This window comes from Mus musculus, chromosome 10 (genome assembly GCF_000001635.26).
Source record: "Mus musculus strain C57BL/6J chromosome 10, GRCm38.p6 C57BL/6J".
Taxonomy (NCBI): Eukaryota; Metazoa; Chordata; class Mammalia; order Rodentia; family Muridae; genus Mus; species Mus musculus.
Genome location: NC_000076.6, coordinates 29,595,040 through 29,667,128, shown reverse-complemented (window position 1 = coordinate 29,667,128; position 72,089 = coordinate 29,595,040). Strand labels below are relative to the sequence as shown.

Here is a 72,089-nt window from a genome sequence, read left to right as displayed (position 1 = left end):
TAATAATAATAAAAATAAAAACAGAGTGTGCTTAAGTAAAAGAATGGATTTGGATTTCTACCAAATATTATATATGAATATTAACTTAAAATTAATAAAATGTATGAACTGAGATGATAAAATAGAAAAAACTGTACATACAGGGATTTTCTTTTCGACTCAGAATTAAACAGTAATTGCCTAGATAAGATTAAAAAAATAATAACCGAAACAACCAAAGGAAAATGATTTAATTGATCTTGACACTAGTTAGGGTTCCCCAGAGGGAAATTATATATAAAACCAAACCAACCAAACCAACCCAACCAACCCAACCACACCAACCACACCAACCACACCAACCACACCAACCATACCAACCCAACCCAACCAACCAACCAAAACAAAACCAAACACTAGCAGAGCTACCAGGGCAGTTCAGTGGGTAACAATATTAACTGCCAATTCAGATGAGTTGACTTCAACCCCAGAGACTTACAGAGTAGAAGAAAAATGACTACCACAAACTGCCCTCTGACTTCTACACAAGTTCCATGGAGCACTGAGTGCCCTGTCCAGAAGAATAAATGTATTATAAAAAGAAAAACAGAAAAGGAAGAGCAACTGAGAAGCAAGTGTTCAGTCACATGAGCCTATGGGAGACATTTTACGTGCAAGCCCTAACAGGTGGGGGCTAATTAGCATGAATTTCAGAGTTCAATGCCAAAAAGCATGGAGTCAGAAAGTCTAATGGTACAAGAGTGCCCCAGCTCTAGGAGAGAGAAAGAACAAATATACTGAACTCTGCACTTTAGTTTTTTCCTGGCCGTTGGGTAATTGTGTGTGCCAATCCCCCTTAATAATAAATACTGCCTTGCCAACCAACTCTGTATCCTTTAATCTAATCAAATCCATGCCTAGTATTAACCATCCAAGACTGCATCAGCATTAATTTTTTTTTCATTTAAGGGCACTGTAAATAAAGTAAAAAGACAGACCACACAGTGGAAGGATATGGTTGCTGGTCATACATCTAAAATAGATCTCCTATACAGTATGTATAAATAACTAATAGAATTTAATGTCAAATAGACCAATTCAAAAATCGGCAAAGAATCACTATAGACATTTCTCTAAAGATGTATAGTTGCCAACAAGCATATGAGATGTTCAGCAGTGTTAGTCATCAGCCAAGTGTAACTCCAAACCACAAAAAGATTTTGTTTCAGCCAGAAGGATGAGAATAGAGGGCTACAAACAAAGTGAGTCTTGGTAACAATGTGGAGAAACTGGAAACTCATACATTGCTATCCCTAGCATAACATAAATGCTATAGTTGGAGAAACCAATTTGGCATTTCTCTACAGTGTTAAGGGTAAAATTACTAACACAATTTTTCTCTTGTGTATATACCATGAAAACTAAAAAATTACAGTCATACAAAAACTTGCATGTGAATATTCATGGCAACATTTTTCATGATAGACTCAAAACTGCCCAGATTCCATCATTTTTGAATGAATGAACAAATTGTAGCATATCCTGAAAATTAGATATACTACTAGAGGAGTGAAGTAGGAATGCATGCCACACATGACTACTTTGTGAAAATGTTGAGCAGACAGAGTCCAGAGAGAGGGGGAAACACAGTTCATATAATTGCATTGATTATTCCAGCTATGCCAATATCATAAACTACAGTAATAGTCACCAGCAAAGGGCACTGAGTAAGGACAAATGATGACTAGGAATGGGGTCAGGGCTACTTTCTATGTATGGAAATGTTCAGAACTCACAGTGATAGTTTTGAAAGTTTATAAATGTACCAAAGCACACTGAATTATACACCTTAATTTAGTATCTGAGTTGTATTTATTTTACTTGTACTTGAAAGATAAGAAAAAACTATGGTTAGTTATTTATAATAATACATAGTTAGTTATTATATATATATATATATATATATATATATATATATATATATATATTAGCCAGAAGCTGGAAAGAACCCAGATGCCCCTCAACAGAGGAATGGATACAGAAAATGTGGTACATTTACACAATGGAGTACGACTCAGCTATTAAAAAGAATGAATTTATGAAATTCCTAGGCAAATAGATTGACCTGGAGAGCATCATCCTGAGTGAGGTAACCCAATCAAAAAAGAACTCACATGATATGTACTCACTGATAAGTGGATATTAGCCAGAAACTTAGAATACCCCAGATACAAGATACAAAGCACATGAAACTCAAGAAGAACGAAGACCAAAGTATGGACACTTTGCCCCTTCTTAGAATTGGGAATAAAACACCCATGGAAGGAGTTACAGAAACAAAGTTTGGAGCTGAGACAAAAGCATGAACCATCTAGAGACTACCATATCCAGGGATCCATCCCATAATCAGCCGCCAAACACAGAAATCATTGCATACACTAGCAAGATTTTGCTGAAAGGGCCCTGATATAGCTGTCTCTTGTGAGCCTATGCTGGGGCCTAGCAAACACAGAAGTGGATGCTCACAGTCAGCTATTGGATGGATCACAGGGCCCCCAATGGAGGAGCTAGAGAAAGTATCGAAGGAGCTAAAGGGATCTGCAACCCTATAGGTGGAACAATAATATGAACTAACCAGTACCCCGTGGAGCTCGTGTCTCTAGCTGCATATGTATCAGAAAATGGCCTAGCCAGCCATCAGTGGAAAGAGAGGCCCATTGGTCATGCAAACTTTATATGCCTCAGTACAGGGGAACACCAGGGCCAAGAAGTAGGTGTGTGTGGGTAGGGGAGTGGGGGAGAAGGTATGGGGGACTTTTGAGATAGCATTGGAAATGTAAATGAGGAAAATACCCAATAAAAAAATTTAAAAAAATACAAAAAAAAAGAAATAAAACATAGAGAAAGGTCTAAAATATAAAATAATAGAAAGAAAATGCACAAGTGACATATTTGCTTGGAGAAGAATAACACAGATGGCAAGATGAAACAAGAACTATGAATGGTCATATAATTTCTACTCTATCTTTTAAGAATTCTGTCCACCTATGGGAAGCATCCTGGTGGGTATCCATTTGCATGTTTTGATGGTGCCAAAAGTAAAACATAGAATATATTTTTGAAATGCAGATAATTCTGGAAATACAATCTACAAAGTATAATTTTACCACATAATTGTGTTCAAATTTTTTGTATAAGAATAAGCAATTTGCACCTTGGGAATATTGAGGGACACTTCTTCACCAACAAATGAACTATTATTACAGGACATTGTCATATGCACAGAATTCTGAATAGTTTTAAATTGTCCTCTGTAACCTAGTCTGCCAAAATAGTTGATTCCTATCATAAAAAAACTAAAGTACAGAGAAAAAATTCAGTTCAGTTATAACTTTCTTTCTCTTACAAAAAGTAAATCATGGATAATGCAACTTATTTAAGCACATTTTGTCAGAAAATTATAACACAAAATCTTTCACATACTGTAGAAAGAAAGTCATTCTATCAAAGAAATAGCCTAATATATAATTGTTTAGAGGTGCCAGCAATCTGAGGTATAGAGCTCATGAGATACTGTTGCTATAGTGAACATAGTTGGAACTAGAAGAACTAAAAGGTTCAAAGGTCATTGTGTAGAGCAGTAAAAGCGAAATGCAGTATTAATGATACTGGCGACATTAGGATTAAAAGCAAGGGGAATATTAACAAGCCACATTTATTTATTTATAACAAGAGAAAGGAAAAAATATGAAATAAGAAAAAGCAAATTATGTCCTGTCAAAATGAAGAAAAAGAGTATTATATACCTTTGTTAACTTATTATCCTGTTTCTTTGTAAAATGTTCATTTGGTTTTCCTACTTGCTCGATTATTTAAACAATATGTTGTCACAAGGCATTTCAGCTTTTCATATGTGGGCAGAATATGAAAACCCTATTTCAAATACTCAATTGCATGCTGTTAGCATTTTTCTTTGTGTTTGTCATTTTCAAAACCCTTCATAATTGTGTGTATAAGTGTTATTAATGTTTGTCTGTATGTGTTATTATCACTGTGAGTAAAACTGAAGAAAAATGAGCAAAAACAGATAGGATATCTCATGTGTCCACTGTCTTTGGCCAAGGTAACATAACCCACAAAATGTGAATTATGTTTAAATTATTGTCATCCACTAACTCAGGGACCCTGACACACCAGCACCTCTCTTTACCCATGGACTTCCACAGTTAAAACTTTAACTCTTTGTAAAAGATGAAAGGTTTGGAAAATGTTTCATATGTGTTGAGCGTATATACACTACCTTTTATTGTCCATCCATTAAGTAACATACCATAATAATTACTTTTATAGAATTTAAAACATGCTAAGCATTGGAAGTAATCTGGAGGTGATTTAAAAGTATACAGATGGGAGTTGCTAAGCTGGAGAGATAATTGTCCAGAGGATCCAGATTCAATTCCCAGGAGCTTTGAATTCTAATTCCTGGGAATCTGATGGCCTCTCCTGGCCCCAACATGCACCAGGCATACATATGGTGCATAGACATTCATATAGGTAAAATATCCAAACACATGAAATAATAAAAACAAAAGCAACACAAATCTACTTGAAAGATATGTGTATAGTTATATGCAAACATTAGGCCTTTATATTCAAAAATCTCCAGTATCTGCGGGTTTGAATATCCATGATGAGAAGGCTCTAGAAGAAACAATCCCCTGTGGACAGTGGAATGAGTAAATATAAAATAATATTCAGCCCATTGTATCCATTCATTAAGTGAATGTATTAAGACTCATATATTTGAAAACCAGCATTTCCCCTTTGTCATTGCCCAATAGAATGGTCAAAAGCCAAGTGCAAAGTTAATACAATTCTTTACTGTGCGTGATTGCTGCACTCATTAGAAGACTTCAAGCATCTCTGTCTCTTGCCATAGAAATATAAATAGCAATAAATTTTAGCATTGTGGTTTGTGTGTGTTTGTTTCATGAGATCAGATCCATGAATTATGGCTCTGGCAGCAGTTTTCCGAATAAATTGGTTTGCAACATTTCAAGGTCTGTTAATAATGCCTTAGATTGAAATCTCATTAATTTAGGATAAAAGGCTTTAAATAGAGGGCTTTAAAATTAGTGGTGCTCTGTTATTAAGGAGTAGCTGAAGAGTCACAGTCTCTTACAGTATTAGTGTAATTACAGTTTCTAATCAGTTTTTCACTACCATCTATTAAATCCTCCTGATGACAGCTCCTTTCAAACAGAACAATGGCATTCCAAAGAGCTGCCTCTCTCAGTGAATCAAATTCTCCAAGGTACAATAGTGACCAAGATAAAACTCACATTAAACATGAATGCTTATTTCTTTCCACACTTTTGCTGATTTCTCAAATATTATTAGGAAAAAAAAAGTCTGGACCCCCCCCCCCCATCACAGTTCTCCATTTTACTTGAAAATATTGCCAAGAAAATGCTGACCTAAAGTAAATAGGAAGCAAAAATCATTCAGTCTTGAGAAATTTGAGGGACTTTCTGTAAGATTTAATATATAACATGTTTACAAGTGTCTCATTTCTTCTGGGTGGACCGAGGCAAAATAGACACGCCACTGGACATGTAATTGACATTCTCAACATCTCCTCAAAGGTTCCCAATAGCATAATTTTTATATGTAGGGAAGTCAATTTTCAATAGGATAAGTTTTTGTAATCACATCACAAGGGGGTGGAATAGAGAGGAACTAAAGCCAAGGGTCTCTTGCTTCTTCTTCTCTTCCTCCTCCCTCCCTCCTCCTCCTCCTCCTCCTCTTCCTCCTCCTTCTCCTCTTCCTCCTCTTCCTCTTTCTCCTCCTCCTTCCTGACCTAAGGTGGGATTTTCTTTAAGGATTTCCTGGAAATGAGTCACCACTTTATCCCAGATTTTACAACACTCCCAAGATGTCTCTTCTTCTTTGCTAACCTGAAAATATACCTTCTAGAACTATTCCTAAAGCTGGTGGGCTAGTATCAGGACAAGTTTCATGCATTTAGGGCCCTTCTAATCCCTTCCAACAAAGAAGCAAACCTGTGAACTCTTTTCATCAGTCACTGGCTTCCACTCTGAGAATATTCTCTGGTTCTACATTCATCCACAGAGGAGATTAATGCAAGTATTCAAGGTGAAATGTTTTCCCTGCCTAAGTTTTCCCATATTCTTAATCCATGTTTTCCTATTCACTTAAATGCAATACTATCACACCTTCTCAAGAGAGTGGTGTGAGAATTATTTAGGAGACTGGAATAAAAGCTTTAATATAAAAATTTAAAAGCAGATACAAATTTCTTGAAAAGGTGCCAGGATATTTTCCCAAGAAGATTTTATTGTGTATTAATTACCCCATTTATTCTTCTCAATAGTTGGGCTAATAGGACTGGCAACAGAAAAGATGTGTTTCTGCTTATCGAATATTTAAAATTGGAGAATCTCTGTGGATAATAATTTATTTGATTTTTTGGTTTCTCTGTAAAATATTATAGTCCGAAATGTTCCACAGTTGTCTATTTCAAAGCGGTAATAAAATCATGCCCTGGGCCAGTATTGTTTTATAAAACATCTATTGTTCATATGACACAAAAGAGCTTTTTAAGTCACCAACAGTTCATTATCTGTCGAAATTTGGGCAGAGTCTGAGAGTTGTTTAAAGCATCTTGACGTGGCTCATTCAACTTCTGCTTCCTTCTGTCTTCTCTCAGTCTCTGCAGAGACTGTCATCAAAGTGCTTACACTAAACCCCATATATAACTCTAAATCCTAGGTTTCTTTGGGCTACAGGTTCTAGCTCTTCTGTCTGCATTTCAGCAAGGTAGTCATCTGAGAAGTCTAACTTTCAGGGACTGAATAGGCAAGTAGAAATGGAAGAGAAGATGACTGGATGAGCAGATGAATGGAGAAAAAAATTAAAGTACCCAAAAAATCTGGGCTCATGGTTTTCTGTTAAATAAATATATATATATATATATATATATATATATATACACATATACATATACATATATATATATATATATATTACAGTAAAAAATGTATTAAAGTAAAAAATATTCTCTTTTGTGAATAAGCATGTATCACCGAAAATGAACTACCTTTTATCAGTACCAATGAACTAGATCTTAATTTGGTACAACTGTTAATCTCACAATTAAGGTAAATACAGCCCTAAAGTAAGTAAGTGGAAGCAAACAAAGAGACTGAACCATATTAATTCACCCTCCCACCAAAAGCAGACTCTGGGTTGAGAATAAAAACTCTTGGGTGGGGGAATCCATCGAAAACATCTGCCAATAGTCTTTCAAAGAGCAAAGAGGACACTTATTGTGAATGTTATTTCCAAAGCCCCCCAAAACACAACATCAATAGAGTCCTGTTTGTTTTTTCTATAGTCAGTGGATCAAAAGCCTGAGCAGCAGTGTGATCTGCTCTTTGTAAGGAGAAAAGGTCTGTCCAGAGGAATAGGGAACACATCTGGAAATATCTGTCTATGAAGCCGCTTGAAAAATCACCATGTAGAAACAATAGGAGAAACATCTGTGCTGTGTGAAGCAAAGCCATAGAGGAAGAAAACTACAGGGGAGACATCTGCATAATCCAGACAGCCTAGAGCAGAGACAGGCACCCTTTGAGTGACAAAGCTTCCCAAAGACTGTTTTGTAGTCACATGCAATCAATAAGAACAGTTTTGCCCCCAAAGTATTTAGATTAGCAGCACCTGTCCTAGACATAGCAGAGCAGAGACATAATACAATGTGGAAGCAACCACAAAAGAGACCTACAGATGCATGGATGCTCTGATTCTATATGGTACTCAGTCCCTGTGAAGTTGTAAATGCTAACTAGTTATATTAAAGTCACGCATTAGAACAGCTCATAAATATATTTCAACCCAAAATAGTCTATATATTTTTGTTCTTATACAACTAACATACATGAATTTTCAAATACAAAGTAACCCTTTTCATCAAAACTAACACAACTTTGTATTATCAATCATATTATTGATTTGAAGTATAACAAAGGATGCGAATGACTAGTCTTTAAAATATAAGTTCACTATAATATTTTCCTTTTCTTTAATATGCTCATTCTTCTATTTTATCAGTTAAAAGCATTTGCTACTAAATTATAAAGGAGATATTCGTCCATACATTTAAAAATACCTTGTCTGTATAAATATGAATTAAAGGTACACTGTTGCATCTGTTTCCATCAGCTGCTACATGAAGCCTCTCAAATGACAATTGCCAGAGCTCAGGGAATCTTGTGGAAGAGCCAGGGGAAGAACTGAGCAACCTGGAGGGGTCAAGGGCACCTCAAGAACATCTACAGAGCCAACTAACTTGGGTTCATGGGGGTTTACAGAGACTGAACCACCAACCAAAGACCATGCATGAACTGGACCTAGGCCCCCTACATATTTGTAGCAGATGTGTTTGGTCTTCATGTGGATCCCCCCAATGTTTGGAGCAGGGGCTGTCTCTGACTGGTTCTCTGTTGACTGTCATTTGATCCCTTCCCTTAGTTGGGTTGCCTTGTTGGCCACAGTGAAAGAGAACACATTTAGTTCTGATGAGACTTGATGGACCAGGGTGGGTTGGTACAAAGAGATGGTAGTGGTCATGGTAGCCTCTCCTCCTCAGAGAAGGGAACAGGAGGATGGAGGAATGGAATGGGAGAGTTCGACTGGCTGAGATGAGGGAAGAGGGCCATGATCAGAATGTAAATTGAATAAATAAATTAATTAATGAAAAAAATAAAAGTACACTTCTTGGGTTTTGTTATGCATATGATTGGGCCTACCAGCATGGTGTTTCCAATGACATTCATGGTCAGTAAGCTGTCACCTTATGTTAGACTCCAGTTGGCTAATGCTTTCATCAAATCTTGAGACTCTGTTTTTGCTATGAAGTGCAACATGCAGAAAGTTAAGTAGCGATTTCAAATCCCTCGCAAATGTGATGTTGAAGAAAACACAAGTTTTTCTTTTCAGAAATCGCCACATTGGCTTTTCCTCTCAGTTTTTTTTTTTATTAGAAAATTGCTTATTAAAGAACTCAAGAAGGTGGACCTCAGAAAATCAAATAACCCCCTTAAAAAATGGGGCTCAGAACTGAACAAAGAATTCTCACCTGAGGAATACCGAATGGCAGAGAAGCACCTGAAAAAATGTTCAACATCCTTAATCATCAGGGAAATGCAAATCAAAACAACCCTGAGATTCCACCTCACACCAGTGAGAATGGCTAAGATCAAAAATTCAGGTGACAGCAGATGCTGGCGAGGATGTGGAGAAAGAGGAACACTCCTCCATTGTTGGTGGGATTGCAGGCTTGTACAACCACTCTGGAAATCAGTCTGGCGGTTCCTCAGAAAATTGGACATAGTACTACCGGAGGATCCAGCAATACCTCTCCTGGGCATATATCCAGAAGAAGCCCCAACTGGTAAGAAGGACACATGCTCCACTATGTTCATAGCAGCCTTATTTATAATAGCCAGAAACTGGAAAGAACCCAGATGCCCCTCAACAGAGGAATGGATACAGAAAATGTGGTACATCTACACAATGGAGTACTACTCAGCTATTAAAAAGAATGAATTTATGAAATTCCTAGCCAAATGGATGGACCTGGAGAGCATCATCCTGAGTGAGGTAACACAATCACAAAGGAACTCACACAATATGTACTCACTGATAAGTGGATACTAGCCCAAAACCTAGGATACCCACGATATAAGATACAATTTCCTAAACACATGAAACTCAAGAAAAATGAAGACTGAAGTGTGGACACTATGCCCCTCCTTAGAAGTGGGAACAAAACACCCATGGAAGGAGTTACAGAAACAAAGTTTGGAGCTGAGATGAAAGGATGGACCATGTAGAGACTGCCATATCCAGGGATCCACCCCATAATCAGCATCCAAACGCTGACACCATTGCATATACTAGCAAGATTTTATCGAAAGGACCCAGATGTAGCTGTCTCTTGTGAGACTATGCCGGGGCCTAGCAAACACAGAAGTGGATGATCACAGTCAGCTATTGGATGGATCACAGGGCTCCCAATGGAGGAGCTAGAGAAAGTACCCAAGGAGCTAAAGGGATCTTCAACCCTATAGGTGGAACAACATTATGAACTAACCAGTACCCCTGAGCTCTTGACTCTAGCTGCATATGTATCAAAAGATGGCCTAGTCGGCCATCACTGGAAAGAGAGGCCCATTGGACACGCAGACTTTGTGTGCCCCGGTACAGGGGAACGCCAGGGCCAAAGGGGGGGAGTGGGTGGGTAGGGGAGTGGGGGTGGGTGGGTAAGGGGGACTTTTGGTATAGCATTGGAAATGTAAATGAGCTAAATACCTAATAAAAAATGGAAAAAAAAAAAAAAAAGAAAAAAAAAAAAAGAAAAAAAAAAAAAAAAGAAAATTGCTTATTTTCATTTTATTCAGCCTGTAGTGTTGTTATTTATTTTTAAATTACTTTTAACTATCAAGAGTCTTCAATTGAATTATCTTGCACATGTAATTTATGAATAATTTTATACTGCTCCATTAACTTTCTCCTACTTTATGTACTTAGGTTTTCTAAATTTGGGTGATAAAATTGAAGCTGTGGCAAGCAGTTTTGTCCACTGTCCATGGTTTGGGTAAATGTCCCCCAATGATACATGGGTTAAAGGTTTGGTGCCATGTCCTTGGTACTATTTGGAGATCGTAGAATTTTTATGAGATGTGCCCCCGTTTGAACTCTTCTTCTCAAACAGAAAGGTGTCCTTGAAGGGGATGTTCGAATCACACACCTTCTGTACCACAAGGTGAACAACTACCCATAATATGGTTCTCATCCAATGGCCCAAAGGGAGGGATCTCCCCACTATGGTCTGAAACCATGAGGCAGAATAAACTTTATTAATTAAGTTGATTATTTCAAATATTTTAGTGTTATAACAGAAAGTTCACAAATAGATTTGATTTAAATTATATAACTAATAAATCACAGACTAATTTTAGAAGATAAAACATCTGGTTCCAGACATAATCCCTTATTTTTTCTTTCTAAATGTTTTTCAAGAAGTTTATGGAGATATCAGTTACATATAATAAAGCAGTTCACAAGTCTCAATGTGTAAAGTCTACTGTAATAATTTGTATGTTACTGGAGTTAATATTGCTCATAATGCTATGAAATCCATATTTTTCTCATGAGTACCATAGTATATTTCATCATAAATGTGAGGGATTGCGCCATAGCAGTCGAAAAAGAATCCACAGGTCAGATAATATTTTATCTGTCTCCACTTAGTTAATAAACAAAATGGAGAGATTTAAAAAAAGGCATTGCAGGGAAAAAAAGATATAATAAGCAAATATAAGATCATGGTGAAGAACACAGTTCATGTAAATAGTTCTGCCTAGGTTAATTACTGATGGCAACTGATGAGGGGTTTTGCTGTTTCAATTAATACATATAAGCAGTGAAGACCATCCTCATAGTTGACATTTGCCCAGTTCCTGTGTTACTGTTTAAAACTTCCAGCCAGCCATTTCATTGATCTGTGGGTGCATATAATCGACATGCCAGTAGTCACATAACTTGTTTTAATTTTCCTTTATTGAAAATGTGACCTATGGCCCAATGAAGTATTGCATTACGAAACATGGAGAATAATTCAAAATAATTCAAAATCAAATGTGTAGTGAGTATAAAGTGTTTCGGGGAGCACTCCTCCATACTGTATTTTATGACTTCACTTCAGCCTGAGCTCAAAGCACATGATGTATTAACTACACTGAACAACACGTCATCACATCATGCAACACCAATGAACACTGTCTCAAACACCTTCACTAATATTCTAGACAACCATATATTAGGAACAGCAAATTTTTTCTATATGAACAAATGTTTCTGCTTTTATAAAATCATAATGGTTTGATTACAGAAAACAAAATCTTGCGATAGTTTCATATCATCAAATTTCAGCACATAAACACAAAATTAGTATATCTTTGAATCATACTTTGCTAAACTTTTTTTTAATTGCTTTTCAACTAACTTACGGACAAATTTTGTATGAGAAGATTGCTCAATGCATTTGCCATGGATTTAGGATGGAACTCCCAGCCACTTCTGAAAAGCATTCACGCATACTTCCATCATTTTGTACCGTATGCTTATGCAAAATGGCATTCTCGGCACTGACAATTATAAAACCAGAATATTGATCTACCCTGAAAAATATTGAAGATATTCTGTATATGATAGCAGCTAATATTCAATCAAAAGTTAATTATTTATCTAAAATAAAAAATTACATTCATTAATATGTATACTTGCCTTTTGTTTTTTAGAGTTGGTAAAACATTTTATCTACCAAAACTTTTCAAATATTATTTTATTATTTGTTATGAGTAAATATCTCCTCTTTGAATGTCTACATACCTGGATCAGGTAAAAAAATATACTTCAGCAAAAAGGGGTCAGAAGTGGGAAATGTTCCAAAAGCCCTACTTGAGATAACTTCATGATGAGGTTTTTCATATTTCGTATTTCTACGTCCATCATCTTGCTTCTGGCCTAACTCATTATTATATTGTGGATGAATAATTAAAGCTATCTTCTTAGACTCTTTCTGCATATGGTTACTCACTTTTGAAAACCACCTTATACCCTGTTAGTACAACAAAACCTTGCATACTCAAGGCTACCTTAGCTCTTCTCCTTAGAGATGCTGGGAGCTTGAGATCGAGGCTCCTCTGCAACCTGTTCAGAAGTTACATTTTACCACTTGGATTCTGACCAAAGAGAGAATATATACAGTGACCAGAATTCTAATACATTTCCGTGGGAGTTAAGAATGAGAGAGAAAGTCTCATAATTTATATCTATCATATGACTCAAAGACCCTATTATGCATTTTCTCCTTTCGGAAAAGAAAATATGACTGGAAATGGTGCTGCATGCCTGTAATCCTAGCACTCAGTCTGTAGTTGAAAATTACCTGCACATTGTTGCATGTAAGGCAGCAGTTAGAAGATCTGACAAGGGAACAAGGGATTCTGATAGCAGTTTGCTTTGAAAATGGGTAAGTAATGGTCAGATTTATCAAATATCACATTGAAGACTTGTTTAGTTATTATACATAACTTTCAGGTATTATACATAACTTGCTCCCAAAAAAAGTACGTAGTGGGCTTCCAGATAAATGTGTTGGCACGATTAGGGGCAAAGGACTTGGAAATGAATTTTAAAAATGGATTGGTATGTAGAAACAGGAAGACACATGGGTAGATGAGAGAGGAGGATAGTAAAAGAATGTTTTGATGTGTAATGCATGTGAGTTCCCATTATGCCCTCATATGTATCTGCTGTTCTATCCAGAATGGTCCACTTCTGTTTGGGTACACTGTTCTTTGTCAACTCTTGGCTTTTAACGTAGAAAATATTCTTCTCATTTTCTTTGGAAATCAAATCCAGCTTTATATAAGCTTCAGTTTTGATAACTAATTTTGTCTAAATAATATTCTCCCCCACCTCTCCTCAGGTTAATTGATATTATACTCTTCATTGTTACTTAATTATGCATTTTGACAAGAGGTATGCTTCTATATTGACACTGCAACTTCACAGATGGTTAGAGAGCCGTTGTTATGTGTTCTTACCTTAACCATGTAAGTCTGTTACATCCTTAGATGGTCATTGCAAAGTTATGCCAATTCATGTTAGTACTGTGCATGACAGAGCCCAGTAAATGATAATTACAGTCTTTGTGACATTTAACCAATATCTTATTCTTCATTATATTATTCAGTATGTGTTTGATAGAAGTTAACAGTGCCTCTGCATTCTTTTGTACAGTTTAGCGTAGACATTAAGAAACTATTTTTTAATGGGTAGATAAAAACACTAACATCTTAGTGTGTTTCACTGATGTAACTATTTATCTCTGTTTTGTTCTCTTTTCCTGAAATGTAGTTTTAATTAAATTACATCCTCTTATATGCAATGTCAAACAGAATTAATTTCAAATAGTCAACTATGCTTTTAAAAAATGCTCTTGTGCTGTTCAATTGGCCTTGGCCATCTCGGTGATATTTAATAGACATGTTGATGTGCACTGCATTTGTCAGTGTTTGTTTCTGTGGTTGGATCCAATTATTCATTCATTCATTCATTCATTCATATTCTAGCTTAAAGAGCTCTGGAGTTCTGAGGATGTACAAGTTTTAAGGCCTGACACAAACATAAATTTTATGTCTTTTCTTTTTCTCTAGAAAAACATTAAACATTACCAGAAGCTGTAATTTGGTGAACTTCAAAAACTAGACCCTATCTAATATTCTAGAGATCAGGATTAAGACTCATCCCCTTCATCAGCACCAGAGATGACAACACAATCATTTCTCTGGGATACAGACTACAAAAAGCACTGAGAGATAACATTAACAAGAGGTGCATCTTGTTGGAGAGTCCTCTCCTGTCACTACAGCAGAGGGACATCATAGACACTATAAGTGATTATAGATTTTTTTCAGCACATCCATCAGAATAGTAAGTTTTGGTTTCAACAACTTACACATATTGTTTAGAGTTCAAGAACTGTGTTCCATGACTGCTATTGTGTGAATAATCTCCATGTTCTCTGATATCGCAAGAACTTATGGTTCATGTACACACGCTTTTAAAACATCAGCATAGCTTTCTGCACTTTACAATAACTATAACTTTCAGAGGAACTGTGCCATCTCTAATAGATACAGAAAGCCCGGAAAGAACACAGCTATAAAGAAAGCATGATGATTTGTTTTTTAGCTTAGAGGCAACAAACCAACACTTAATGCCATCCTTATTTCTTAGAAAACATGTTTCATGTAAAGACTCATAAGGCTGTCAGAGGATGTCAGGAGACATGCAACGCAGGCCTGCTATTGCTTAAGATAAAGAGGCTCATTCAGTGAAGAGAGATTGTCTGATCCTGTGCACAAGAGCACAGGTGCAGAAACTGAAGTTCTCATGAGCATAGATGCCTGACTTGAGTCTCTTTAGGTTCTTTATAGGCTGATTATCAACCCAGTACATCCAGTATATTAGAACATTTCTAGTAACTCATAGGAGAAAAAAGGCAACAAAAAACCCCAAGAAACTAAAAGACATTTCTGCAAAAAATAAAATATGTAAGGTGCCCTTTGACTTAAGTTGGGGCTTGCCAAGGTACACCATCAAGAATACTATACAAAATATAACCTGAAGGAAGGCTTAAAGAATGCTAAGAAAAAGCAATTCAAGAGTCCACAGAAAACTATGGGCCCATTGTGCTCTACTGATTGGAATTGGGGATTGGGGGAGGCAGGCACTCATGCCTAGTGACAATCACTGATCTGAGCCCCGTGTACCTCATGGGCTTCTCACATTTCTTGAACTCACTGTCCTTTTGGACTTGTTTGTTCATTCATCATCATTTATTCAGTTTGTATACATTTACTGAGTATCCAAATCGTACCAGGCACAGACTTATACCCTAGGGATGTATCTTTGAGCAGAAAAAGTATAATCTCCTTACTCCAGCTTCTGATTTGGGGATAAGAGCTCTTGGATTTTAATTAAAGTAAATCACAACCTATCATCTCTCAAATAAAGAATCCTAGGCCAAATACTTCACCATAATAATCATAGAACATAGTCAAGTCTAAAGTGTATAAAGACCCAAACCGGATATGGAAGGAAGTAGAGGAAAAAGAGGCAGAGCCACCTTACTACTAGTACCTCTCCTTTTAGATTCTCCTTTCAGAACAAACCCAGGGTATTTCTAAACTGTGCTTGGATAAAAGAAGAAGAATTGCTATTCAGCTGAGGTCTTCAAAGTCCTCAGAGATTTGGAAAAGCAGGGCTCTGCGTCCCTTCATGTGCCTGTTTCCAACAGAGCAGCTGTTTTGAGTTGTTTTACATCTTGGGCTTTCAAATAAAATGTTCTGTAAAAAAAGAACAATGGAGGCTGAAAACTTGATTTACAAGAACAGACCCCACAGTGACCAAGAAGCCCTGCAATGGACCATGCATGGGAAACATCTCAAAACCCATGCAGAGAGCATAGTTGGGCAGCCACTATCCTGGAGGAACACAGGACATCTCAGCCAATACTTATCCGATGGTGGTGACTGGTGTAGATGATAATAACCTGACTTATTCTGGTGTTGCATTTCTTCCTTGTGTGCCAGAAACAATAACAATGAAGGGAATGAAGAAAGGCAAACACTGTTGTTTCTCACAAGTCATGTCACCTAACAAGTGACAATGTCCCTGCTTATGCCCTGAATATTCTTCTCTTTGAAGCAGCTTTATGGCTTTCTAAAGAGCTGTCCAAGGAGATTGAAAACATAGGATTATGAAAAATTGCATAAAGCAGAGCCAAAATAGCCGGAGTAGAGAGTGGAGTTGCGATCTGGGAGTTTGATGAAAACCTTCTTTAAACCATTATGTTTCTTTTTTATTATCTTACAGTGTTTTAGGCAGACATGTGCAGCATCTATTTTTCAAACTATTCTAGCCTCTACAGACTATTGATACACCCTGGCCCTATTGTTGACCAAACTAACCTTTAGAAAATTCATTCCTTTTTTACATTTCCTTCCTTCCTTCCTTCCTTCCTTCCTTCCTTCCTTCCTTCCTTCCTTCCTTCCTTCCTCCCTCCCTCCCTCCCTCTTCTCTCTCTCTCTCTCTCTCTCTCTCTCTCTCTCTCTCTCTCTCTCTCTCTCTCTCTCTCTCTCTCTCTCTCCCTGGGGCCTCCAATCTCTTGAGGGTTAGGCACATCTTCTCTGACTGAAGCCAGACCAGGCAGTCCTCTGCTCTCTGCTGTACTTGTGTTAGGGGCCTCGTTTCAGTTGGTATATACTGCCTGATTAGTGTTCCAGTATCTGAGAGATCTCAGGGGTCAAGGTTAATTGAGACTGCTGGTCCTCCTGCAGGATCACCCTTCTCCTCAGCTTCTTTCACCCTTCCCTAATTCAACAACAGGAGTCAGCTGCTTCTGTCCATTGGTTGGGTGCAAGTATCTGCATCTGACTCTTTCAGCTGCTTTTGGGGTCTTTCGGAGGACAGTCATGATAGGTCCCTTTTTGTGAGCACTCCATAGCCTCAGTAATAGTGTCAGGTCTTGGGGCCTCCCCTTGAGCTGGATCCCACTTTGGGCCTGTCTCTGGACCTTCTTTTCCTCAGGCTCCTCTCCATTTCCATCTCTGTAGTTCTTTCAGACAGGAACAATTATGGGTTCAGAGTTTTGACTGTGGGATTGCAACCTCACTTGATTCCCTGTCTTTCTGCTGAGAGTTCCATCTCCCCAATGTAGTGCATTACATCTAAGTTTCCTCTCTTTGAGTCCTGAGAGCCTTTCACCTCACAGGTCTCTAGTATATTCTGGAGGGTTCCCTCACTCTTCTACCTCTCAAGGTTGTGTGTTTCCATTCTTTCTGCTGTCCCTCAGGGATTTCAGGCCTTTTTTCCAATTGAATACAAGATCATGTTCCCCTCTCTGCCCTCCCACCATCCCCTTTTCCTGGTATGTTGTACTTTGATACCTAAAACTATGAAGCCATTTCATTCTTGTTAATACAATTTCTTTAGAAAGCTATATATCAAATGTCAGTGACTAGGTATGGAAACACATGCCTGTAATTCCAAAATCAACTCAAACAGAAAGATGGTCACGTTTGAGGCCAACCTGGAATCTTGTCTCTGAAAAACATAGATGAACAAAAAACAAAGAGCAGCATATATTCCACTGTTACATATAGTCTCTTGTAACAAATGACCTGTTTAAAGATTCTAGCATGTTCTTAGACTTTGTCAGATCTTAGTTGTACAGAGACTTTGTAGAAAAAATGAAAATGCACATATTTGTGAGATCCAAGTATCAAACGGGATAATGACTTTCATTCTTGATCAAAGGCCAGAGTGTGGGTTCATATCACCAGTACCTTGGCTCTACCTATCCAAGTATTTCAGAATGTAAAAATAATCTTAGGGATGGGAAGACAGAGATACTGACTTATAGTATGTTTTTCCTCTGGAAGAATAATGTTCACTTGATCCACAAATTGTTATATGGTAGCTACATGAACTAATTGGAAGAGTTTTCCATTCATAAAATATTTATGAAAATGAACATGTAGCTTTATATTCATTAAAATAAGATAGTATTATAATGTGATATTCATGAAATATTAACATTATACATACATTTTATAAAATACTAGTACTTTATATTAGAAACAATTACATTTGCATAATCTACACCATATTATTTGTATTATTTTGTCTTTTAATTTCATGTGATCAAATTAAATATTCTCTAAAGTCTATTCCTAAAAACTTCCATTTATGCAGCATTTCATTGCTTTATAAATATATGTTGAGGTCAACTGGATCACTGTAGCAAGCATTTTTTTATATTTTTTATTAAATATTTTCCTCATTTACATTTCCAATGCTATCCCAGAAGTCCCCCATACTCTCCCCACCACTCCCCTACCTACCCACTCCCACTTTTTGTCCTTGGCTTTCCCCTGTACGGGGGCATATAAAGTTTGCATGTCCAATGGGCCTCTCTTTCCAGTGATGGCCTACTAGGACATCTTTTGATACATATGTAGCAAGCATTTATGTAGAAAAAAGTACATATTATAGTTCCATGAATTAAGTACAAAAGATATAAAAGAGACCATAATGAAAGGGGTTAGGTTCTAAAGTTCAAGGCCCAGTGAGAATTGGTTCTTAGAGGTGTAAGGCTAAGTTCTCTTTCTTAATTACTATCTAAACATTTTATGTGCAACAGAAGGGTGGTTCTGTGTATAAATTCTTGTTATAGGGGGCTTAGCAGTTGAGTGTACTTGTAGATCTTACAAAAGTCCTGAGTTTGGTTCCTGGTACTCACATGGTATCTCACAGCCATGATAGCTCCAGTTCCAGGAGATCCAAGGCCTTTTTCTGACCTCCACAGGCACCAGGTACACATTTGGTACACACACATAATTGCTAGCAACCCCCCCCCCCACACACACACAAAATAATCTAAGTAAGTTTTAAATTCCCATTAAAGAATTCAAATGTCATTGCTGTTAAAGGAGGCTGTGGCAACTCCCTGCCAAGACTACAAGCTGCCACAAACACCAGTGCACCTGCAAATGCCAGCTGGGCAGGGGGAGATTGGGCAACAGAGTATTGTTTTAAGAGAACAATAGATCTTCTGGTAAAGTCACTAGAGACAAGAGCAATACAGCAACTACTGGGAACTCTGGTAAATCTGTATGTGCATCTGGAATTGATAGGAAGAAATGGCATGGGACCACTATTTGTCTTAGATGAATTCAAAAGTCGTCTCGTTGAGCACTTTATTTTTTTTTCCTAAGGATATTTGTACTTCAACATGGTATAGCTCTTTCTTGTACACAGATGTAAATGATGGATGAATAGACTACAGGCCTATGGTTTCAATGCTCTCACCCTCCAGACTGAATTATACCAAGATGCTGCTAATTACACAATAGTTCTTTTAAATGAAAACTCACAGTAAGAAAACTCACAGTAGGGGGTTCTAATGAATGGTGTCCTAATAATGAAGAGCTGTCTTTGCATTGGAAGAGATATTCTGCTATTAAAATGAGAGGTAAGCAAACCTGGAATAGGAAGCATCCATACTAATAATTAAGAGATGAAGTAGTGCCAGGAAGTTAAAAAAAAAAAACTTCCTCTTTATGGTGACTCCTTCTCCACTGAAATTTTAGACATCTTTTATCTAAGCAAGTTATCTTGTTTCACATCCTATCATGATTTAAATATAATATTTACTTATGAGAATATTTTATGCCACATTACAAAGGAATCCAACTCAAGCCAATAGACCTCTTCTTCTTCTCCTCCTCCTCCTCTCTCTCCCCCTCCTGCTCCCCTCTCCCTCCCCCTCCCTCTCCTTCTCCTCCTCTCTCCCCTGTCCCTCTCCTCCTTCATTCCCCCTTGCCTCCTCCTCCTCTTTGTCCTCTTTCTCATCCCCCTCATCTTCCCTCTTCTTCTTTTCCTTCTCCTCCATGCTACATAAACTCTACTGATGTGGAGATGTGCATGGTTCCATAGCTAAATGCTGGGGGAAGTAGTCAATGGTAGGACTTTCTGACTCTGCTGTAAGAGATGTTTTTACCAAGGAGTACTGGGATTTTGCTGAAATCTGGTTTTTAGACAGTCATCAATGGCTGTTGCTGCCTAAATACACTTTTGATCTTTTGTCTACTTAAATGAAATGGTATGATAACTCAGAAGATAAACAGATTAGCTCTAGGGCTCATCTTAGAACCCCCAGGTGGAATAAATAATTATCTTTCCAAGAAAATGGTATAAAAGTTGCTCTTCTTCCATGTGAAATCTTAGCAAAATATCAAAGTGACCTTGGGTTACTTGATGGCTGTTCATACTAACACCAGGACAAATCCCAACCTTAACCTATTTGCCATCATAAGTACTTTTAGCTAATATAAAGCAAATCATTATAGTCCTGGACTGTCCCAGGCATTGCAAGATATTTGCATTCCTGATTTCCACCCATTCCATAGCAATAATATCCAAAGACTCCCACACAAATACAAACTCCCAAGCAGAGGTAGTATTGCCACCGATTAAGAACCAGAGAGCTGGGGCTTACAATGTTGTCATCAAGCAGTTACTCTGAGCTGCAAAAAGCACCCCTGCTCTTACATCATTTTGGTCCTAAATCAAGAATGTTGGGAGCAGATAGCATGAGGCTGCAGAACAGAGTCACATTACGCCTCTGCTGTGGGACAAAGCTCTGTTAGATCAAGGGAAGAGGATTAGAGAGTCAGATAAGAATGTGTGGATTTAAAAAAAAAAAAGTCAGTCTCTACATGGAGAGTCATAGATGCAAAAGGAAGGAAAGAGCAATCCCAGTAGGAGACAGGTCTCCAGTGACTGGAAGGACTGAGTAGAAGGAATGCAACATATAGCTGGCTGCCAGCATCCCACATGCTATTGGTTCATGATATGGTGAGTATGTCTGAAACCCCACAATCCCTTCAGCTTTTTAATCACTCTTTAATAACATAGTAACTACCCATTGGTCCCATAGAAGACAAGCCAAATATCTACTTTCATGTCTGTTATAACTTATTCTTGAAACATGTCACTATGAAGACTGCAACGCTTGATGCCCCATTCAACACATTTTGAATTATATTTTTGAAAAAGGATGTTTGGGCAATGACACACAAATTGCATGCACATAGCAAATTAATTATTTGCAGATATGTAGTGTAATTATATGGGTTTATGCTATCCATCTGTGAACCTTAGGTTCCCCTAGCGCAAGTGCTGCTTATAATAAAAAGGGTTTAATAGCTTTAAGAAAAATGTATTATGCTGACATTTGCACAAGAGGACCATTTGTTATATGATGCTGTTCATGGGTTCATGTGGGTCCAGGGAACATGCAAGGACTCCATGATCCATTTCTGGTCATCCCAGAGGGAATTTTCAGCATACCCTAAAGTATGATGAGAAAGGAACACCCCAGGCACTTGTAGAACCTCTCTATTGTTTAATATCTTTCATCATCAGGAAATTTTGTTATCGTGTCTACATTTCCTACGGCAACCAAAACTATCCATACTCATTCGGAGCTCCATGGGGAATGATTCTCTTCACTCTGCTGAAATGTGTCATGACTGAGGGGTGTTATTTAAAGATATTAGCTGTTCTCGCAGTCTAGACAAAAATCACTACATTTATCTTTTCTATATGTCTTACGATACTTAATAATTTATGGTAAATTCCATACAAATAATCCATATTCTTTTTTTCATTGCTGGAGGTGAAACCCAGGGATTTGCATATGCTAGACAATCACTGTATTACTGAGGACATCTATAATCTTCCCATACTCACGTGCATGTGTGTGTATGCACACACACACACACACACACGTGTGCTGTGTTATTCAGAGATGCCTTTTGACAAGTGTGTGCATGCACTTAAAAAGTTCAGAACTTACTGTCAGGAGTCTTCCTCTGTCACTCTCCTCCTTCGTAAATGTGAGACAAGATCACTCACTGGTTGACTAGATTTTCTGGCACACAAAGTCCCCGGTATTATGCTGACACTGGAAGCACTGAGATTACAGGACATGTCCTTCTGTTATTGGCTCTTTGTGTGGGTGCTGAGAACCTGAAGAGAGGCCATTCTACTTGCGCATACATTTTACAGACTGAGCCTTCTCATCAGCACTGTACTCATTTTTAATCATAATCACAACACTCCAGTCAGTGCAGTATTTTATAGCTGAGAAAAACCACCTCAGAGATCCTTTCATGTATTTTTATTTAATTGTGTTGGCATAACATCAGCTTTTAATAAGTGTCATATGACTGACTGGGTGCCCTCCATGTTGAAGCACTTCATTCTTACAGTGTATAAGCCCAGTAGCTGACATGGTAAATGCACAGGAATTAGAAGGAATAAGAAAAAAGAACCGTGCCTTTCCCAGGGAATCTAAGGGATATGTTCCAAAAGATATATGCTTTAACTTACAGAACGAGTAAGAGACTTCCAGAAAGGAAGAAGGAGTTAGTTCGAGAGGAATATATGAAAACATATAGGTTGACAGTAACAAAACTGAGATGAAAATAATCCATGTGTGTCAGCACTCTGACATAGGATAAAGGAAAAGAGGGTGAGTGGCGTAGGCCAGGCTTCTTCTATTTATTTCAAAGAGCATATTTAGCGTCATTTATGCCCATTACAAATATGAATGCTAATCTACATTTTACCAACAAAGAACTCTTAGGTAATAGTTTTCATACTTAGATGCCTAATTGTACCAAAACAAGACTAGGAAACTGCCTTGGTTGAGAGAAAAGCACACATTGTGTGTTCCTCATATCATACTATCATTACTAATGTGTACAGTGGTCAGATCATGAAGGTCTTGTTTGCATTGATAAAGGACTTAAATTACCTTCCACTAGCCAAAGAAGTTTGGACTCATTCTTAAATTTCTGTTTTTAGGGTCCATCAATACTGCTCAGAGGATAAAGTAAACTTGCAGCCAAGCTTGATAACCTGAATTTGATCCCCAACACCCACATGATGGAAGGAGTGAACCAACTACTGCAAAGTTGTCTTCTGACCTTCACACCAACACTGTGGTACATTCTCATGCCTCCCTGCCACACACACATAAATTAAAATGTGTAAAGAATTAATTTCTGTTTTTATAAAATAAAAGATTGTAGAAATGGCTCTTGTGATAGTGGGGCATCAGAAGTTTTAAAGTAGAGGTGGTAGTTAAAAAAATATAATCAAGAAAGCTAAGGAAATAACCTACTTTCCCATCTGATAAAGGCCTTACTAAGGCAGTGATGGAAGTGCACCACAGAGCACAGAGACCAGGAGTTCTGCCATGGCCTTTATCCAGAAGCACCTGAGCTGTCTTGATATGGGAATGAAGCTCCGCAAGGAGTCTGGGATCTCTCCCAGGTTACAGACTTCAGCATAGGATGTGATGGTACTTAATTCTAGTACTATAAATTAAAGTAGTAAACGACAGAAAAAAATGGTCAGTTTGGAGTAAAAGATAAAGAGTTCGGTTTGGGGACATGTAGACTTTCAAATAAAGATGTCATGTACCAAAAGAATTCTCTGAGGATATGATTCAAGCAGCTGAAGGATGGCTGAGAAAAATCACCCTGTGGAAAGATACAAAGTCAAGACAACACGGGCTAAAGTGTGATGCCCAAGGGTTACCAGGAATATTTTATTTTGCTTTGATTTGGTTTTTGTTTGTTTGCTTTAGCAAAAGGTTGTTGTGGAAAAGATTTGATCCAAGCAGGGGAAATGAACCAAGATATAAGATACCATAAAATCAGAAAGAAAGGTATTATGAAAAGTAAACTGAGGCAGGAGAGATGATGTGGTTTTAAGGCCAGTCTGGGGAATTCAGTGAGCATCCTGCTAGCCAGGGATATGTAACAAGACCCTGCCATAAAAAAGAAGCCACCACCACCAAAAAGAAAGAAAAGGTCTTTGATACATACAGTTGTTACGTTGTAACATCAGTGGTGGCATTGGCCAAAGAAGTTCAAGGAGGAGATCTGGGTAGAGAATAACATAGTGCTCTCAAGAATAAGTAAAAACCTGAAGGAGTAAAATCAATAGCTCAAAATGTGTTGCAAGAACTTAGAACTAAATACTTGAATATGTCAAGACCTTAGGATACATTCATGAAATTAGTCCATGTTGACTTGCCTCAGAAAATTCAAACTTTAGTATATATTTATAATAAAAACTGTAAGAAGTGGAACATTACCTAAATAAAGATATAAAAGTTGTCATATTTTTTAAGTTTATTTTGGTTTTATGTAAAGTATAAAGACATGTAAAGGCTCAAGAATTTGTTTGCATAAGTCCAGTACAAAAGAAAGAATCATAAGCATGAGATAAACGTGTATGAATTTTCTATTAATTATTTTTTATTCTACAAAATGGGATTAATAGTACCTCCTCACATGAGAGGCTTAAAAAAAACAAAATGAAATAAAATATCCAATATTTTATTTGACTGGGCAGTAGTGGCGCATGCCTGTAACCCCAGCACTTGGGAGGCAGAGGCAGACGGATTTCTGAGTTTGAGGCCAGCCTGGTCTACAGAGTGAGTTCCAGGACAACCAGGGCTATACAGAGAAACCCTGTCTCAAAAAACAAAACAAAACAACAAAATCCAATCTGAAAAAAATTAAATGATATTTTAGAATCAAGATGTATATCATCTTTTTAAAAACAAAGCTATTAATCCTGTTATGTTTACAGTATTTAGTTATTAATGTATTCATCTTAGAGGGCTTATTCTCCAGGATTATGAAACACGAGTCTTCTCAAGGTGTCTGCAAGCTGAATCTGTATTGTCCTTTCTCTTTCTTTCACTCTTGTCACTGCTGATGGCATTCATATTGTGGATTAATACAGATAATGTTTGGCCCATGATATTTTTTCAGGAAAATTCTAATATTCTCTGGGTCTTTATAAAAATAAATATACCTGGACAGATTTGATCTCCTTTTTTAACTGTGATAAGAAAACACATCTAGCAAACACTGAATACTCAGAGCATCGTGTGCCATTGCTGAGGAGGGCAGTTGTAGAGCAGGTTTAACACGGACTTTGCTTTCTACAACACTTTGTGCTAAAGCAAGCAAGCAGAACCAAATTAAAAAAAATTAGTCCTGTGAGATAGGCATTTTTACTATCTCTCAGTTAGGTGCTCCTGATGCATGGGTTAAAGGGAAGAGTAGGTTCTGGAAATTTGAGATCATGTAAATTTACGTTCCAGCTTGAAATAGAATCCACTGTGTCAACAAGACTTTCTTTAGGGTACTTTCCATTTATAAGATGTTATGGGGACTGGAAAGATGGTCCAGGGCTTAAAAGCCCTGTCCATATTTCCTGAGGACCAAGGTCTGATTTTCAGCACCCATATTGTGGCTAACAAACCCTAACTCGGTTTCATTGGATCTAATGACCTCTTCTGGCCTCCCTGGGCATGAGGCACGTAATTAGTGCAAAGACAGATCATGCAGGCAAAATATCCATATACATAAGGCTATATAATCAAATTAAAATTGTACATGAGGCAAAATTCCCAAAGTGAAACATTTTCTAACTAGTTTACTGAAAAAAACTAAAACTAAAAATATTTCAACCTGCTAAAAAATTAATTATTGAAAAAGACTCAAAATGTAAAAAGTTTCAACATACTAAGAATATCACAATCATTATTATATTGTGTATTATATACTTATATATAATTAGAGCTAAAATAGTTTTCATACCATGCCATAATTGTATTATTTCCATTAAAGTATTACTCCTATATTTAAAGTTATATAGTAAGTCTTATTGCAAAAATAAAATCTTTTATATCTTTATAAAATTATTTATATTAATGACCTCTTGAGAAAAATCAACAAAAATCAAGTTAATTTATAATAAAGTCAACAATTTTACTAATTTGATATTCAAAAAGTGCTATTTTTATCTATAAAATATTTTTCAGTGAATCAAGACAAGAGTATATACATGACTGACTATGTACACATAAGAATGTTTACTCTTTACTCTATTAAAGAGACATACTTCTATGTCTTATTTGCTCTTGTGAGCATAGCATCAAGAATAGCACACAAGGCACATGAGTTTAACAACCATTTTATGAATCATTTAATGAACTGATCTATTGGATGCTTAGTGTGTAATCTGATCTACTTTGTACAAACTTACAAGACATTGCCTAATCTCTCCTTAGAGATTACAGTGAACTGAGAGACAAAGTCTCTTGCAAAAAGTTATTAGGGAGTCATTAGAGAGTGAATATCTTGAGATAAGAGTATAGGATGATAAATATGTGGTTAGGTGTGAACAACTGCACTAACAACTGAGCCAGACAATGGTATTACATTTCATCAACAGTAGTCCAAAGGACTTCTCAAACTCTTGTATCCAAAACAATGGTGTCCTTATTACACAGCTATTTGCAGGGCTAGAGCAATTCCAACCTTGAAGTCGAGATGACCAGAACTCTATGCAGGCCCCAACATGCTTCTTTGCTAATGATACCCAAAGTCTTGATTGAGACAAACAGGTGTCCTTGGGCTTAGTAAGTTGCTGTGTGCCCCATCTATGAGGTTACAGTGCTTTCTGATATCTTTAATACTGACACAATAGCTAATTATACAAGTGAAATGAAAGACTATCCTATTGTCCTTGCAGGGTATTGAGAAGAATCTAGCAAGTCCAAAAGCTAGCTGCCCAGGGCTTTCTCCAAAAAAAGAACCAGAGTTCTGGGAAGCAAATAATAAGGAAAGAAATTACTACATTTTCATAGGAGGTTTTAATTGTTAAAATTTAAGAACACTTTTATTTGAGATTTGATGAGACCACCACAAGGAATTAAAGATAAAACAAGCACAAATTGCAGTATGGAGAATATAATTTTTATATTCCAATGAAATTGTTTTATATCCAAAATGATTCTGCAAAAAGCAAAATGCCTGGCAGAAGAATTTGTTTGTTTAATCTTAACCAGTTCTTTTAGAATTAAGTTCTATAGTGAAACTGCCAGGCTAGCACAAATGCTTGCTAGAAATAGAATTCCTAAACATATCATGACTATTTTAAAAACTGAAAAAAAAAGTGTAATACATCCCATAGCTCATGTTCACACATAGAGTCACTAGGATACTCATCATGGAAGCCAGTTCAGGTTGTTTTTCAGCAAATAATAGAAGTGATTTCTATTGTCATGTCTGGGTATCTATAATTCTTTCCAGGGTAGTATTCATTAAGACTTTTATAACTTTATGCCACACATTTCAAGTATTTTTGTCTTATGCAAGACTGTGCCTATCCTATAATATTGGGTGAGTAAAAGAAGATCCACTTGCTAATTCAGTATTATACAACGAAAATTTTTCAAATATATGAGACTCTTGAGTCTTGACATAAAGTGTTAGATATTATGCATAAGTTCTGCTTTCAAATTACTCTTTTTCATTAGCATAGTCTTGTGGTTTTTGTCTGTGGTTTCATAAGTTCTATAAATATTTTGGTGAGGTATTGGAATGGAGGGTTTCATGTAGCACAGACTGTCCTCAAACAGTGTAGCAAGGATTGGGAGTCTCTGATCCTCCTGCCTCTGCCTCACAGGTGCCGAGATTACACGCGTGTGCCACAAAGCCTGGCTTACACATGCTGAGATCAAATCCAGGGTCTTATACAAACTAGGCAAAAAAGTCTACCATCTCCTTAATTGCACTTTCTGTCCCTAAGGTTAATAAATCTAAATGAATAAAAATAGACTTAGAGGAATACTTTGTCAGTAATGAAGATAAAATGTAGGTATACATAAATCTTATTACTGACAAAAATGTATGCAACTAGAGCTCACCTTCAGTGCTCTTTCCTTCTGTTCTCAGAAAGAACTTGCCTATAATTAGCTCTGAGATACAATAATCATCTTAAATAGTGTCCAGAGTGAAGCTTTATGCTAGAGCCATTTCCATTTGATATTAATAACATTAATATTATTTAATACAACTATAATAACATTCCTCTCAGTCAAATCACAAGGGACAGAACTCACCGTCACCGAGCACCTGCTCTTTGTGGTGCAGATCTCATTCCTCACAGTTGCTTTGATACCTTGTCCTTCTGTGGCAATGTGTTTCCCAGTTTTCTTTTTTTCTCTGTTCAAGTAACATTGTGTGAGTCTTCCCCCTGATCGTTAATATCTCGTGTGGATGGTATATATTACATGATAAAGGTTTGTTGTCCCATAAGCAATCACTCTTAAAACCACTGAATACCAGAAGACAACCATGTTAATTGTGTAATGATTTGGAGGTAAAATATGTAAGAAGGTCTTCCTGCGTTTGATGAATGACCATCATCAATGGGTTTGATTGGCAGAGTAGCGCAAGATAAGATTCCTTTAAAAGTCTTAATCTATGAGTTGTATATGTGAATGCTCCAGGGCATGTTTCTATAATGCAAACCTCAGTACTGCTTGAGCTTTTTATATAGCAGCAGGCTTCTAAGAGATTGACAGATGTAACTTCTTGCTATGCAATATTCTGACTAAATACTTCCTCTATAATACTGTACTGCTTCCTCAATGAGGTAACACATGTCCACTGGTGTTCCTGTACTTAGAGCATCTTCTGCATTCTTTTCCATTTCATCTCTCTTCTTCCAGTCCAAATTATGTTACTAATTTGCAAACTAACTTTGCATCTTTAAAGAGTGCTTCTCCCTCCAAATGTAGAAGCCATCATCTTATATAATTATATGCAATGGAAATCCCTTGTTTTTGACTGTTTACTAGGGAACCCTTCCCAACTACAAGTATGACAAAGGCACTTAAGAAAAGAATCATTGTATAACAATTTTGGGGACAGTGGTCACCTCCTGCAAAGCAAACCGATAACCAAGATTCTCTGAAGCACACACACAGAGATAAAATGAAAGAGAGAGACAGAGACAGGGAAACAGAGAGAGACTTGTTCAAGCACTAATCTGAACTAGTCCTGGATTGAAAATCAGATTGAAATTAGTAAAGCCTTAAAAATTTCTCGGTGTGTCTTTGTCTCTCTGTCTTCATCTGTCTGTCTGTCTGTCTTTCTCGCTCCCTCCCTCTCTCTTTCATAAATATACACACACATCTCTGTATATATATATATATATACATATACACAAAAATAGATGTATATGTGTATATGTATACTGTGTATGTATATATATATATATATGATAGATAAATAGACAGATAGAACTCTCTCTCTCTCTCTCTGTGTGTGTGTGTGTGTGTGTGTGTGTTTGTGTCTGTGTATAAAACTAGAAATATAATTCCTGGCATAAGTACTCAGGACAATGTAGTCCACAGTAATTATAGCCTAGTTGACACATAAGAAAGAGAACTAATATTTTGATACTGGGGTGTTAAGGTAGTTTTACTAGATGATATCAAGTTTAAGGCTTGAACTATTTATGCAACATCTTATTGCATACTTGAAATATTTTGGATATCTAGAGAAAAGAATCTTAATGGCATAGAAATCAGAGATAAAAGATGTAAGTTGGCTTTTTTTCATAGCTATAGATGCATCTCTATTCTAATTAGGAGGTATAAAAATGGTATATTTCTTGAAGTTCTATCATTAACTCCATTTGACATTAGCAATGAGTACCATGTCCATTGTGGGGTGATGAACCATAATGGGTCAGACACAAGTAATAACTGCACTAAAAGTTGCTTGAAGTGTATGCAGTTTTGAATATTATACTAGCTGAATTGTATTTCAACTTGGAGGATTTCTAAAACACCTACCATGCTGAGAATGTCTAATTACTGATACAGACTATGTCTGTCTCTCTCTTTTTTTAGATGTTGCTTATTTATTGTTAGAATTCCTCTGTTTATGGAGAAATGTTTGAAATTACTTTTATTTATTTCCTGGGAAGATTCTAAATCTGTCAACCTAGCTTTCTCTTTAAATTAAAAAACTTTATCATTTGGATTTCAGGTAAACTCACGTTGTGGAATTCAGTCATTCCAAGTGGACACACATTTAATCATGACTGGAGGCTTCTATGGCAGCTACTTAGTAAAGTAATGAGATGGATTGGTTCCAAAAATATTTGAACTTATTCTGGGGACAAAAGTACCAAAGTACAGGAATAAATCAGTGACACCTCTCCATTTCTTCATCATTGCTGAGCTCACCTATACTTAGTACCAGTCACAGTTAATGTGTTTAAGATAAAGCATTCACCAAGGTTCTGCTTTCCTCAGCACCTTGCTATGGACAAATAAAGAGTGAATTATGGTGACACTGGTGCCTGCACAGAGACACACAAGGCATCCAGCAAAGACAAAGTATTTGATTCCATTGCATTTCCTCTGAGAAACAGAGAGGGAAATATTTCAAAGGCTTCAGAGTCCAACTCAAAAGGAAAAATATTTATCATCATTCAATGCTTCCATCAGAGACTATAATGGATCTCCCAAGATGGTTTCTTATTATAGAAAGGATCCCTAGTCTTTGTGAAACCTGAGAAGAAATGCTAAGAAGAGAAAAACCTGAGAAGAAGCCAGAGAAAGAAGTAGAGGAACGGAATTGGAAATAATCACTTAAACTGGCAACAGATTAGTACTGTGGCTCAGTGCTACTTTGCATGGAGACCGGAATTGGGAATTTTGTTATGTGACTCTCCCTTCCTTCTATTCTTTTTCTCTTTCCCTCCCCTTCTTCTCTTTCTCTGTCCCATAAAGCAATCTACTTATCATAGTGCCCAAACTTGATTAGATTTATAGTTTGTTTATCTGAGAGCTCAATGCTTTATTACATCCAGAAGCCAAAATACGTGCACCTCCACAACCCAGCTGAATAAAACAAACTCATTTTGATCTTTGTGTACAAAGCCATCAGCACTGGTTCAAAGTGTAGTGCAGCCAGTTCTGGGCAGCAGATGGGGAGTTCAGCGCTTCTCCCGGGCCCTTGGTTTCAATTAGGCTGTCTGCCAAGCTGCCCATGTGCCTCCGTGTGCTGAAACATTTCTTTGAGGCAGCTTTTTTAAATTAGGAAATAAAGACTTCCCATGTGATTTGCTATATATACAATTTATGACAATTGATTTTTATAGTTAAAATACGTACATTTTTTACATATTTCTCTTTCTGCAAAACAGCAGCTTTCTAACAAGAGAGGAGAATTAGCAAAATGTAAATACTTATTCATCCTACTCTGAAAGTTACTCAAATATACATTAAAATGATGCTGAGGTCCACTGGGCTTCCAAAATGAATCATTCCTTTGTCTTAAAATGAAAACAAAAAAGGACATTGTAATATAGGAAAATATTTTCTAACTTCTAGGAACTGTAAGGGAGGAAAAATAAGTGTGGCATTAAAAGAAGCGGCAATGAGCTTGAGCTTGGCCTCTTCCTCCAATGGGGAGGGTGTCTCCCTTGCTTCCACTGGCCTGTTATCCTTCTACCTCTAGAACTCTCAAATCCTAACTTCAGTATTGTCAAGAGATATAAAAAATGCCAAAGGTCAGTTTATACTGTTTAGGTATTCTCAAACAGTGGATATCGGAAGTTCATATTTACCACATGTTAATAAACATCTCATCATAGACCACATTACCTAGCAAAAAAATCTATCAACTATTAAAAAGTAATGTCTGCTGCCTCAAACTATTCCTAATATCCCTCTGTTGGTACTTAGAGAAAGGATAGCCAAACCCTCTGAGTACTGGTTGAACAATCCATTCCAGAGGATGTTTAAGACATGTTTGAACTGAAAAATGTATTACTACTTACATCATTTTGCAAATACTCATGAGAGTTTTGTGAAAGTTCCCACTTAGTCCTATATATTCATTGAGTGAGTTCATGAGCATTTCAGCTATAAAGATGTGGGCCTTAAATTTGCCACCACTACACAGTTGTTAACACTGCTATGGTCAAATAGAAAATAACTTGGAACAAACACTATCAAAAGACAGGATGACAACCAGCTTCTACTGACCACTGCTGTTTAAGTGCCCAGGGTGGGCACTAATATGGGTGATCAGGTCTAGTGTCATGCAGGGCCACATACACAGGATACACACATGCACATAGATATAGTTAAGAAAACATCTAGTTCAAATAGATAGTAATAAGACCACACTGTCACATGGTCTTAGTACCATACTATGAGAGCAAATGTGAAATCAGTACATATGGGAGCTGAAGAAGCAGTTAAGACTGATGACTGCTCGTCTAGAGGCTTTGATTCCCAGAACCCAAATAATGGTTTGCAAAACTGTGTAACTCCACCTACACAGGATTCAGAGTTCTCTTCTGGCCTCTGAGGTACATGCTACCATAAACATAAAATAAAAGCATATAAATCATGCATGTATATATGTCTCTTCCTCTGTCCTGTCTCTGTCTCTGTGTCTCTGTGTCTCTCTGTGTCTCTCTGTGTCTCTCTGTGTCTCTGTCTCTCTCTCTTTCTCTCTCTCTCTGTCTCTCTCTCTTTCTCTCTCTCTCTCTGTGTGTGTGTGTGTGTGTGTGTGTGTGTGTGTGTGTGTGAAAACCAGTTTAAGGTAGAATCATTTCAATGTCTGCTGTCAGTGAATATCCCTCTACTTACTTGGAGCAAATTCTTGGGTAATTTTCAGTGACTCCCTGACACCCATGTTTTTCAGTGAATTGTTCTAGGAATTCAGTATATTTGGAAGCAGCAAACCATCATTAAATACCGGAGAATGAATTTCTTAAAGGGGCCTTAATTAGCTGAGGGAGCTCATGCAAACATCAGATGAGCCCTTCTTGCTGTCAAGAACTCAGCTTTTTATCTTGTGCAAACACATCTGCATAAACACATTAGTAATCATGACACTGGAAGACCTGCTTTTAGACTAAAGCATCATACATCTTTATTGGGACTTACTAAAGAAAGAATGGAGGAATCACTCACAGACACATTCTTTTTCTGCAGAATTTAAAATCCAGTTGCCAGCAATTTCTATCTCAAACAAGTGCTAAGTCTCCAGACATCTAACCAATTGCTCTTACTCCCACAATTCTTACCTCCATGTTCTGGCTCAAAATGATTAACACTAATGCTGATGGCACATTCCATAACATCTCACTGAATAATAGCGAAGTAAATTTACCTTCTCCCTTGGCACTTTCACTTTTCTGATTGTAATGTTTCCATGCTACTAGAAGAGAATCCATCATCAATACAAAGTTTGTAAGACCCTCCTGGCTCCTGGTAAGCTGAAGATGGTATAAGATCTGGGCATATTTACATGAAAAAAGATAAGAGGAAAGCGTCATCAAATACTAGCATAAGAGTGTTTTCACTGCACTTTCAGAGCTGCTCAACTTGAGCCTCATAATCAAAATCATGATCTTTTAAATATATGGCTAGGTAATTACAAATCATTGACTGACAGAAAAATTGCTGAAATTAGGCATTATTCTATGGGCATCTTGTGTCACCCTAAGTCTACTGACTCAGATAAATGACAATATCAGTGAAAAACAAGTACTATGAGCTTTCAAAATATTTCTTTTGAACTGAAAGGTTGCACTATTGAGAAATGAATCCTGAAGTTCTCAGCAATTTTCCAAAGCAGTCAAAATCTAAGGAAGGCCAAAATTGCAACCACAAATTCATGTAGCAACTTGGTAGTATCTACTGCATTTTGGATTCTGAGTACCTGTAGAGTATAGAGTAGCTGTTGAGTTAGGCTCACCCACCTAAAGACACAAACCAAGTCACAGCTAAAATCAGTATTTTGCTTTTCCATGAGCCTAGCACCATTGCCAGGATCACGCCTCTGTCTCCAGAGAAATGAATTTTATCACTATTAGAACTCAAAATTATTCCATAAAAATCATTATCTTGATTTTTCTAAATTATTTACACAACTCCTTAACTTTTAGAAATTAACATACATTTTGCAATCTTTTATTTTTAAGATACATTATTTTGAAACAACATAAAATTCTACTTCATTTTCACTAATGGGATTATATTCATTTAATTTTATTAGGTTGCTTATTTATTTATTTATTCATGTCAGTATTTTGCCTACATGTATCTTTGGAGGTCATAAGATGGGATCAAATTCCTGAAACTAAAGTTATAAATGGTTGTGATATACCTGTGAGTGCTAGAACTTGAACTCAGCCCTCTCCAAGAGCAGCAAGAGCTCTTATCCCCTAATCCCACTTTCGAAATTTAACATTACTCCTTAAAGTTACAGTAATGTATAGTTCAGACTGAGTTTAGATACAGTTCAGATTGAGTGTCCCTTACTGTAATTGGTTAAAACCAGATATGCTTCATGTTGTACATCAAACATAGTTTAGTTTGGTAATATTTGTGTCTGTATAATAATATATTTTATGATGAAATGAGAGGCTAAATGTGAAACTCATAAAAGATTCCTATATGTCTTACACATATTGACTGGAGACCATTTACTATAACACTTTTACTGTGCTTCTATTTAAGCACAACGTCACCTGAAATTAGTTAAGGCTTTGCTGCCTACCTCTAGCATGTTGGTGCCTTATATGTTTCAAATTTGAGATTCCTAATCTTTTAGTTCTTGATTTCACATTTTAGATTAAAGACTTTCTATCTGCGGGGTTCAGGGTGAACACTACGTCTAGTATTTAAGCATCTGCTTATTCCTTATGATAGCCTGATAGAAAGGCTATTCTGCTTTTCTCTCAGGAGAGATAGCTGAGGCACACAAGTTTCAGAGCTTGCTGAAAATGAGGTGAGTAAGAAATACAAACCAGGAAAACAAATCTAGAGATTGTCCTTCTTGTTTGTGCTCACGCGTACTCTCTTCTGCCTAACCCTCTTCACTTCCCGACATCACAATACAACATTTATAGTCAGTAATCACAAGGTAATGACATTCACATGTCTGTGTGATTTTTTTTTCCGGCCAATGTTATAGTAGCACAGTCCACCCCACCCTTGAAAAAAATAAACAAAAGAGTTCAATTTGTGTTGCTCATAACGCATTGGGGCATGGTCAAAGTGGTAGCCAACCTCTTAAAAAAAAAAACTGACTCCATCCCCACTGCCAACCCCACCAGGACCATAATGGTGGAGAGCTACACTTCAGCAGCCTTAGCGCAATCTTTAAGAGTTCTCTTTGATGACTTCTTGTCTAGGTTGTTACTTTGGGGTAGAGGAGGTGTCATATAGACCTTCTAAGTCTCTCTTTCTCAACTCCACAGAGAAATTCTTTGAGTTCTTTAGTGTATCTAAATTTTCTTCTTTTCATTCAAAATATTTCATGCATCAAATATTTTCATAAACTCGTTGATCTTAAAAGTAGTATATTTCAGAAAGGACTTTGAACCCTACCATGTTAATAAATAAAGATAAATTAGATTTCTAAATTTACTTTAAAGATCCAACACCACTGTTATATGTGATTAATTTTGATTTTAATTGATTATAATGCCACAGTCTTACCTTGCAAATAGCTGAATGGTGGAAATTTTGTAAGTCTACAAAATTATCGAAACTCTAGTAGCCTTGCCAGTGTCATGTAGATTCATTTTTTGTTTCTTCTTCTTCAAAGCTGGTGGAAGCACATCTATTTTCATACCCTCTTTGTTACAAATAGGCCAAGGTGGTAAGCAATACTTTTATGTGGTATACTGTCATACAGCTGCTCCCTTACAATAGGGCTAATTCCTGGTGAGCCCAGCAAAAGTTAAAAACGCATTGAATAAACTTTCATCATAGCATAGCAAAGCAGTACAGTCTATAGTTTCCACTGCTACCCTCATAAGAGACACATATTTGATGTATAAAATATGAAAGTAAGCTTATAATACATACCTCTTTATTGTTGCTGTTTGTCTATCTCTTGAACAAGCTGTATACTGAATGTCCCCCTCTGGTCTCCACATGTACACTCATTGGGAAATTCACCTGCATACACAGATACACAGATGCACACAGGTGCTCCAACTGTAAACAAAAACAATGACAATGACAACAACAACTCACAAGAAAAAAAAAGGTAGGGAAGAATCTCTCAACTGTGCAAAGAAGAGAAAAATTTCAGAAGAGAAACACAGTCCATGACTCTGTGAACCCTGTGGATTGGCAATCTGAGCCATGATGAATTACATTAGAATGTGGGAAGAGAAATAGCAAGCATTGTTGTGTACCATTCTTCTTTTAACTGCCCTTTGCCATTTCTTTAATGTTTGCTTTATATTAATAGTGACTGATATGGAATAATCAAGAAACTTATGCTATAAATCCAGTGAGAAGACTGCAAAGAATTTAAAGATTTTTGTCTCATATATAATTCTGTCAGATAACTGGAGAGAAGCCAAAGAAATAGGATGAAATTTAAGGAATTCTGCAGTTAAATTTTATGAATTGTGACTTGATGTAGAATTCCTGCTGAAAGAAATTTAAACACACACACAAACACATACACACAAACATAACTCAGCTTATCTTTCAACAAGTGTGAGTTACTAGTGTCACAGAGAAGCAAAATAAATTATCATAATCACCATTACTATCAGGATTCACATGCACGTCCACATGTTTTCATTTGCATTGAGTTAGATGTGTTTAGAGCACATTAAATGTCCTCTGTGTTATGTGGTTTTATCTTATGACTTAAGACAGGAAATATAAGCATAACTAAACAAGAAATGCAGTAGAACATGTCATTCAGAGAAAGACAGAGATCGATAGATGAAAACTAAGTAAACTAACCCCTTTCTATTGTTTATAGGGTGATGGTCGAGAAAAGGGGGAGAGTCATGTCTCTGGTAGGCTCTACACTGGTGGTTATCCACCTGCTCTTCTTAAAGGGATGGTTTGTAGGAAATACTGCCTATATATTATTAGAGAATAATCAGAGAAATTTTTATAAAGTCAGAAAGCTGGATCATTATAGGTCCTGAAAACATAAAAAGGTATTTCTTTCTGCTAGACAGGCTCTAAAATAGAGATTCCATATACTGCAGTTCCTTTTTCATCATTATGGGACAACTCTAGCTTCTTTCAAAGAGGGAATGATATGCTGAAATCAATGGATAAAGAATAATCCTAATTGCACATAGGAAATGCAGCCAGTTCAATATTTTAAATCACAGGGGCAATTTCCTAAACTTGTAATCTTATAAATATTGTAATAGCATTATTTTCTGTAGCTTTGCAATGATCTTGTTTGAAACTCATGATACCTTACCAAAACAAAACCAAAAGTTCAAAAGAGGCCATATTAAAACCATCATGAAGTTATCTTTACATGTACTTATATTTGTCACTAAGAAAGAGAGAGCTTGCAAAATAAAGTTTTAAACTTACTCTCTGTAATTTAATTACTTTTAAGTAATAGAAAAAGCCTATCTCATTCAATATGGTTCTCAAACATTCTATGTTGTAAAGAATAGTTGTGGCAGTTACACTATTGTAATCTTTAGGAATACCCTTGTGTTATTCTGTGTTGTTTACTTTCTTAATTTGCTCTTCGCTGCATGCTTTGCAATAGAACATGTGTTTGTAATTGCACTTAGCAAAATTCACGATCTTAACATTGTACACCAAAGTCAATATGCCTTACTGGCACAAGACGGCCAGTATTCAAACTCTTTCCTAATGCGTGGGGTTTCTTTCTCAATTGACAAAATTGAAAAATATGTATTAGCCAAGAAAAACCACTATCTCAAAGCCATGTTGAAAATTACTCCAACCTGTCAGAGCCAATTGAAATTCTCTTCCCAGCCTAATTCCCAACTTCATTTTGTATGTGAAATAGGAAAAGTTGGATTTGATTATAACCACATGCAGAAGGAGTCAATGAATCACATACATACCTTATATTTCCAATTGAGCATATTTTTATAAAGGATTTTAAAAATCTATTTCTCTTTCTGTGTTGGACATAATCTCACCTGTCCTGAGTAATTACTTACTTGTGTTGTCTGTATGTGGAGTCATTAGTTTTTTGTGTGCTGCATTCCAAAACCCTGAAGCTGGATTGTATCAATTTTACTTTGGAGAGGGAACAAATCTAAAGAGAGACACCTAACATCCAAGACTAAGGGAAATTCAATAATGTGGGATGCTTCTGAGTACCAGTTTAGTTGTCGTATTGTATTTCCATTTGAAGGATCCTTTAAATGTGGTACCCGGTGGCTGATAATCTGTTTCCTAAGGGACAAGATGGAGGCCTCCAATTTTATTACAGAAATAAGTTCATTCATGCAGGGTGAAAATCAGCTTGGTTTTACACCAGAATAAACCATGATTCTGATATAGATGCCTACAGCTAAGGTTGTCCTCAATATGAGCAGAAAGACTGGATGAAAGCTAGCTTGTTAACAACTGATGTAAGACAACATAAATTGCTTGAAAGAACACATACACCCTTAGCAGAATTCAGATAAACAAATAATAAATAAGTAAGTAATGACACCAACTTGGGTACATCAGAATTGATTACTTGGAATAAACAATGTGATTTCCAGCTATAAAATAATCTTAGATTTCACTGCACTTAAAATTTAAGAGACTTATAATGGAGAAAGCAAAAGATGCCCAAAGAAGTCTGAAATAAATACAAGCTTTGTAGCACATCTCATTTCACTATTACTTATTGATTAGGTGTTATAGAATTTTCTAAGGCTTTGATAAACATTTTATATTTTAGCTATGGCAATTGTATTAAGCTATGTCTTAGCAGATAACATATTCCATATAAGCTATGTGTATGTGAATAAAATGCAATCTATTGAATATAAGTTTGAAATGATGAAATGATTTGAGATTCCAGTTTGAAGTGAGGTAATTTTGGTTTCTTATCTGAGAATCTTAGATTTTTCAGTTTTTACAGATGTTAGTGGGTCACATACGAATCCAAGGGAAACCTACCTGTGTGTGTTCACATGCACTCTCTCCCTCGTGTTGGCAATCATGAAAGCACTTGTTCTGAGCTAACACGTGATCATTGCCCTGAAGCTCTGTTCTCCCACATGGAAGACAGCTGCCCTGGAAAGATGCCTGTACCCTCAACAGATCATGAGAGAGCAAATAAATAAGCTGTCGTGTATTAAGCCACTGAGATTTTGATGGTGTGTACTATCTTGAGTGATATAGGAGTCACTAAAAGGCTGTTGATAGATTTAGCCCTTTAATACTCTTTTCTATGAGTAGATATGTCTAGAAATTTGAATCACCTTATATATATACCATTTTGCAAACTTTTCTTTATCACATAATGTATTGTGAACAATTTCTCACACGAGAATTTCGTTTTCTAGAACATTTTAAATAGCTATACAGATTAAATTTATGATCTATTTTACCAAACTGTTAAAGATTCTGAATAATTTTGCTACATAGTTCTTTTCTGGCTTGACTAGTTCAGGTCTGAGTGTCCCTGATGATCCTCCAAGGAACATCCAGAACAGCTCACTTGTATTTTTAAAGATTGTAGTGTGTCTTGCTAAACTACCATTCGGAAAATCTGCCTCATTTTTCCGTTACTATAAAATATACCCTTAATGTCCCAGAGATTTATAATGTCTGAAAACTGAAATTTTGATGTATGAAAACTGTCATGTGTTACTTATCTCTCAGGCTGAGTTACTTGTTCTAAGTGGTTTTAGTTAATGTCTAGTAAACCCAGTTTGCTTCCTGGAAATGCAGACATAGGGATTGCTGGATCTGAGTGTATTTTTATCACTACCCTGAAAATGATAATCTGCAGCATTTGCATATCATTTTATCAGGGGTCTTCAGATTCAGTTTCAAGAATGTGTTCCACTTCATTGCTGGAGATTGGAGTCTGCTTATAATGTCATTTTATTGCTTGCCACTGATATCAATCAATATGTCATTCTGAATTTTTAAAACTATTGCCATGAAGGTATCAGAAGCCAGTTTCTAAGTCCTGGATTACAGTTCAGTGGTGTTTTCCTGATTAATAATTTTTCATTCCTGGCAGAAATGAAAAGAGCAGTCTTGAGAGTACCTTGGGTAACTGAATACCAGCCATTTTGTAGGAGTCATGATCCTCTAGTTTCTACAATTTAGCTGGTGACAGACAGACATAACATTTAAGAATTGTCCTTTCCTAGTGGTTTATAACATTTTATAGAACTATTTACAATAATGTGATTGATTTTATTGGTTAAACTATCCATAGTCTTTTATTTTTCTTTTGCCTACTTTTAAAAGATGGATTAAGTTGTATTAAACTCTTCCTACATAGTTGCACTTTCTTTCATTTCTCTACTTGATTTATCATGGCTTTTCTTTCATCAGTTTTGATGTTCTGTTTGGTTGATGACATTCCATTTGGTAAGACTACATTGTGTTTGGGATCCTTTGGCTGTGGGGGGAAAACACCAGCCATTTGACCAGTACAGTACTAGAATTCTTTCTTGTCTGATAGCAACATTAAAGCTTGAAGTTTCCTTTTTCAAATTTATCTGAATTAAATTTGTTTATTTTAACCTGCTTTTAATTTATTTTAACTTGCTTTGGCTTTAAAAATACAGAATTAATTCGCAAGGACAAATTAATTTGTGAGGCTGGAGAGATGGCTTCATGGTTAAGAACATTTCCGGCTCTTACAGAGTACCTAATTTTGGTTTCCAGAATCCACATTGCTGTTTACAATTGACAATAATTCAATTTCCTGGAGATATTTCTGACCTCTGTGGGCACTGGGCATATATGTGATCCTAAAAACTTACATCTTAAGTACTGGCTTTTACCTGTGCTGAGATAATATTATATTTGAATAGCTAAAGTAAAATAGTTAAACAAAAAAGGAGGAGAAAGAGTTTGAAATAAAGTTTTGTTTTTTTTTTTTTTTTTTTTTTTTTTTTTTTTTTTTTTTTTTTTTTTTTTTCCATTTTTTATTAGGTATTTAGCTCATTTACATTTCCAATGCTATACCAAAAGTCCCCCTTACCCACCCACCCCCACTCCCCTACCCACCCACTCCCCCCCTTTGGCCCTGGCGTTCCCCTGTACCGGGGCACACAAAGTCTGCGTGTCCAATGGGCCTCTCTTTCCAGTGATGGCCGACTAGGCCATCTTTTGATACATATGCAGCTAGAGTCAAGAGCTCAGGGGTACTGGTTAGTTCATAATGTTGTTCCACCTATAGGGTTGAAGATCCCTTTAGCTCCTTGGGTACTTTCTCTAGCTCCTCCATTGGGAGCCCTGTGATCCATCCATTAGCTGACTGTGAGCATCCACTTCTGTGTTTGCTAGGCCCCGGCATAGTCTCACAAGAGACAGCTACATCTGGGTCCTTTCGATAAAATCTTGCTAGTATATGCAATGGTGTCAGCGTTTGGATGCTGATTATGGGGTGGATCCCTGGATATGGCAGTCTCTACATGGTCCATCCTTTCATCTCAGCTCCAAACTTTGTTTCTGTAACTCCTTCCATGGGTGTTTTGTTCCCACTTCTAAGGAGGGGCATAGTGTCCACACTTCAGTCTTCATTTTTCTTGAGTTTCATGTGTTTAGGAAATTGTATCTTATATCGTGGGTATCCTAGGTTTTGGGCTAGTATCCACTTATCAGTGAGTACATATTGTGTGAGTTCCTTTGTGATTGTGTTACCTCACTCAGGATGATGCTCTCCATGTCCATCCATTTGGCTAGGAATTTCATAAATTCATTCTTTTTAATAGCTGAGTAGTACTCCATTGTGTAGATGTACCACATTTTCTGTATCCATTCCTCTGTTGAGGGGCATCTGGGTTCTTTCCAGTTTCTGGCTATTATAAATAAGGCTGCTATGAACATAGTGGAGCATGTGTCCTTCTTACCAGTTGGGGCTTCTTCTGGATATATGCCCAGGAGAGGTATTGCTGGATCCTCCGGTAGTACTATGTCCAATTTTCTGAGGAACCGCCAGACTGATTTCCAGAGTGGTTGTACAAGCCTGCAATCCCACCAACAATGGAGGAGTGTTCCTCTTTCTCCACATCCTCGCCAGCATCTGCTGTCACCTGAATTTTTGATCTTAGCCATTCTCACTGGTGTGAGGTGGAATCTCAGGGTTGTTTTGATTTGCATTTCCCTGATGATTAAGGATGTTGAACATTTTTTCAGGTGCTTCTCTGCCATTCGGTATTCCTCAGGTGAGAATTCTTTGTTCAGTTCTGAGCCCCATTTTTTAAGGGGGTTATTTGATTTTCTGAGGTCCACCTTCTTGAGTTCTTTATATATGTTGGATATTAGTCCCCTATCTGATTTAGGATAGGTAAAGATCCTTTCCCAGTCTGTTGGTGGTCTTTTTGTCTTATAGACAGTGTCTTTTGCCTTGCAGAAACTTTGGAGTTTCATTAGGTCCCATTTGTCAATTCTCGATCTTACAGCACAAGCCATTGCTGTTCTGTTCAGGAATTTTTCCCCTGTGCCCATATCTTCAAGGCTTTTCCCCACTTTCTCCTCTATAAGTTTCAGTGTCTCTGGTTTTATGTGAAGTTCCTTGATCCACTTAGATTTGACCTTAGTACAAGGAGATAAGTATGGATCGATTCGCATTCTTCTACATGATAACAACCAGTTGTGCCAGCACCAATTGTTGAAAATGCTGTCTTTCTTCCACTGGATGGTTTTGGCTCCCTTGTCGAAGATCAAGTGACCATAGGTGTGTGGGTTCATTTCTGGGTCTTCAATTCTATTCCATTGGTCCACTTGTCTGTCTCTATACCAGTACCATGCAGTTTTTATCACAATTGCTCTGTAGTAAAGCTTTAGGTCAGGCATGGTGATTCCACCAGAGGTTCTTTTATCCTTGAGAAGAGTTTTTGCTATCCTCGGTTTTTTGTTATTCCAGATGAATTTGCAAATTGCTCCTTCTAATTCGTTGAAGAATTGAGTTGGAATTTTAATGGGGATTGCATTGAATCTGTAGATTGCTTTTGGCAAGATAGCCATTTTTACAATGTTGGTCCTGCCAATCCATGAGCATGGGAGATCTTTCCATCTTCTGAGATCTTCTTTAATTTCTTTCTTCAGGGACTTGAAGTTTTTATCATACAGATCTTTCACTTCCTTCGTTAGAGTCACGCCGAGATATTTTATATTATTTGTGGCTATTGAGAAGGGTGTTGTTTCCCTAATTTCTTTCTCAGCCTGTTTATTCTTTGTGTAGAGAAAGGCCATTGACTTGTTTGAGTTAATTTTATATCCAGCTACTTCACCGAAGCTGTTTATCAGGTTTAGGAGTTCTCTGTTGGAATTTTTAGGGTCACTTATATATACTATCATATCATCTGCAAAAAGTGATATTTTGACTTCCTCTTTTCCAATTTGTATCCCCTTGATCTCCTTTTGTTGTCGAATTGCTCTGGCTAATACTTCAAGTACTATGTTGAAAAGGTAGGGAGAAAGTGGGCAGCCTTGTCTAGTCCCTGATTTTAGTGGGATTGCTTCCAGCTTCTCTCCATTTACTTTGATGTTGGCTACTGGTTTGCTGTAGATTGCTTTTATCATGTTTAGGTATTGGCCTTGAATTCCTGATCTTTCCAGAACTTTTATCATGAATGGGTGTTGGATCTTGTCAAATGCTTTTTCTGCATCTAACGAGATGATCATGTGGTTTTTGTCTTTGAGTTTGTTTATATAATGGATTACATTGATGGATTTTCGTATATTAAACCATCCCTGCATCCCTGGAATAAAACCTACTTGGTCAGGATGGATGATTGCTTTAATGTGTTCTTGGATTCGGTTAGCGAGAATTTTATTAAGGATTTTTGCATCGATGTTCATAAGAGAAATTGGTCTGAAGTTCTCTATCTTTGTTGGATCTTTCTGTGGTTTAGGTATCAGAGTAATAGTGGCTTCATAAAATGAGTTGGGTAGAATACCTTCTACTTCTATCTTGTGAAAAAGTTTGTGCAGAACTGGAGTTAGATCTTCTTTGAAGGTCTGATAGAACTCTGCACTAAACCCGTCTGGTCCTGGGCTTTTTTTGGCTGGGAGACTATTAATAACTGCTTCTATTTCTTTAGGGGATATGGGACTGTTTAGAAGGTCAACTTGATCCTGATTCAACTTTGGTACCTGGTATCTGTCCAGAAATTTGTCCATTTCGTCCAGGTTTTCCAGTTTTGTTGAGTATAGCCTTTTGTAGAAGGATCTGATGGTGTTTTGGATTTCTTCAGGATCTGTTGTTATGTCTCCCTTTTCATTTCTGATTTTGTTAATTAGGATTTTGTCCCTGTGCCCTTTAGTGAGTCTAGCTAAGGGTTTATCTATCTTGTTGATTTTCTCAAAGAACCAACTCCTCGTTTGGTTAATTCTTTGAATAGTTCTTCTTGTTTCCACTTGGTTGATTTCACCCCTGAGTTTGATTATTTCCTGCCGTCTACTCCTCTTGGGTGAATTTGCTTCCTTTTTTTCTAGAGCTTTTAGATGTGTTGTCAAGCTGCTAGTATGTGCTCTCTCCCGTTTTTTCTTGAAGGCACTCATAGCTATGAGTTTCCCTCTTAGAAATGCTTTCATTGTGTCCCAAAGGTTTGGGTACGTTGTGGCTTCATTTTCATTAAACTCTAAAAAGTCTTTAATTTCTTTCTTTATTCCTTCCTTGACCAAGGTATCATTGAGAAGAGTGTTGTTCAGTTTCCATGTGAATGTTGGCTTTCTGTTATTTATTTTGTTATTGAAGATCAGCCTTAGTGCATGGTGATCTGATAGGATACATGGGACAATTTCAATATTTTTGAATCTGTTGAGGCCTGATTTGTGACCTATTATGTGGTCAATTTTGGAGAAGGTACCATGAGGTGCTGAGAAGAAGGTATATCCTTTTGTTTTAGGGTAAAATGTTCTGTAGATATCTGTCAGATCCATTTGTTTCATCACTTCTGTTAGTTTCAGTGTGTCCCTGTTTAGTTTCTGTTTCCATGATCTGTCCATTGGTGAAAGTGGTGTGTTGAAGTCTCCCACTATTATTGTGTGAGGCGCAATGTGTGCTTTGAGCTTTACTAAAGTTTCTTTAGTGAATGTGGCTGCTCTTGTATTTGGAGCATAGATATTCAGAATTGAGAGTTCCTCTTGGAGGATTTTACCTTTGATGAGAATGAAGTGTCCCTCCTTGTCTTTTTTGATGACTTTGGGTTGGAAGTCAATCTTATCAGATATTAGGATGGCTACTCCTGCTTGTTTCTTCATACCATTTGCTTGGAAAATTGTTTTCCAGCCTTTCATTCTGAGGTAGTGTCTATCTTTTTCTCTGAGATGAGTTTCCTGTAAGCAGCAAAATGTTGGGTCTTGTTTGTGTAGCCAGTTTGTTAGTCTATGTCTTTTTATTGGCGAGTTGAGACCATTGATGTTAAGAGATATTAAGGAAAAGTAATTGTTGCTTCCTGTTATTTTAGTTGTTAAAGGTGGCATTCTGTTCTTGTGGCTGTCTTCTTTTAGGTTTGTTGAGGGATTACCTTCTTGTTTTTTCTAGGGCGTTGTTCCCGTTCTTGTATTGGTTTTTTTCTGTTATTATCCTTTGAAGGGCTGGATTCGTGGAGAGATAATGCGTGAATTTGGTTTTGTCGTGGAATACTTTGGTTTCTCCCTCTATGATAATTGAGAGTTTGGCTGGGTATAGTAGCCTGGGCTGCAGTTTGTGTTCTCTTAGTGTCTGTATAACATCTGTCCAGGCTCTTCTGGCTTTCATAGTCTCTGGTGAAAAATCTGGTGTAATTCTGATAGGCTTGCCTTTATATGTTACTTGACCTTTTTCCCTTACTGCTTTTAGTATTCTATCTTTATTTAGTGCATTTGATGTTCTGATTATTATGTGTCGGGAGGAATTTCTTTTCTGGTCCAGTCTATTTGGAGTTCTGTAGGCTTCTTGTATGTTCATATGCATCTCATTCTTTAGATTTGGGAAGTTTTCTTCAATAATTTTGTTGAAGATGTTTGCTGGACCTTTGAGTTGAAAATCTTCATTCTCATCCACTCCTATTATCCGTACGTTTGGTCTTCTTATTGTGTCCTGGATTTCCTGGATATTTTGAGTTAGGATCTTTTTGCATTTTCCATTTTCTTTGATTGTTGTGCCGATGTTCTCTATGGAATCTTCTGCACCTGAGATTCTCTCTTCCATCTCTTGTATTCTGTTGCTGATGCTCAAATCTATGGTTCCAGATTTCTTTCCTAGGGTTTCTATCTCTAGTGTTGCCTCGCTTTGAGTTTTCTTTATTGTGTCTACTTCCCTTTTTAGGTCTAGTATGGTTTTGTTCATTTCCATCACCTGTTTGTATGTTTTTTCCTCTTTTTCTGTAAGGACTTCTACCTGTTTGATTGTGTTTTCCTGTTTTTCTTTAAGGACTTGTAACTCTTTAGCAGTGTTCTCCTGTATTTCTTTAAGTGATTTATTAAAGTCCTTCTTGATGTCCTCTACCATCATCATGAGATATGCTTTTAAATCTAGGTCTAGGTTCTCAGGTGTGTTGGGGTTCCCTGGACTGGGCGAAGTGGGTGTGCTGGGTTCTGGTGATGGTGAGTGGTCTTGGTTCCTGTTAGTAAGATTCCTCCGTTTACCTTTCGCCATCTGGTAATCTCTGGAGTTAGTAGTTATAGTTGACTCTGTTTAGAGATTGTTCTTCTGGTGATTCTGTTACCGTCTATCAGCAGACCTGGGAGACAGATTCTCTCCTCTGAGTTTCAGTGCTCAGAGCACTCTCTGCTGGCAAGCTCTCTTACAGGGAAGGTGCGCAGATATCTTGTATTTGGACCTCCTCCTGGCCGAAGAAGAAGGCCCAAAACAGGACCTTTCTCAGACACTGTGTTGCTTTGGCAGTTCCCAGGTGGTACAGACTCTCACCTAAGCAGACTAAATTCCTAAGTTCCTTGGAGTCCCGGGACCAAGATGGCGACCGCTGCTGCTGTGGCTTAGGCCGCCTCCCCTGCCGGGTGGGCACCTGTCCTCCGGTCCGGAAGGTGGCCGGCTGTCCCCGGCCCACACAGGGTGCTGCCTCAGCGCCTCTGTGCTTCTGCCTGTTCCAGAAGCTGTCAGGTTCTCTGGCGCACCCTCTCACCTGTTCAGACTAATTTCCTAAGTTCGGCGGGTCTCGGACCAAGATGGCGACCGCTGCTGCTGTGGCTTAGGCCGCCTCCCCAGCCGGACGGGCACCTGTCCTCCGGTCCGGACGGTGGCTGGCTGTCCCCGGCCCACAAAGGGTGCTGCCTCAGCGCCTCTGTGCTTCCGCCTGTTCCAGAAGCTGTCAGGTTCTCTGGCGCACCCTCTCACCTGTTCAGACTAATTCCCTAAGTTCGGCGGGTCCCGGACCAAGATGGCGACCGCTGCTGCTGTGGCTTAGGTCGCCTCCTGAAATAAAGTTTTGTATAAACGGCAAAAATTGAGAGTTCATCTTCTTCATTAGCACAACGTAGGCAACAGGGTGAGGTCAGATTTGTTTCAATAATTTCTCACAGGTAATATTATCAACATGTAACTTTTGCATTCTACTATTTCCTGAAAATCTACTCTCCTATTAGACACTACTTCACTGTATATGCTATATGCTATATATTAGTCTCAAGATTAGTGTTACATAGTGAGGCAAAGCAATCACTGTCATGGCAACATGGGTAACTACATAGAAAACAGCATTTATAACAATGCTGATTTATAGTATTGACATCATGAGACGATTTTTATCAACAACTAAAGACATACACATCGTTTAGAGAGCAGCAGCTTGTGTGATTTTTGATATATATCACTCGAACTGAAACTCAAAACATCTGTAAAGCTAGGATTACATGCATAAAGGTAATGGCAAACACAGAACACTGCAGTCTTCTGCCTTTGGGAAACAAATGACATTTTTTACTCTTTGCATCTATGAAGCAAGACCTTTTCCTGGGCCAGGATGACCTGGAACTCATCTGCAATTCAGGCTGGCCCTAAACACAGCCATATGAACTTCTTACCTCAAGCCCTCAAGTGCTGACATTACAGGTCTGAGCCAACAAAGCCTGCACAGGTTATGCAAGGCATCTAAGATCATAAGACATCCTCTTTTCAGAAACTAGCAAGATAAAAAAAAAAAAACATGCCGAGAAATAGAATATAAGCAAGCATAGTTTGCATATCCTGAATCCCAACACAGAGGAGACTGGTCTGGTCTACAGAGATCAGGAAAGTCAGTGTTATCTGAAAAGGCACTGAGAACCTATCTTAAAAAAACAAAAACAAACAAAACAGAAAGAAGGAAGGTAAGAAGTAAGGAAAGAAGGAAGGAAGGAAGGAAGGAAGAAAGAAAGAAAGAAAGAAAGAAAGAAAGAAAGAAAGAAAGAAAGAAGAAAGAAAGAAAGAAAGAAAGAAAGAAAGAAAGAAAGAAAGAAAGAAAGAAAGAAAGGAAGAAAGGAAGAAGAAAAATAAAATGTGTAATTACATTGGGTAGGTCTTTATTGGTAGCAAATAGTTTAATAAAAGTAGCTATTTGAAAGAAGTGTTTCATTTTCTTTAGGAATTCTTGAAAAAATTGTATTTTAAGGAATATTTTATAAGAATTTTCTCAACTGAAAGTACCTACAGGTTTCAATGAACAGAGACAGATTAAACCCACTCAGCTCATGGTCATCACCCATGGTGAACCTGCTACTGTCCATGTGTTCCCATTAAAACCGCTCCCTCTGCAGATCCTTTTGAGATCAATCATGTGATGTCCTTTTCTAACTTTATACCATTATGTAGAAAATAAATGAAAAAATATCTGAAAAAGGAAGTCAGATGGCATATGCTCTCCCAGTACTGTGTTAAACAGTGTATGAAGACCACATTCACATCCTAATGGGGTGTGTGAGTCATAAGTCCAGCCACAGAGCCACTGTTCAGGGTCTAGCATGAATGCAGTAGCCCAATCGCTAGCTCACTTAAAGTTCACTTTGGGCTAATAGGACAGAATCCAAGTTCTTATAACTTGAGCAGGCTTCCATTTTCTTCACATTTGGTGGTCAAAGGCTTTTCTTTCTCAGGAAATATCACTGTTATGTAGAATGTTCAAAGTCTGACTTATCTGTGTCTGTCACGGGAAAGCATGGAAGACAAGTTCTCTACACAAAAGAACACAATTGAATTGAGTTGTAATTTTAGTAATTATGGGTATACTTTATAGGGATAAATTACTTAGCTGTAGAGTACCTTATGATTTTAGCTCACCATCAATATAGCTATGTATATCCACCTATGCATGCCTGGTTTGGATTAAAATTCAGACCATATCACTGGCCTTGGTTTCTTATCCAAAAAGAACTAGAAATGGTTAAAATATTCTGTAATAGTGCAGTAATAATATTTTGAAACTGTAATACCAATTACTAATAATATTTCACCATGATAATCAATGCATACAATAGGTTAAACAACTCCATCTTCACAATTAAATAGTTTCAAATGACTAATCCATAAATCTAATTTTTCTACTCTGTCCTACCATCAACTTGCCTATTAAGTTAAAGTATAATCCCCCTTTAATATCATGATCTTATTAATAAGTATATTTGAATAACTATAAATTTAATAACCAACACTTCTATTCTAGATATATTCTAGAAATCTGTTCTACAGTATAATTAGCTTTATCTATTTCTATACATTCTCTTTTCTAGAAAATTCTTGCCAAAGTATTTATTTTAAATAGCATCCCATTATGTAACCCTGACTGGCCTGGGTCATCCTAAGAAGCTTAGATTTGCTTTCAACCCACAGAGATCTGCTTACTTCTGCCTCCAGAGTCCTGGGATTGAAGATATGTACCACCATGCCTGGCTTGGCAAGGTATTTTTGAATGTTTAACTAAATTCTTATTGTAAAAGTGTATATGCTTAGTATATGAAATAGCTCCTACTATCATTGAAAAGTAAAACTCAGACAGCAAAGATTGGACATACATAGAAACTTCCAGTAGAAAAGAGTTCAAACTGAACATAGCGATGTCTACATACATATGTGTGCAGTGATGTGCACACAAAGCATGGCTTACTCTGCTTTCATCCCCAACATTAGTGTCTGGCCTAATGTTGAAGATCCTGCTGTGGAATATAAATGGCAAAACACAGAGTTACACATAGTTTCAATCTGTGAGTAAGTCACAAAGTGAATTACAGGAGCTAAACCAAAGACCTTAGAGAAATATATACAGGAAAGCTTGGGACAAGTCTGAGAGGTTTCTAATAAAGATTAACAAGATGAATGTCAGAAAAAAAATTGCTCCAATATCTAGTTACCATGCTTTGAATAATGATGCTGGTAATGGACTAGGATTTTTGATAAAGGAGGCAATCCTTTCTGGGAACAGAGTATTTCCTATGTTGTAAGCCTGTCAGTATTTTTTTCAATGAACACACATATTCACTTTTTGTAACAGCTAAAATATCTGATGTCTTTTAAAATAGCATTACTTAGACATTACTATAAAATAAAAATATAACTTGAAATAGTAAGGACTCTTCTTTTTTAATTAGATATTTTCTTTATTTATATTACATTTACCCTTTCCTGGTTTTCCTTCTGAAAATCCCCCCCATTCTCACCCCTCTATCCTGCTCACCAACCCACCCACTCTCACTTTCTGGCCCTGGCATTCCCCTACGCTGGGGCATAGAGCCTTCACAGGACCAAGGGCCTCTCCTCCCATTGATGACCGACTAAGCCATCCTCTGATACATAGGCAGCTGGAGCCATGAGTCCCACCATGTGCACTCTTTGGTTGATGGTTTAGTCCTTCGGAGCTCTGGGGGTACTTGTTAGTGCATATTGTTGTTCCTCCTATGGAGCTGTAAACCCCATCAGCTCCTTGGGTCCTTTCTCTAGATCCTTCATTGTGGACCCTTTGCTCAATCCAATGGATGGCTGCAAGCATCCACTTCTGTATTTGTCAGGCACTGGCTCTATCAGGCTCCTGTCAGCAAGCACTTGTTGGCATCCACAATACTATCTGGGTTTGGTGATTGTAAATGGGATGATTCCCCAGTGGGGCAGTCTCTGGATGATCATTCCTTCAGTCTCTGCTCCACACTTTGTCTCTGTAACTGATGTCCTGATTTTTGAGTCAAGTCTCTTCTGCGCCCTCATAGCAATTCTCGTTTCTGATTGGCCTCATTCTATATCCAGACCAATCTCAGTGTTCAGTTGGATGTACATTTGCAACCTGAGACTCATGTCTTCTTATTAGTCTGTATGAAAATAATGTCATTTTATTCTCTCAACAATCAGAAATTGAAGGAATGTTGTCCTCCTGACTCTCTTTGGGACATTTGCCTCTTCTAGATCAATCTTGGTGTCCAGGAGTACAGCACTCTTACTCATCCTGGGTTTATAAGCATGGGACTTTTCACACACACTGATGTTGGAATAGTAATAATTATGGTGCTTCTAGGCCCATAGGTTTAGATAAGGGTTATTCCTTCAAGACAAAGATGTGGACAATACATCATATCTCTCCTACATCTTTGTTAATTAAGCAAATACTTAATGATTTTTATTGTTTGTCTTCATGCATGCATGTACATGCCTGGTGCTTGTTGAGGCCAGAAGAGAGCACTGGGGCCTCTGGAAATGAACTTAACTGGAAGTGGTAAGCACAGAATGGGTCCTGGGAACCAATCCTTTTCCTCCGGAAGGGCAGCGAGTGCTCAGAGCCACTGATCCATTGCTTCAGCCTTGACTTCATTTGCTTAATTGTTGATGATGGTAAACATCTTTCCATGTGCTTGTCATCAACACACCCTCTTCATGGACTGTTGTGAGTTTTCTAAATTTATTATTTATCTTACTGATAAATTTCCAGAAATATGTATTATTCCAGACAGTAGCAGTTTCTCAGACTTTTGTTGGAAGATAGTTTTCTCATGCCCATTATCTAAGCTAACAATATACGATATACCTTAAGTCAATTTATGTACAAGGTGAACTGTGTGGGTTTGGTTTTGTTTGGTCACTACTGTTTGTTGTGCACATCCAGTGGCTTTGGCACCATCTGTTTGTCTCTGTTTCCTCCCTTGTATGCTTCTTTCATCTTTGACAAAACTCAGTGGAGCATGTTTGAGTCTATGTCTAGATTTTCTGCACTACTTCATTCATTCTTGTGACTCCAGATTGCACTACAGTTAAGGTGCTGACTGCCTTAATGTGGGATTAGCCTTACTAGTGGGCGAGTGGTTTGCCCTAGTGTTACTATATTTAAGATATTTGTAACTACTGGCATGTGTCTTGGTTATAAAACTTTCATAATAATTTTGACTTTGTTCCTTTATTTATTTAATGGCTATGGGACTGTTTGTGGTGTCCATTTCTCTGGTTGGATAGTTTTCATCTGTTAAGAAATTACTCCAGTTCTTCCACAGGAAGCCTGCCTACACGTCACCATCTGTGCCACCACCATGTCTCTAGTGATCCCTCATAAGTTCCAACAAAGTTTGCGAGTACTCAACACCAACATTGATGGGCAATGGAAAATAGCCTTCGCCATCACACCATTAAGGGTGATGTTGAGGAAAGCAGACATTGACCTCACCGAGAGGGCAGGCGAGCTCAGGTAGGATGAGGTGGAGCATATGATCACCATCATACAGAACTCACCAAGATTCCAGACTGGTTCTTGAACAGACAGACTGATGTGAAGGATGGGAAGTTCAACCAGGTTCTGGAGAATGGTCTAGACAACAAGCTCCGTGAGGACCTGGAACAGTTGAAGAAAATTTGAGCCCATAGAGGGATGCACCACTTTGGGGACCTTCATGTCCATACCAAGACCACTGTCTGCAGAGGCGGTACTGTGGGTGTATCCAAGAAGAAATGAGGCACTAGGCCTTTGTTGTTAATAAATAATTTACATACCTATTGGGGGGGGAAGAAATTACTCCATTATCTCTAGCTTACTGAAGATATGAGTGTATGCCCTTTTAAATACCATTTTATGTTGGATTTTGGTTCTTATTTTATTTTTATCATAGGCTCTTAATTATGTTGATTTTTAACAGAATCAGCTGTCTCTTTTTTTTCCCCAACGATTTTCTTATTTTTTTAATACCAACAACTTCAGCTTGTAATATTTTCCTCCTTCTATTTGGGGATCTAACTTATTCTTTTTCTAACCTCTTCATGCAGAAACTTACATGATTGACTAAAGGATATTTTTTCAAATGTAATTATTTACTACTATCAATTCCATTTGTCACATGTCTCCTGCTCTAACTTCAGTTGTACATTGGTGTTATTAACTTTTGTGTGTGTTTTAAATATTGTTAAATCTATGTTTAAAGTGATCAAATATTGCTGCATACTACAACTGATGTGTGTTTTAACTTGTTAAATCTTTTTGAAGTCCAGGATCTATCCATTTTGGTGACTGCTCCATGAACATTTGTGAAGAATATGTATTCGTTTGACATTTAATGGACCACTCGGTGGCAATCTCTTGGATTCTATTTGTTGATTGTATCACCCAGATTTTCTATTTTCTCTTCGAGTTTCGATCTGGTATTTCTATCAGGTACTGAAAGAAAGGTGTTCATATTTTCTATGACAATTGCAACGTGGTCTGATTTTTGCCATTCTTAAAATGTGTCCTTGCTTTTTTGGATATCGTTTTTCAGATACTCACTGGCTGATATTGTACACTCTTATATTGCATTACTACAGAGAATCATGTTATGACATGTAAATCTAATCCTTTCGCCTGTCCTTGAATTGAAGTATTTTTTCATGGCCTTCAAAACTGTGAGTAATGTAAACTTGAACTGGAATCTCCTTTTTCCATGCATTTTCCTTGGGGATACAAGAGTGTATCTCCTGGACCTAAGCAGCTCTCAAGTACTGGTAAGTACATGAGTGTTTGACAGCATGGCAAGGTCACATGGATCAGCAGAGGGGAGACAGATCAGTAAAGATAAAGACAATGATATTTTTAGTATCATTTTCTGTAAGCTTTAAAGCTCTGTGATTTAATGATAGCAATATACAATGGTAAGACTGACAATGAACTCTGTGAAATGGAAGAGTCTTTGACACAGCCTTCAATCAGTATGCTCAGCAGCATCAACATGTTCTAGGAGTGTAAGTCAAGCCTTGCTTTCTCTGAAATGGGTAAATGTGTTTTGATGCCAAGTCTAAGAGACTTTTAAAAGCAATGATCAGAGAGCCCAGGCTGCTTTACGATGGAATTTAGTTTTCTGATGTGGTCTTTAGCAATAAACCAAAAATATATTGAAAATATGAAACAAATCATCTTCCAACATGGAAAATCTCATACAACAATTATCTTTGATATAGAAATCAATAAAACACAAAAGTAACTCAATGATTTATGTTAGTCCTATCTGCCAAATTATCAAATTCGATCTATTTTTAAGTTGAAGTGAACATTACAGCATTTAAGTAGTTTCAATTATAGTATCTTGATAATTATTTTTCATCAGAAAGTGTACATTTATGACCACCTAATATTCACTTGACTAAGCTTACCCTTGCCAGTGTGTGTTGGGAGAAATTCCAGTGAAGTCTATTGAAATGGTTATGCCTTGTGTATTCTCTAGAGTATAATCAAGAGGAACTCAGTTTGTCAGACTTATCTATCTGAAGTTTAACTGAGTTATGACTGTTCTAAGATTATTTTATTTTTTCCCCAAACATAATATTTTTATTATTTGGAAATTTCATACATTGTATTTCAACCATACTTGTTTCCCATTATTCCCAAGTCTACCCTCATGCCCTTGAACTACCCCTCAAAACCTCCTGTGATGGTTTGTATATGTTTGGCCCAGGGATTGGCACTATTAGAAGGTGTGACCTTGTTGGAGTAGGTATATTACTGTGGGTTTGGGCTTAAGACCCTCATCCTAGCTGCCTGGAAGTCAGTATTCTGCTAACAGCCATCAGATGAAGATGCAGAACTCTCAGTTCCTGAACCATGCCTGTCTAGATGCTGCAATGCTTCCACCTTGCTAATACTAATAGACTGAACCTCTGAACCTGTAATCCAGCCCCAATTAAATGTTGTCCTTTATAAGACTTGCTTTGGTCATGGTATCTGTTCACAGAAGCAAAACCCTAACTAAGAAAGAAGTTAGTACCGAGACTGGGGTATTGCTATGATAGGCCTGACCATGCTTTTGTTTGGAAAAATGTGGATTGGGGGACTTTGGATTTGGAAAGTGGTGGAATGTTTTAAATGGGGATTAGTGGGCCATCCTATCAGGAATATGGAATACTTCGTTGCTGAGAGTAATTTGAACTGTGCAGACCTGTCCCAAGACATTTCAGAGGAGAATTTTAGTGTGTGGTATAGAGACTGTCTTTGTGGTATTTTGGTGAAGAATGTGGCTGCCCTTTTTGCCCTTGTCTAAAGAGTCTAACTGAGACTAAGGAAAAGAGATTTGTGTTAATTGTATTGACAAAGGAAGTCTCAGGAACATGCAGCACAGACTGTTCTCTGGATTAGTCTCATGAAGAGCATTTTGAGCAAGCATACTAAGCTTAGAAAGGAAAAAATATAAAATATTTGTTTTGAGTACTAAAGGGGCACCAGGAAGCGAAATGGAGCTGAATCCTGTGTTCTAGGAGATAGCAGATCAAGGGAGTGGGATTTAGGAACAAGATTCTATATAGCTAAGATAAGGTTCAGGCCTGGTGGTACACACCTTGAATCCCAGGAGATAAGCAAAGCAGATCTCTAAGTTCAAGGCCAGCCTGGGACAGAGCAAGTTCTAGGTGAATAACAACTTAAATCCATGCATGGTAGTACATACCTTTAATCCTAGAAGAAAGGTATGCAGATCTACAGAGCAAGATCCAAGATAGCCAAGCTAAGGCACTGAAGGAGGAAGAAAGCAGAAAGCTGGTGACAATGTAATAAAACAAGCGGGCCATATTCCAGCTCCTGCAAGCAGCAGAGCTCAGAAGCTTCAACCATGTAGCTCTGGCTTTACAATGAAAAATAGAATGGACTACTGGGACAATTGGTGTTGGTTAGCTGGAGCTAAGAATTTAGCAGTGATTAAGAAGAGACCAGTATCACTGAGGTGAAATCTTCTGGGAAGTGTTTTCTGGGAGCACAAAAAAAAAGTGTGTTCTAGAGATAGCCAAGGTTTTACCTCATGCTGCATATGGACTTAGCAAAGTATAAGAAACACCCAGGTAGTACTGGTTATAAAGGCATGAAAGAGTCATGAAGAACAACTGAGGCTTGGCATTGTGAGAGGCCATGGAAGGCCATTGGTAAAGGTGCAATGTCAGTTGCAGTTGATGGCCCAAGACTGAAAGAGTCTTGCAAAGGATTTTAGTGTTGGCACCTTGAAATGAGCCAATGAGAGGCTCTTGGTGAAGCCTAGTTCCAGTGGAAGACCCCAGCGCATTGGATATATCAGTACCATGGTATGATCACCAAAAACAGCAGAAGCAGTGGAGTAGATCAACCTAAGCTTAGAGTGCTATAGAGGGCACAGCTACAGAAGTGACATAAGCCCTTTGGAGGAGCCTAGAAGACCATGTGTGGAACCCAGACATTGAAACAAGAAGCTATAACATTGAAGTTGCCTTGGAGATCCCAAGATAGTCAAGATGCCAGAGCTGTGGGCTATCTGCTGAGGAAAGCTGATAACAGAGTATGGAACCAGCCCAGGAGAATGACATTTGTTGTAGTCAACAAAGATGAAAAAGGAGTTGGAGATCTGAAGACTGCTTTGACATCAGACAAGGAAATGCAAAGTTTGGAGGTTGCCCAGCTGGTTTCCTGTCTTGCTTTGGGAATTACAATTAAGTGATTGGATGAATCTCAGAAGAGACTTTGAATTTTGGACACTTAACATTGTTGAGACTGCTATAAACAATTGGGACTTTGGAAGTTGGCCTAAATGTATTTTGCATTATGCTATGCTTAGGTGTGCCACTTCTCCATGGACTCATATGTTTAAAGAAGCCTATGGGGTCCAGGGAATAGAATATGATGGTTTGTATATGCTTTGCCCAGGGAGTGGCACTATTAGAAGGTGTGACCTTGTTGGAGTAGGTATATCACTGTGGGTTTGGGCTTAAGACCCTCATCCTAGCTGCCTGGAAGTCAGTATTCTGCTAGCAGCCATCAGATGAAGATGCAGAACTCTCAGTTCATGCACCATGCCTGTCTAGATGCTGAAATGCTCCTACCTTGATAATACTAATGGACTGAACCTCTGAACCTGTAAGCCAGTCCCAATTAAATGTTGTCCATTATAAGACTTGCTTTGGTCATGGTATCTGTTCACAGCAGTAAAACCCTAAGATAGCTCCCCAAAATGGAAAATAAAAATAAAATAAAAGCAAGTCCAATTTGTGTTTCCCATAAGCTCAAAGTTGGCCAGCCTCTAAAAGAAAATCAAGTTCTTCTCTGCCCTCTTTATCCATCCTACTTCCCCTTGCCTGGACAGAAGCCGCCCAAGATGCCACCAGAATCCATATTGTCAGTCCAGGATTTGTGCAACCTGTAGCTGTTTTGAGCAGAGAAGCTTCTTTTACAGTGGTGTGAATGACTGTAGACTTGTAACTGAAAATAGGAGACATTCAAGGCTTTTTTGTGTGACCCTCTCCTAAAAGGAGAGAAAAGGACAAACATTAAACTATTGAAGCGGGTCCTTTAAAATTGTGGTAAAGATGCTAAAGTGTAGCTCAGATTGTTTTCACTATGTCTCTCTTGACCTTAGGATAAAAGAGAGAATGACAAACTTTATGTTTAAAAATTAAGGGAGGACTAGAGAGATGGCTCAGCAGTTAAAGGACTGACTGCTCTTCCAGAGTTCCTGAGTCCAATTCTCAGCAACGACATGGTTCACATCTTCAATGGGGATTCAATGCCCTCTTCTGGTGTGTCTGAAGAGAGATACAGTGTACTTACATGAAATAAATAAATAAATCTTTTCTTAAAAATTAGGGAAACCTTGTACTGAGATACTTTTGCTACCTTACTTTCCAAGTCTCCTCAGTTAGTAACTCAATAGCATAATCAAACTGAAGGACTCTTCTGAGACACACTTTTAAAAACTATCAGTGTGTTGCTTGTGAGATGGCTCAATGGGTATAGGTGATTTTCACTGAGTCTAATGACCTGAGTTTGATCCCCAGGAACCACATGGTGGAAGGAAAAGACTTACTTTCAAAAGTTGTCCACTAAAGTTTGCAAGACCAATGGGCCTCTCTTTCCAATGCATATGGAATATGCAACTAAAGACACGAGATCTGGGGGGTACTGGTTAGTTTATATTGTTGTTCCACCTATAGATGCTTCAGTACAGGGGAATGCCAGGACCAAGAAGTGGGAGGGGGGAGGGAAGTGGGGGGAGGGTATGGGGGACTTTTGGGATAGCATTGGAAACGTAAATTCGGAAAATACCTAATAAAAAAATTTAAAAAACAAACAAACAAAAAAAACAAAAACAAAAGTTGTCCACTGATTTCCACAACCAGATGGTGACCCATATGTGTACATATACATACACAGGCACACATACACATGCACACACATGCACATAAACACACATGGACAAACTCACACACGCAGGCACACACATATGCACGCACACACACACACACACACACACATACACAGAGAGAGAGAGTGAGAGAGACACACACTAAAGATATGTCAAAACTCAGCTGCTTCTTTGATCCTTTTCTTGCTTCCACATCTATTTTCCATAAATTTATGTAAACAATCTATCTAGAGCTTAGGTTCTATCACAAACGACATATCGAATAAACCCTTACTAACTCAAGAAAATATCTAAATAATTCATATCACTAGATTGTTCCTCATCAGTTCATTAGAGAAACAATTTGTTTTGCCTTTACAGTGTAGGAGGAACTAGAATAAGGCTTGCAGTAACTTAAAACCAATCAGTGTTGCATGGATACATGATTAAGTATCTGGTACATGAGTTTTTAGTTTTCTCTATCAATCCAATTATAGAAATGAATGTGTAAAATAGTTGCAAGATTAATAAAGAAAGTTTTGGCTATGTTTAAAAAATTATAAGATACTTTCTAATTCTAAGACAACCTCCACCTGAAACAAGCAAACAAAATCTCTAAAATATAGTTTTAACCAGGCATCGGTGGTGGTAGCAATCACTTTTAATCCAGCATTCAGGAGGCAGAGGCAGGCAGTCTCTGTGACTTTGAGATCAGCCTTGTTTACAGAACAAGTTCCAGGACAACCAGGGATACACAGAGAACCCATGTCTAAAACCTAACAAGGAGATATTAGGTTTTTCTGGATTGGGCATAAAATGTCTCCTGAAGGTCCACATTTTGAAAGGTTACTGTTTAGTTAGTGTCATTATTTGGGAGACTGTGAAAAATGTAGGAGAAAGGAACTAGATGTGAGAGTCGGGTTATTGAGACTGGGTTCTTGCGTTAAAGCATCCATGAACGCATCCATGCCTTCTCCTTGCACCACTCTCTGCATGGTGTCCACCATCATGAATTAATGAACTTACCTACTTCACTGCCTCTCCACCGTGTACTGACATCCCTGAAACTGTTAGATGAAACCAACTTCTTCGTTTAAGTAAGTCACTTCTGTCAGTTATTTTGCCACAGTGACATGAAAAGTAACACAAAAGAAAGCAAAGGTCTCAGCTCCAAACTTTGTCTCTGCAACTCCTTCCATGGGTGTTTTGTTCCCAATTCTAAGAAGGGGCAAAGTGTCCACACTTTGGTCTTCATTCTACTTGAGTTTCATGTGTTTTGCAAATTGTATCTTCTAGAGACTGCCATACCGGGAATCCATCCCATAATCAGCCTCCAAACACAGACACCATTGTATACACCAGCAAGATTTTGCTGAAAGGACCATGATATAGCTGTCTCTTGTGAGGCTATGCCGGGGCCTGACAAACACAGAAATGGATGCTCACAGTCAGCTACTGGATGGAACACAGGGCCCCCAATGGAGGAGCTAGAGAAAGTACCCAAGGAGCTAAAGGGTTCTGCATCCCTATAGGTGGAACAACAATATGAACTAACCAGTACCCCCCAGAGCTCATGTCTCTAGCTGCATATGTATCAGAAGAAGGCCTAGTCGGCCATCATTCAGAAGAGAGTCCCCTTGGTCTTGCAAACTTTATATGCCTCAGTACAGGGAAATACCAGGGCCAAGAAGTGGGAGTGGATGGGTAGGGGAGTTGGGGGGAGGGTATGGGGGACTTTTGGGATAGCATTGGAAATGCAAATAAAGAAAATACCTAATTAAAAAATAAATTTAAAAAAAAGAAAGCAAAGGTGACAAAAGGCAAAATTTCTTTTGTCCACCTAGTAAAATAATGCTCTTTGAAAAGCATCTCAATTTGTAATCTCTGATGAATCAATGGAGACAAAATGAGGAACTGTGCTTCAGCATCAGCTTGTGTTTTCCAGAAGTAACAAAAGAATTATACTGTATGTGATCAGTCTTCTAGAACCGAAAGACAAATGACAAGACATAGAGAAGTGGAAACATGAAGCTGTGCACCAGGGAAATAAATAATCAGCCGAAGCCCAGAGCAGAAACCATGTGAAGGAGAGAATACAGTGGAGAGTCAGACTCAGTCACATGTCAGTCAAGCAAATCAGTGTGAAGGAAATGACATTTAATAGGATTTTGAGTCTGTATGATATTTTTGATCACATGTAGATATTTCTAATGTTACTGAAGTTAATTTTTAACTATTAGTGAAGCATACCAACATGAAAAGAAAGTACAAATGACAAGATTATTTGCTGTTATTTCAAAAATGATACAAGAACAATGTCTAAAAGATAAAACAGGGTTGGGCTTGGTCTTAGTCTTTTCTTTGATCCTGAAACAGGGGCTGAAAAGGAATAATTTATAATGAAAAGGAAACTTCTTACAGTTTGTGAGCTGAGAAGTCTGGACTCATGACACTAATGCCCACTCTGAGAGACTCTGTACTAAGGCCTAAGAAGTATTGTAAGTATCCAAACTCTGACCTCTTCCTCTTCTTATAATGTCATTAATGGCATCATGAGGTCCCTACATTATGACTTCATCTAACCCCAATGACCTCCTAAAAGCTTCAAGTGGCTTAAGCATATGAATTTGGGAGTCTGTAAAACATGAACTTTTAAAGAACACACACCCAAGCCATACTAAACTTTAAATTATAACTAATGAAGCAGGTTTGCTCATAACAGAAGGAATATATTTTTTTTTGAATTTGTAACTATTACCAGTTTTTGCCAAATAATTCTTTTTTCTAGAGTCCTACTTAATGCCTTACGGATTGCTTAGTCCCAAGATAGACTTTTTAGGTTTAAACACGTGTACTGATATTTTATTGTTATGTCACCCAGAAGAGGTAATTTTTTAAACATATCTTGGCCTTAGTGTTCTCTTAAAATTATAGATAGTAATTAAATATACATCTGCCTTAATTAATATGATTTACTGACTATATTTTCAACAAGGTTTAATTAGTTTTAATTCACAGAATAGCATTATTATAGGTGACAGACAGAATATACCATCAATAAAATAACAGACAGGGTCTTGAGATCCCGGAGGCTGACTTGTCTTCTGTCTACTGGATTACAGATGATATTCTTTGTCTCCCACTCTTTATTTGCCATAATTATGTGAACAAAGCCCAGTGGTACCAAGAGGAGATTAGCTACCTGCAAATGGAAATCTCATAAAGTGAACTGGTTAAGAGGTATATAATTTCTTCCTTTGTATTCAATTTTCTTTCTCTTTAGATACATCTCTGTCTTAGTTAGGGTTTTACTGCTGTGAACAGACACCATGACCAAGGCAAGTCTTATAAAAAACAACATTTAATTGGGGCTGGCTTACAGATTCAGAGGTTCAGTCCATTATCATCAAGATGGGAGCATGGCAGTATCCAGGCAGGCATGGCGCAGCAGGAGCTGAGAGTTCTATGTCTTCATCCAAAGGCTGCTAGTGGAAGACTGACTTTCAGGCATCTAAGGTGAGGATCTTATGCCCACAGCCACAGTGACACACCCATTCCAACCAGGTCACACCTATTCCAACAAGGCCACAACTCCAGATGGTGCCACTCCCTGGTCCAAGGATATACAAACCATCACAAACTCTAAATAAATTTTTATGATATCACCTGGGGAGAAAAAGTTATTTCTATTTGCTTAAAGGTTATCTGCATGTTTCAGTCGTATATGTTAGTCTGTTGCCAATTTTCTCACTTTGTCCAATATGTGTAACAGTGTCAGACCTGCTTTATAAGCCACACAGATTGTACCAGTCTCAAAACTAATTGGCAAGACCAGAACAAAAGTTATATCTGACCTCACAAAAATAAGATTTCTAAATCTTTATTTGTCTTAAACATGAAAATGACAAGCTAGGAAAAAACAAAATTATTGAAGTTTGAATATCATTATCTTATATCTATGTATTTTGCTTATCTTTATACACATGTTCAACTATTTATTTCTTGCTTACAAAATAAATATTTGTTGTTCTGTTTATTATTAATGGCTGTAATAATGCTGGCTATAATATCTGTGCAGAAACTTTTATTAGAATATTCATGAGATCAATTGATATTTTAAAAGGAACTAGTCATCATTTGAATAAGCTTCAGTAGAAAAAATACAAATATGCACAATCCCAGAGTGATGTGGACAGATGTTACCAGTTATAATTTGAGTCACTGCTGTTAAAGAGGAAAAAGCCATACGTAAGTCACACAGTGCAGTTATTTTTGGTACAGACTAGCTTACTAAACCATCACTAGCAAAGCCCTTGTCTATTCTGGTCTTTATAAGTAAATATTCATTTTATGATCTTTCCTTAGTTGTGCATGCAGATACATATGTCCAGAACTCTTGTACACTTCATTTTGAAATGTTTCAGCAACTTTACTGCTAGTAGGTATCTCTCTCTCGTTAATTAGCACATTTATATGTAGCCTTAGTAGCTGTTTGAATCTACCACCATATTCTATGCTGGTTACTATTGTATCTTAAGTGTATGCCAGAACAGGTACTAAATAACTACTCATAAAATGCGACAATATGTCTCGAACACTTTTTCACTTAAAACATTATTATAACACTTATACAAAAAGAAAACCTACTCTGAGCAGTGTAAATTTTAAACATTTTGTCTTTTTTTTTTAACTTTCTGCATTATGAGAAAACAATTCTAAGGTGATTGCATTGGCCAATATCTAGAGGCTAGGGTAGAGAACCGTTTTCTCTTATGTAAGTCACCTGACTCCTTTGAGGAAATTGAGAGATTCAATTGAACTTGAATATGGAAGTTAGCAAAGACTTACAAAAATAGTGAGTCACAGTGAAATCCAGTCTAGAAATAGTCAGACAACTGATCACCCTTGTCCAGAATTTAAACCATGAAATGCTCCTTTGGAATGTTTTCATGCAGCAACAAGGGTCCCAATATCAGCTTCCAGATCTAAATCTCAAATCAGCCATTTATCATCTGAAGGAGCCTAGATGAACCATTTAACCATTCTATATCACAATGTTTTCTCTTGTTAAATTATAATATATTGTATATATCCTCATAACAATAAGTTCCATATTGAGTTTCCTACGAAGAAAGACCACAAGAACTCATGTAAAAATATCACCAAATCTACCTTTTAATATGAGCTCAACTGAATGTTGAGTCCTGAGCTCGTCAGTCTTCCTGGCTGAGTTTTACCATGATCCCTGATTACTCTGTTCATTCATACACTTCTCAATTTCTTGACCTAATTTATACTTCTAGCCCACCCTGCCCTGTTTCTATATAAATCCAATGTTTATGTCACTCTCTCTTCCTTGTGTTATTTTCCTTTGAAGAATTGATTCTACAGTAGTAATTTTGATCAACATAGAAACAGTCTGTGGTTACTTTGGCTACATTTTATGCATGTTCAGTTGTCTCCTGTTACATGTTCCCTTCATTCACAAAATTCCTTGTACTTATTTGTTTGCACTTTGTTGCTTCTTTGTGAGTTTCATGTCATGCACCCTAGTCTCGCTCATCTCTCTCCGTCACCTGTCCTCAAATCTGCCCTCTGCTCTTTCAACCTTCCCCCAAAGGAAAAACACAAAAATAAATAAATAAATAAATAAATAAATAAATAAATAAAGCATAGAAAACATCTCCTCGTGGAAGCTGTAGTATGTCATACTGTGTCTCACAGTATATCCCTCTGTCCACACATCTTCACTTGCAAATGTTGATTTTAATGAGTGATTGTTCTGGATGGAGGTCTCTGGGTTCTGTGACATCATCAGTAATGAATCCTAATCAGAACTCCTCCTGATTAACCTGTTGCTTCCCTGTATCATGGAGATTTTACAGTGGGTCCTTTCATGCACTATCACACCATCACATTTTGCAAAGTTTGTAGATATTGGGATGGGCCAAATCAAAGCCCTGGGTCTGGACCTACTATGTCAGCTAAGATAGTCAGACCACTGATTATCCCTAATCCAAACCACCAAGCTCTCCAGCACTGCTCCAGCTAGGCCACCCAATGCTATCATCAGCAGGAGGCAGGGCTACCTCTCCTGCCCTCATGCCCTCGTGCTCTCCTGCCCTCATGCCTATACCTCCAAAGCCAGATCTGGGACTGCTCTCCCAAGTCTGAGGGGCAGGGATAGTTCATCAGCTTTCATGCCCCAGAGTCCATAACTTGCAACTGACCCTCAAAGACTGCAGCAGGCCTGGGAAATACAATAGAGCTGGCCCTGGCATGTGTGAGCGAACCAGAGAGTTGAAAGGAGGGAGAGCTGGCCCCACCGCTCATGCTGTGAGGGGATGTGGACACTCCCACTCATACCCCCGGACAAATAGTTCTTTACTGCTTCTCTTTTCTGTTTCGTCAGTATTGAGGATGGAACTCAGGGCCCTGCACATGTTAGGCAGAAGCTCTACCACTAAGCTACATCCCAGCCCTCAAAGTTTGCACCAACTCTTTCAGTCTATTCTGTAGTAATAAGTCCAAACAAGTATATATTTTGAGAAAATTATCTATATAGGAAAAAAAGGTTCAGCCTTCTTAAATTAGTCCTAATTACTTTAAAGACCTAAACGATACTCAGGTGTCTAGTTACACAAAAACCTCCACAACAATGCCTATATGAAACATTTGCATAAATAGTTTGGAACCTGTCTCATCTGTGTTCTGGTGTGCAAAGTGGGCATTTGTAGTAACTCACAGTACAGTGCCTGACAAATGAACTTATGACTAACTTCTGCTGTAGGAGCTGATACAATATGAATGAATGGGATACCCAAACTGAGTTATTTGTCCCAGTTCTACTAGGCAAGGCCTCCTTCTCTGATAGTGAGTAACTCTGCCCTGTTGTTCTACAATTTTTGCCCATCTCTGTTGAAGCAACACTGGTTTGAAATTTAGGACAATAGCACAAACACTTCTCATTTAGTGTCCATTGAAAGTTATCTAAATATAGTACTTACTAATAGTAGTAAGTGGTTCAGTGAGTTGTGCACTTGACACATGCCTCATGGAGATATTATGTCTCAGTAACAGCTCAGACTATAGGAATGCCTTGGCCTGTTGCCCACACTCAGGAAAGATGATGTATTTCCATACACTTGGTTTAAGGCAAAATCACTTTCTCAAATGATAATCATGACTCTAACTTAGACCAAGGTATCCTTTATACATCATTGATCAAACTCTAAAGATGTATTAGAACCACAGGAGATATTCACAATATCTTCCTATATTGTTCTGCCATGGTACACAAGTCTTCCCATGATCCTCCCAGAATATAAGTACAATAGCACCAATTTCAGCTCCAAAAGAACCAGCCAGTTGCTGCACAGGTACTAATATATACAACTCCAGTATGATTTTCTTGGCCTGGAGCTCTTTAAAATATCCTTCTGTACACACACACACACACACACACACACACACACACACACCATATTTACATGTATCTTTAGATATATACATTTTTGTATGTATCTTTAGATGAATTCTAATACATCTTTAGAATTTGGTAGAATTATGTATAGAGGATACTTTGGGGTGTGTGTGTTTTTGTGTGTGTGTGTTTATATCTATATCGTGTGCTCACTACTTACAGCAGTGGAGGTCAGCCATGCCAAGGTTCACGGCACATATGATTGTTGATGGTCTCTGCTGCCACCACAAACCATATGGAAGTCCACAATCCATGCTGCTGTTGATTGTAAAGGGCAAGGATGCCACTTTTGCAGTGGTACCAATGAGTACAGACTCACAGTTGGAAAAGAGGGAAGTAGAGGGCTTCTGTGACAATGCCTACCCCCATCCTACCTCACCCCTAAGAAGTAAGAGCCTAGACAGGAAGTCATCTTAAAATCACGACAAGGATGGTGAAGTATAGCGCTACACAATTGATGGCTTCTAATTGGGTGTGGATGGGGAAGGATTCAGTTTTTTAAAAGGCTGGCCACTGGAAATTTGTCCATGTTCTCCATTGATTATATAGAAACACAAATTGGACTTGCAGTTTCTCCTCCTCCTCCTCCTCCTCTTCCTCATCCTCCTGCTCCTTTTCCTCCTCCTTCTCTTCCTCCTCCTCTTCCTCCTCCTCTTTCCTCTCCTCTTTCTTCTTTTTCTTCTCTTTTTTTGGAGAGGGAGTAGGGGATGTTACAAGGGTGGGGGTAGACCTGGGCAGACTGTGACATGAATGTGATCAGTGCACAATATGAAACTCCTGGGAAAAAAGGCAAAACCAAAATTCAATAAAAATATTATGTTGGAAAAATCTTACTGAGTTTGGGAACATTCATTTACTTTATGGTTAAGTCTAAATAAACTATGCACATTACAAAATGAAAGAAATCTTCAGTGCTAAGTAGCACTTTAGTGTTACATATGGTAGAAATTAATAGAATATTACATTGTGTTGTATCTTTTTAAAATTCCCTATTTTTTATACCAAAAATCTTATACTCTTCACATGAAACAAACTTAAAGCAAACATTTAATGACACGTCTATTAATATTTCTGACCAGGTTCCTTTTTCTGAAGTGCTTGTACTTGGTCTGTTGAACTCTACCTGGTTCGCTTATTGTACTGCCTACAACTGGGCAACTTAAAGAATAAATATTACCTTTTCTAAAATAAGAAAAGAAATAGAAAAAAAGTTTAGGAGAGTTTTCATTTCTTTAAATTTGTTTCCTGGCATTATGCACTTTTTTTTCTGAAAAATTCAATTCTTTGCGCTCATGACACATATGCAATCACTTCAAGCATCTTTCTTCAAGTACACAGATCTAAAAAGCAGCCTGAATCTAACTCCCAAGGACGTAGATTATTTATAGGTCAAGCTCTAAAACAATGACAGATCTACATAAATGTAAAAATACTGTAGGGTAATAAAAATAAACAAATAAGATAAAAAATTGATTGAGGAGAGACCCTGTTGACTGATGGTACAATGATGTTCAGGTCACTGTGGATTTTGTGAGCAAATTTAACTGATCTGGAAAGGGGACCTACATGGAACATAATGAATCATGTACTGTTGTCACCACACCAGGGAGTGATGCAAACATTAGAAATGAAAGAAAAGGATAATAACTACAGGGATTGCATTCTTTAATATAAAATACTCTCAAATCAAATTTGTAAATGAGGTAATTACCTTTGGCTTCAGGATAACTAGAGATGATTCGATTGTAAAGCATGAGAGAAAATATTTCATTACGTAAAATGCCACAGGCTATGCAGCACAATGTAATAAAGAAAGATATTTTGATCCAGTAAATGTTCTTTTTCTTTTAAATAGTTCTTATGTGTCCCAAGTTAACTCCGAATTCATGATGTAGTCAAACATGACCATTAAATGAACTTCTAATCCTCCTGCCTCCACCTCTTGAGTGCCAGGTTCATAGCTATTACACCCAGTCTGTAGGTGCTAAAAAATCCAATCTATGGCTTTGTGTGTGTCAGGAGACCACTCTATTAATGAAACAGCATTGAGTTGTATGAAACTAACCAAGTGAATGTTCTGAAAATTTATAAGAGAAAGATAAAGACAGAAAGGGATAAAGGTGTATATGTGACATATGGGCATGTATGTACACATATACATGTATATGGATAAATGTGTGCATGTGTGAATTTTTATATACACATATATGTACATATAGACACATATATGTATATACACATGTATATGTATACATATATATCAATCATCCTTTGATAATTTTATGTGTGTATGTGTGCATGTGTACTCACTTTACAAAATATATATCTAGGTCATATCCAATCCCACTTTCTCCCCCAAGTTCCACCACAAAATATCCCTCTCCCAGGCTCTGTCAGTGCCTGACTAATACAGAAGTGGATGTTCACAGTCATCCATTAGATGGAGCACAGGGTCCCCAATGAAGGAGCCAGAGAAATCCCCAGGAAGCTGAAGGGGGTTGCAGTCCCCTAAAAGGAACAACAATATGAGCTAACCAATTCCCCCAGAGCTCCTTGGAACTATACCACCAATCAAAGAAAACACATGGTGGAACTTGTGGCTCTAGCTGTATATGTAGCAGAGGATGGCCTAGTTGGTCATCAATGGGAGGAGAAACCCTTGGTCCTGTGAAGGCTCTATGCCCCAGTATAGGGGAATGCCAGGACCAGGAATGGGAGTAGGTGGGTTGGTGAGCACGAGGAGGAGGGAGGGAATAGGGGATTTTCAGAGGGGAAATTAGGAAAGGAGATAACATTTGAAATGTAAATAAAGAAAATATCTAAAAAAACAAAAAAAAACAAAAACAAAAACAAAAAAAAAACAACAACAACAACAAAAAAAACCCTCTGTGCTGGGCATTCAAAATTCAAACAATTACTATCATAGCCTGATGACCAACACCATATTCTTAATGGACTCAGTTCTGAGATTAAGAACTTCTAAGCTACTAACAAACATGAAAAATTTGTTATTCTTCAATATAATGAGTGTTATCCAGTCTCTTTGTAAGAAAGGGGTATATTATACTCATCAGCTTATGTCATGATGGGCAAGTTCCCATTAATAACAGTAGATATTTATTTCTTTCTTTCTTTCTTTTTTTTTTTTTTTTTTTGAGACACGGTTTCTCTGTGTAGCCCTGGCTGTACTGGAACCCACTTTGTAGACCAGGCTAACCTCGAACTCAGAAATCCACCTGACCTCTGCCTCCCAAGTGCTGAGATTAAAGGCATGCGCCACCACCGCTTGGCCAACAGTAGATATTTCTATGTGACAAGAATGCCAAAGGGGGTGATTTATTTAAGAATAAATACTGATTGAAAACTTGTAAGATACTATTGAAGTAGAGCTTATATGGAATTAGATTATTAATAAAAATTTCAGCCATTCCACATGGTCACTGCCAGCCAAGATCCAGATGTAGGAACTGCAGTCAGTGCAGACATTTATGGCTGCACATGATGCAAAACATAAGTTACCAGCGATAGTTCTCTCCTCAATAGGACACTTACATAACCACCTCTAAGGCCCAAAGAGCATTGCAGAAAATGGAATGGGAAGTTTGTATGAATCAGAAGATATGGTAAAGAGCTGGAGATGTCATCCTTTAGACTGGATACAACAATTCCAATCATGAACACATGACTGGTTGCTTGCATTCAGCCAAACAAGACTGGCTTTGTTTGTGGTGAAAGTGAGAAAGTCCCATGGGATCCTACCACTTATTGCTAAACTATTGGCTGTTTTGTAGCTTCTGGAAGAGGTGGAGACACTGTCTCCAGTTGTGGTGGTAAATATTATTTGGGGATTTCTACTCCACCTTAGATAATTTAGTTCCCAAATAAAAGATACAAACCTTTATATTTTAATAAGTCTTAAAAGCACTAGAACTGGGCAGATATCAACCCTCTATGCTATTTTGACTACTTTCCTGTCAATAACCTGAAGATATCACTTACCATGTTCCACTTGGGCAGCTCCAAGGCCCTCATGACTATGCACTCATGATCCATGCTACCCCATGGTGACTCCCTGCCCCTCTGTGTCCTTTCTTCCTGTCATCTCTGCCTGAAACCCCAAGCCTGCCCAGCTATAAGCTGTAGGCATCTTTATTAGCCAATCATGGATAACTTTGGGGATAAGACCTCTGCAACAAAAGCTGATGTGAGGATTTGATTGTGTTGGAGCAAACAGGTCTTGGGATACAGTATTTAGTATTGGAATGCACAGCAGTACCAGACTAACCCATTCCAAGTTGTGCATCAGTTGGTTAGCCTAGCAGTCTTCAATGAACAGCTCCAACTCATGGACAGAGATATCTTGTTAAACTCAGTGAGATATAAGAAAACGAACAGATTTGAATGTGGGAGAGAGATTTGTAGTGAAGAAGGGTAGGGGTCAAAGGGCAATAGGGAGAAGAAAGGGGAGGAGGGTTAAGAAATAGTAGGAGATATTAGAAAGTGAGTTGCAGAGTGCTCAGTATGCATTAGATACATGTGTACAATTCTCCAAAAGCAAATTAAATGGATGAAAGGAACGATCACATAGAAATATTTGGGCAGGTAATGTGTTGAGCTGAAATCTTCCAGAAGTTAAAGGTAGGTTACTATTATAGGACAGACAAAAAAAGAAAACAAAACATAATAACAACAAAGAAAACAAAACTTAAGAAAATATTTTGAGCCTGGAAAACATGGGACATATTTAACAAACAATGTAGACTTCGACTCATCAGAGTGTGAGGCAGTAATAGCAGAGAGTAAGCAAGGTCTTGGATAAGTGCAGCATCACCATAGCCCAGCACTTCAGATTCTACAATACTTAGGGACTGACAGAGAGGGGATGACTTAGAGGATATTCAGCATCAAAACAAGGCAGAGGCATCAGGTGACGGAGGTTGATAGCATGTGCTTATGAGTAGCTGTGCTGGGGGTTTTAACAGGATGTGTTAGAAACGGCAGTGCTGCACAAAGAGAATATCTATGTCAACCCTGAAAGAGAAAAAGCAAGCCTCGGTCTAAGTGGCAAGCAAAGTAAGATGGATATGATGAAGAATAAAACTAGTTACCGTGTTTGTTGGGCATTCTAAACACACGATCTCATTGAGAAAGTCTGGGCTGGGAGTGGCACTTAGACACCTTTCTCAAGAGTAGTCATAAATGCAGACATTTCTGCTAATTCCTTTGTTTATTGATCCATTCATTACTCACATACTCCCCCCACCCACAAAGGAACGCATTTAACAACTACCTTCTCTGTGGAGTAGGCTACACAGGATTCAGTGGGAGCAGAAGTCAGATGTGGGTGAGAAGGGGGCTTGCTGCCAAGGCTTCCGAGGTGTTTAGCTTGGTGAATGGTGGGATCCTTTAACCAAGACAAAAATAGCAGTTAAGAGCAGCCGGGCAATTGTGTTTGTTTGACAAATTAGAGAGTGCTGTTGTAAACCTCTGAAGACTAAGGAAATTACAGACTATGCAAACAAGCTGTCTGGTAGGCAATTGTGGAAGTTTGTTCAGAGCTCAGGGAAAGATTACGAGGTGAGGGTTTCTGAGCCAGAAACCCTGGAACAATTTTCTCTCAAATCCTGCTGTCCTGGGTCTTCCTTTTATGTCGAGCTGAATAGTTAGACATAATTCCTCCGTGACCTTCTCTTCTACTTTATTCTCCATTTTTTTTGTGTGTGTGCAGTGTTTTTCATTTTCTCTGTGTCTTTTGTCCTTTATTTTTATCTGTTTGCATTTATTCACATGTACATGTGAGGATATCCCTGTGTGGAAGCCAGAGGTTGATTTTGATTGTCTTCCTCAATTGCTCCCTATTGTCATGGATTTGGCTAGACTGTCAAGCCAACAAGCCCCCTAGAGATGCTGTTTGTCTCTGCCCTCTGGCAATGGGATTACAGGTTTGCCCCATCACAATGGACTTTAAAAAGTAGGGCTGGGGATTTGAAC

At 37.7% G+C, this 72,089-nt stretch overlaps 1 pseudogene; it reads left to right on the top strand.

Annotated features, from left to right (window-relative positions):
• Positions 1-52,552: 52,552 nt before the first annotated feature.
• Gm46197 lies at positions 52,553-52,971 on the top strand (annotated as a pseudogene).
• Positions 52,972-72,089: the final 19,118 nt, after the last annotated feature.